The sequence below is a fragment of the Lotus japonicus genome, chromosome 3, assembly GCF_012489685.1.
Source record: "Lotus japonicus ecotype B-129 chromosome 3, LjGifu_v1.2".
Classification (NCBI taxonomy): domain Eukaryota; kingdom Viridiplantae; phylum Streptophyta; class Magnoliopsida; order Fabales; family Fabaceae; genus Lotus; species Lotus japonicus.
This window is the reverse complement of record NC_080043.1, coordinates 25,200,365-25,265,459: the sequence shown is the minus strand read 5'-3', so window position 1 is coordinate 25,265,459 and position 65,095 is coordinate 25,200,365. Positions and strand designations below refer to the sequence as shown.

The window sequence follows — 65,095 nt, the reverse complement described above, 5'->3', positions numbered from 1 at the left end:
TTTCTCATTATATAAGCAAAATGCTGCATTGTTTGTTGGCCTTTTGGACGAGTTTTTTATTGTTCTGTAATTTGGGCTTGGCCCATCTGTCATCATCAATCTAGGTATTAAACTGCAGAACTGCAGTACTTAGACCAACAATAAGATCAAAACGCATAGGACATAGCCGAGACAGAATTGAAAAGCTGATATACTACGATACTAGATTATCAACTAACCTTCATAGAGAATATCAATCCCTTCAAGATGACTCGCTCATGAATTCACGGTAATGAACTAAGTTTAAGCTCTTTGATGAAAACAAATCAATAATTTTATATTTCTAACATGTTTTCTCAGATGAGTCCATTCAACTTGAAGCATGAATATTGCGTACTACTGTCGGAGTCAATGAAATGCACAATATCACACAATTAATTCGATCAATAGCCTCACCCATACATTAAAACAAGTCCCAAGGATTAAGAAATTGCTTTAAGTTCTCTTTGATAGCTAATTCGTGTCCGAATCCTCTGCCAATTTAAAATCTTCTCTAACTATGTCTTGCAAGAAGGGCAATGCTATATGGGCGGAATAAATAATTCACAAAACTCGTGATACATGTGTATATCTAACTGGAGTTTACGGATCTTTTTTTAACGAAATGTAGAATGAATACATGGCTGATTTTTAGTGGTGGTTCAATTGATACTTCAATTTTTGGAAAAACCCCCAGTTAGATATACACATGTTCGCGAGTTTCATGAATTATTTATTCTGCCCATATAGCATTACTCTTGCAAGAATCATTTCTTAAGCTTATAAGTGATATCCTGAGACAATAAGACCCAATGTTGTTCAATAAACTTTCCTAAATTGTTTTCTTCATCAATCTTAAGAAGCATTATTTGTCTTCCAAGCATTTAACTAAATGCATGAGAATATCAAACAAATTTGAAAAATATCTCAAATACCAACTTGCAACAATGTAAGTAAATAACAACCAGAGAAAATTTGACTGGATTTCAAAGGAGAAGGCCACGCGGTTTTGAATTGGTTTGGGTTGCATTCATTTGACTAGTCAGTAGTCACGTATTATAATTGAAGGCAGCTTGAGGGTATTATTTGTCCTTGTGTCCTATCATACGTTTATACTATAATTATACATTAAGTGAAGAAATAGCTAGTTTTTGGTATATGTTCCAAATAGGTGATATTATTGTATTGAAGTCGATCCCTTACCTTCTCTTTCTCATGCCCCTAATGGGAATATTTCATCGATCAATGAAGTGATATCATGTGACTCTTTACTTTATTCCATGTTTCTGAAGAGAAGAGTATCCGCTATCTGGTGTCAACTTCATTTAGTGGATAGCCATAGCAGAGGTCCAGATAAAATTCTACTGGCAAAAGGTATGCTTTATGATGGTCACTCCCGTGTAATATACGGTGCCGTGTTTTATAAAGCACAAAAATTAAGGAAACTTATCAAAATGATCTAAATGTAAGAAAATAGAAATAGATTCCTTTCAAAAAAAAAATAGAAATAGATTACTCAAAATAGTCTTAAACATATTAGCTGGCTAATGCTTGAAACCTTTTAGTCTTTTAGGAGGAGTCTATTTATGTTATCATACATTTTAGATCATTTCTGTATATGCTCCAAATTTTCTATTTCACTAGACACTGTTGTTAGCTATTCCTCATGTCCTCATTTATAAGTCTCACTTTTTAAGAGTATTTTGTTATCTTAAAGTATAAGTCACTTTATAATATCAATAAAACATAATATATTTTTTCAAAGTAACCCTTATATTTAATATGAAAGAGATAATGTGATTTTGAAAAGAAAAAAAAATTGGATGGAGAAATTCATAAGCAATCTAGATAAGTCAATAAAACTTCTTATAAATTCATTACTATTAACTATTTTTCTTAGTGCTAATAAATTAGGTAATTTGACGTATAAATTTGAAGGGAGCAATATCTCTATTTTTTATGATCACTCACATGTATGTCTAGTGTCAATGTGATCGGGGGAAGCCAATAAAACCTACCCAGGAGAGGGGTAGCGAGGAGGGAAGGGGAGCAGTAGAAGTCCGGGGAGAGGAGGTGGAGTCTGGGAGGGACGTTCCTTCTGTTGGGTGCCGGAGGGTCCCCAGGGGGGTTCCTGCAAGGTGCTCCGAAGCTTAAGTTAGACTCGGGGATTTTGTTCTAAGTCTTTCTAAAAGAGTATAGGAGATAGAATAGAAAAGTTACCTTGGCCCCTTGAGGTGAGGGGCCTTTTATACTGGGAGTTCCGTGACGTGGACATAATCTCAGAGGTCTATGAGAGGCTAGGAATTGGGGCAGATCCCTACCCTTGGATCTGTCTACAACCCATGACAACTCCAGCCATCCAACGGTCTGAAGATCCTAGGTGCCACTGACAAGATCTCGAGCCTTGGTCCAATGTCTCCTTTCCAGCGGCCAAGTGTCAGAGATGTGACAGCTGAGCTGAAACGCACCTTCTTCTGGGAGGTGTTGATAGACAAGGGGAGAGTAGGTATTCGGGCTGGACTGGGGCCGTTTCATTGGTTGATCGGGAGGTCATACCTCGGGCCAATTGTGGCACTCTTCTATTGCGTTACTCGGATAGGCCTTGTAGTAACCCGGCTCCGCCCGTGGGTTGGTCCGTTCAGTTGGTTGACCGCCCTATGGGGTCTAAACGTCCTCGCCTTGGTCTGGTACGCTGACCGCCCGATGGGGTTCAAATGCTATCGTCTTGGTCGGGCACTCTTGTGGCCGTCCCATGGGGTTTAGGCAAACTTGTATCGGTCGGGCACTCTTATGACCATCCTCTTGGAGGTCAATCGTGCTTACTTGGGTCTGGTACCTTGATGACCGCCCTATAGGGGATTAGGTGTACTTGTCTTGTCGAGTGGAAGGGTTGGTCGGTCTTGTCGCCCTTCGGGTGATCGTGCTAGAGTGGGAGCTAGGGGGTCGGGTATTTTCCCGATCCCCAGAACACAATGTGTCATATACGGTGGAAGACCAAGATACCAACTAACTGGCTAGCTAGTGTAGTATTACTTTTATTGGAAGATTGCAATAATGATGTCGAAAATACAATGCTAATGCCAACAAGTTTGTTTTCACTCCAAATTAATTGAGTTTTCTATATTTTACCAAAACAAATCAAGCTTAATTAGCAGAGCATCACATTAGAGGAAAGCAAAGCCTTCATTGTGATCAGTGATGAATTTCAAAGAAACTAAAGATCATTCGTGATCAAGTTGACGACCAGAGACCACAATATGATCAAAATTCAAAATACATCTACATAGGAAATCAACAAGTCATGCTTTAGGAGAACATAATTTGGGTACAAAAATTCCAAAAGGCCTACATGTCTTCCGTGAAAGATAAGGCAAATTTGGAACTAAGCGGTTGTTTCCCCAAACTTATCCATCACCCACTTCCAACCACCTTAAAGTATTAATAATCTAAGCTAGGAACTATGATATATATGGTTGTCAAGGTCCCACTAGTTCGTTTTACTGTCTAATCACATTTTGTTGGGGAAGATATTAGAAACTATTAGAGGATCCCCTGCATCCACTAATATTTAATTTAGTAATTAACACAGTTTGTGTTTCACTCTTTCTTTCATGATCATGTGTTTGATAAAGGCCCCCCTTTAATAATCACTATAATAGTAGCTAGCTAGCGTCCATGGAACATTATCAATGCACTTGTCTAATTTGTATGTGCATGCATGTCTTCCAATGAGTGTCCTTCCAATAACAGGGGTAACATCGTTGTGGACTTGAATGTGACTAGAAATTTCATTAATTGAACACTCATTGGTTTCATTCCAATATGTGCAAGCATAATGGAAAGCCGAAGTTAAAGGAGAAAAAGGAATGGTAGAGGAAATCAGATCAGATTCCCATGCATCTCATTTACTAGTACATTTTTTGCCAATCAGATCATGATCCATTCAGGTGAAATGAATTTGATTATTGTTTGAAAGGAGAGTGACAGAATGTGGAAGTGATTAGAAATTAAACTAACTTGTCAATGAAGCACTAGTGTGAATGAAAAAGTTACATATTGGATAGAAGAAGTAAGGGTTGAGCAATATATTAGTGAAAAAAATAGCCTCCAAGAAGGATGATAACTCCGATGCTAGCCCCCTTATGTATGCGCCTACATATACCTATAGCATGTTTGGATTTTTTTTCGCTTGGTGTCAATTATGACTCAAATTTCTTCTTAGAAAAAATTCTGACTTTAGAACAAGTGCCGAAGATTCCTAAACATACAATTTGTCTCCGTGGGAATGGATAATTAAGGTCTACAATAGGGAGAACAGATGTTGGTTGTACACATACTTCTCAATCATATATGTTTTTATAATAAGATCAATGAGTCTTATTTGTGGAGTAAAAATAGAAAGAAAAAGAAATTGAATGTGTACATATAGTTATCGGCGGTCATTCAATCGATATACTATTTAGTGGAGGTTTTAACTGCCTCTGATACTCACAATGGTTAAAAATCGCCGTTAAGTGATATGTCAATTAAATGACCGTAAAAACAATATATACACAATATTTTTGAGAAAAACAAATACAGTGAATAGTCCTGCCACATTTTCCCTGGATCCAATGTTTGCCTTAGAAATTCTGTGGGGAGAGTGTTGGCTAGCTCATGGCTCTTCTTCCCGGGTGAAGAAGTTCTTCCCGGGTGAAGAAGTTTTTTTTCCCTTTCAAATAATGTTTTAAGTCTTGCCCTTTCGAAGGGAACATGCTACCAACACTAGTCACTCATATTAAGGAATTTTGTTTATCTTAGAGATCTAGCCCTTCATTCAAGGTGCACGTACGTCATATATTATTACTAATGGTGAGGGACTATCTAAACGGAGTTTGTAGGTACACAACTCTTCGAAGAATTTCAATTTTTTTTTGTTAATTAAAGTATCACAATTATTGATTAAGTTATCTTATTGATTTTATAATAAAAGTAGACTAACGTTATTAAAGATTATGAAGTTTACTTTACCCTTTTGATTGTAAGAATATCAGTCTTTGATTTTCTTTTTGTAAAACCATATATATCTAAATATGATGAGGCTTCAATTAATTGTATATTAAGCCCAAATGGCAAATCCTATGCGCATGTATCCACACTATTCATATATATCATCCTATGTTTGTGCTATATATGCTCTGTAACCTCTGTTTGATTTATAACAAATATCATTTCGTTAATTTGATTTGACATTTAACCTTGAATTAAAGTTTTATATATAGTTTCACTCTAGCTGCATGAATTCACTTTCCAGATTGAAATAATTATTTCTTAACAAATTGACATAAGTTTGTTCGTGGAAGTAGGCGCATAATAATTCAGCCCTTTTTTGAAATTGTCATGTAAAGTAAAACCTCTGTTTCTTGGTAAAACCTCTGCTTCTTCATTAGTTTCCAAAATCACTCAGCAATCAGCATCCTATCTCTTTCATTTTCTATTTTCACACTGTCAACTGAAAACTTACCATCCATTCTTACACTATACTTGCAAGTTTTTGATAGAGGGACCACTACCATATAACCTTCCTAGAACCTTCACAGTAAGTTCACAGCAACACCTCTTCAAATTATCTGTACATATATATACTTAATATATACTGAAAAATGTAAAATAAGTATACAAAACAAAAACATAAACATGATATGAAATTAAAGTATTTTGCTAATTGTGTAAATTACTTCCCGTATACTACAAGCTTAATTAGACACATATGTGAACACCAGCAAATTAAAGTGATCACAGTTGCAAAATTGATTAACTAATTATAATAAACACTTCCCCATTAATTAGTTAATTAATTAATTAATTCCTCCCTGTGTTTTCTTTGCCTATATATAACGCACACTTTATTCAACAAACATTGGTGAAGAATCCATTACAACCAAAAGCAACACACATGGGGAACACGAAGGAATGCGACCACCACAAGGGCCAGCGCGGCGAGCTCCACCGCCGCGTCTTCGCCGCCATCCTCGGCTTCATAGTCCTTGTCCTCCTCGTGATCTTCCTGATCTGGATCATCCTCCGCCCCACCAAACCCCGCTTCATCCTCCAAGACGCCACCGTCTTTGCCTTCAACCTCTCCTCCACCGGCGCCACCACCCCTTCCCTCACCACCCCCACCCCCAACACACTCACCCTCACCATGCAAGCCACCCTCACCGCCATCAACCCAAACTCCCGCATCGGCATTTACTACCAGAACCTCCACACCTACGCCTCCTACAAGGGCCAGCAAATTTCCCTCGCCGCGGAGCTCCCACCTACCTACCAAGGCCACCGTGACGTCACCGTCTGGTCGCCGTACCTCTACGGGTACGCCGTGCCGGTGTCGCCGTTCATGCTGGATGTTCTGAGACAGGACCAGAGCGCAGGGGCGGTGCTGGTCAACGTGAAGGTCATCGGGAGGGTGAAGTGGAAGGTGGGGACTTGGGTTTCTGGGAGGTACCACATCTATGTGAACTGTCCTGCTTATATCAGGCTCGCCGGTGAGCGAGACAATGACGGTGGCGTTGGAATCTCCGGCGCCGGCGCGGCGGTGAAGTATCAGTTTTTTCAGAGCTGCGTTGTTGATGTTTAGTAGTAGTAAGATGTAATAATGTGTAAGCAAAGTAAATTTAATTTTCTTTGCTTTTGATTGCTTTAGCTCTAATTAAAATTAGTTACAACTAATTAAAACTACCATTTTCATAAATATATGATATCTTTTAATTATTGAGTATGGTTTCAATTCATTTGATTTTTCTTTTCATATGATATTCAGTTTTTCACTTATTTTATTTACTTATCCCTGAGGTTGTGCTTTGAAAGTGGGTTAAAAGTGATTAACCACTTACAAAAGCACATTTTTTTTTCAAAATACCTAATTTGTTCCATTAATAAAAATGACTTTCAATATTAAAACAATTTAATAGAAACACACACTTAGACTTAGTGTTAAGTGTTTGGTGAAAATGAGTTGTGAATCAAAATTTATTCTTTTCAATTTGGAATTTTTTGGGAAGTATGAGTGGATAAAGTATGCTTCACCTTTTTATCTGATTGAAAAGGTTTGCATGGGAATTTTTGTTTTTCTTTTATTTAGACAGATTTGTCATTTTTTATTCAGTGCAATCATTCTGAATCAAATATTTAAATTTAATTGTATTTTTTTAGGGATCATACATATGATATTTTAATAACATTATCACTATTTTGTATTTTGAAATGAGATCATCTGTTAGAATTTAGGAGTACAGGAATTACTCAATCTCCCCAATTGATGTCTTAAAACTTGAAACGCGGTTCTCATTTCAAGGAATAGAGAATGCTTACAATCATGATAATATTTTGGCGTGTTCACTGAATTTTTTTTGGTACAAGTGTTCACTGAATTTAGTTTTAGTATATTATTTTGCACATTACTATCATTTAAAAATTTATGGCTTGTTTCCCCTGTTCTGCTCTATCATTATTCTTTCAAAAAAAAAATTAAAAGTAAGGAAAATTAAAAATGTGCAAAGAGTAATTTTTTTTACTTGCATGCATGCTCCGCTGTAGACTGCAATGCACAATATAAAACACATATTGTGAATAATTATTATTTTAACTGTTAGATGGAGCTTTCGTTTGACGTCATGTCATAATGGGTATAAGGGATATCATAGAACAGAGGTCAAATTGTTGAAATATTTTTTATGGGTGTGATTCGTTGGGATATAATTAAATGAATGCCATTTTGAGTAATAAGATAAAATATTCATAGTATGGTTTCTTGTACATGAAGCTTTAGAAAAAAAAGTAAGTATCTGCAGATTCTAAAAGGAAAGATATGGATGAACTTGTCCCACCAACCTCCACTTACCTTATGATATGGTGTGTATTTACATGTGGGAAAGGTAACGTTAGGTCATCATATGGTGCGCAGTTAGAGATTTGGAGGTTGAAACTCCCAATTTTTGTCCATTTTTCATTTGGTGCGCACTCCCTAGCTAATAGAGGTAAGCACACTTTATCTGAGGTTGAGACTTGAGTCCTGATACTATTTTATGAAGAAAATAGGCATAAAGTCATATTTTATTTCGGACACTGCCATAAAAGTGATTTTTTGAATGTCATTTCTGCTTGAGTCATTAATCATGTATTCATTCTGGTCTGATGTTTTGGAAGAGGTTAGCTCTATTGTTACTCATCTCTTGGACTGCGGGCCGACCCGCTGAACCCGCAGTCCGTGTGGGCTGTGGCCCGGTGATTGCTTACCCGTTTAAAAGCAGGCCTCGCGGTCTGGCCCTCTCAACCCGCGAGTTCAGGCGGGTTAAACCGCGGATTTGCGGGCTGGGCCGCATTACCAAAAAAAAATTTAAGTCTTAAAGTACTGGCCCAGCATAAAAAAAAAGTTAAAGACTCCAAAAGTCCAACCCAGTCCTCCCTCGGGTCCCACTAAAAAATAAGTCATTCCTCTCTCTAAAATCTGAATTCACTCTTAATTTGGAAAAAAAAATCCATTTATTTTTTAATTTAGTCATCTATAAGGTTTTTAATGAAAAAAATAATTTTTAATTTAGTTTTAAATTGCATTCTTATTTATTTTGTAATTTAACTTGTGGCCCGCGGGCCAGCCCGCTTATCCGCGGGGCGGGGGCGGACCAACGTAATAGAGACCCGTTTAAATGCGGGCCTACGCGGTGCGGGTCTAATCACATACCCAGCTCTAGCTGTAAGGTTACTCTTTGTACTAATTACTTAGAAAGTGCACAGGCGGTGTAGTTTTCTTCAATGCTCTCTCTATCATCACGATTTGTTGTCATTGCTTGCTTCGGATAAGAGTGTAACTTAATTTTACCTACATGTCATTTTATTAATTATTTCAGCACTACACAAAAAGTAACATTTTATTTGATGATTCAATATCATGTTAAATTAAATACTTAACTATGTGAGAAAAACAACTAACTTAGATTTGAGGTTTGTTCTCTACTTTAAATTGATTATCTTGATCATATTTGTAATTAATACAAGACTTTTAACACTTATATCACGGTTAGAGTTGCGTTAAATTTTCATTACTTAACATTTTTGGAATGACCAATATATAAAAAGTCTTCTATAAATAGATTTAGGATAGACATAAGTGTTTTAAAACTCGGCTCGGACCGACCGGTTGGACCGGGGCTCGGTCACCTGACCGGTCCGAGCCTCTCAGCGGATCGGAAATGCAAGGGACTCGGTGAGAACCGCACGGCTCGGCCGGTTTAATGATTGAACCGGTGACTCGATCGGTTTTCGGTTGGACCGCTGAGTCACAATGTTTATTCTCCAGCGTTAGACGACATTGTTTTCGTCTTCTCCGCTTGCTGCAAATTCGTCTTCTCCACCGTGCACCGTTGCTCGCGTCTCTCTTGCTGCAATATAGAGAGGAGAAGGTAGAAGAAAAGGAGCCCAAAAGAAGAAAGAGAAGGATAAGGAGAAGGAAGTTGGAAAGAAGAATGCACCAAAGCACTATCAGAAAACACAACAGAACCGTAAAACACCATTGACCATTAGAAGCAGCAAACATAAAAACTCTGATAAGGCAAAGACGGAAGCTTCTTTGTTGGAGAATATAAGTATTAGAATTAGGGTTTTAGGTTGTAACTTGTCAGGTGGAACTAATGGGCCTAGCCCAATAATATTTTTTATACTTAATTAGACAAATTTTGACAACTCAAAAAAAAGATAACATAACTAATATTATCGCAGAGAAAAAAAAAGTGACTAGCGGTAATTTTATTGTGAGTGACATATGGGATTCGACCTATTGTCCTTCAAAAGTATTATTAAAAATCAAACCATTGAACAACAAAGACATAATGAAATATATTTCACTAAATTTAAATATATACCGAGTCAAGCAATCCGCCTAGTGACCCACTGGTCCGATCAGTGACTCATTGACTCACTACCTCAACCGAGACGATCACCGAGCCGAGTTTTAAAACACTGCTCTTATACCATCACATTATAGAATTTTTGAATTTGTTTTGTGAATACCACATTAGAAGTTAAACACTTTTAACATTGCCTGTATGCAGTTAGGTAGTGCGAGCAAAGAAGTGGCAACTTAGGGTTATAACTTTTTTTTGTATACTGCTTGAAGTTTCATAGATCAGGCCCAAGAACGCTAAAAAAAAAACCAATCTCTTATTTTTTGTGCGTGAGCGTGTGATCAGATGAAGATAGTAGGAGATGTCAAGGAATCTTGGTGAGTGCAATTTCTCTTTTCAATGTACAAAAAAAAAAGATTAAGATCTTTCTTTTATTAATCTTTTCTTTTTTGTGCTTGAGTGTGTGATCAGATTAAGATCTCTTTCTTTTATTATGAATAACTTACTTATGAAAATAAGTTCACATGGGTTACAAATTATTTACATAAATTTCCTATAACACTCACATAAAAGCAATAAGATAAACACAAATAAACTATTTATATACTTATTTACATTACGAGTTGTGAGCGAGAGTAATTTTGCTGAAAATAATTGGCTCAATTGGACTTTTGATACCTGACTTGCACCATTTGCACGAGATTGTCCTCAACTTGGTTCAGAATTGCTTTCACTGAGAACAAGCCAGCAACATCCCCAGTCCATATCAACTTGTCCTCTTCGCTACTTGGTATGACCTTCTTGATCATGGCCAAGAAAGCTTCATGGATGCCTACTTCCCAATCGAAGAATCTGCGTCTGAAAGCGATATTCCATGACCAGGAACCATTTCTGCAAACCCCATTATCACTCACCATTGAGTTCTTAGTTGTGGAGAGAGCAAAAATTCTTGGGAATAGGGTGTGAAGAGGTTCTAATCCAACCCAAGTATTGAACCAAAATCGAATGTTGTTCCCCCTTCCTAGGTCACAAAAAACATATTTCTCTAAAATCTTTGCTATCACTGTATTTTCCAAAGCCACCTTAACTATATCCTGCAAGTAAGGGGAAAGAGCACGGGAATTTCCCAATTGGGAAAACAATAGCAGAAGCCTCTCATGAAGGTATGAAAAACACTAGAAGGGGGGGTTGAATAGGGTTTTGAAGTTTAAACGCTTTTTTTCAAAGATTTTGACAATCTTTTTTATGAAAGTGAAATTACGGTTCTCGCACAGGACAGATGTCGAACGCGATGCTGGGACAACCGGTTCGACAACTGACTAACAGTAACAAAACCAGAAAAATAATAAAGTAGAACACAGAAGATTGGTAACCCAGTTCGGTGAAACTTCACCTACGTCTGGAGGGTTTGCATGCACCCAAAGAAAGGAAATCCACTATCTCAAGATTCAGGAATTACAGACACTCATGAACAACTCAGTTCATAGTTCACTTCCTAATCTACCCAGTGTATTTCTACTTAGAATCTCAACCTAAGTATGAGAGCCCCTCTCACTTTCTCTCAATCACTGCCACAGTGATTGGTGAACAACAATAACACAGAGTTTGTTTGACACTCAAACACAACACAGAACTGAAACTTGCTTTATAGAATCAGGGAGCAAGAACAGTTCACAAAATAACAAGAACAAAACACAACTTACAATCCTAAAACACTTGATCTTCAATCTTAGCTCTGGTTCCTCACGTTTTAGGTCTTTGTTCTATTTATACTTCAGCAGAGGCGGCACTAGGGTTTCTTGGGCTGAAGAACAACTCTGATCCAACTCATATCAGCACAGAATCTTCCAAGATATGATATGAGTGATTAACAACTTAAGAATAGAAACAAATCTCCAATCACTGATTTGTTCCAACAATAAACAACCCGCGTATATCTCCCTTTAATAAGTTACTTGAATCTCAAGTAATAACAAATCACATCCTCCAAACCAATAACAAAAGGGACCCACATTGCACGCCAGCAGGGGCGGATGTCCTGGCCTTCACCAAGGCAGATGTCACAACATCGGCTAGGACATCAGGTTGTTTTTAACAAAATTGATGACAACAAAGGAACAACAGAAAGAATATAAGGTGCTAAAGATGAAGGATAGAGAAAAGCACACAATGATTTTATTCTGGTTCACTTGATGAATCACTCAAGCTAGTCCAGTCCACCCGTTAAGGTGATTTCTTCCTTCTTAGAATGAAGCCAATCCACTATTCAAAGATTGTTACAACTGCACTAGCACACCTTGCTCAGTGACTAACAACCTATGAACTAGCAACACTAAGACAACTTTGTCTTAGTCTTCTCAATAATACTGACATCACTGGTCTCTCAAGGAAATACAAACAAGGTTTGTAAAAGGTTTGGTTTACAAAGAAATGCTTCTGAAATAAGTAAAGGTAAACACAATGAGAACAATGAAGAAAATATTACTAACGTATTTTTCTTGAAGGTTTTCACTTGTATTGCTCAATAGTTTCTTAGCCAACTTCTTCTGTCTTCAGCCTTTAAATATTTCAAGGTTTAGGGTTTGTATCCGTTGAAAGAATCCATCAGTTGGAGGGCAATTCTGGATTTTCTAGAACCTGTTGTGGCTGAACGTCGTAGGTAAGGCGGTAAGAATAGTACACTTGCTTTTGTACGAATGACAATGACATTGCCTTAGCCTAGTTGACTCTTGATCTTTGGCGAAGCTTCATGTTGGGACTTGTGAAGCTGTGTGATCAGAGTCAGAAGGAAGCTTGGATCCTCTGACCTTCAGAACTTCTGCTTCTGGACCGTTCACCTGAACTTCTGGTCTTCAGAACATGAAGTACTTTTGGTCTTGTGAGCCACCTTACTCTTGAACTTCAGAGTCTTCAAGTCTTCAACTTCTGGACCGTTCCTCAGAACATCTGGTCTTCAGAGCTTCAGCGCTTGAGTCTTTCAGAGTCCACATCAGAGCTTTAATCTTCAGAGTATCTGAAGCGTTTTCTACCGTTCAGAAGAACATAGTGATTGCAGAAGCGTTACATTGGTTACTCTTGGGTCTTCAACTTCTTATATATATATAGTCTTTGAATCAGAGTCATAGTCTGTTTGTCACAGCTTAAAAGACAAACGTTAGAGTACTATAATTGTTCATACATAATAATAAACTTGTTATCATCAAAACATAAAGTTGTACCACCTTACCAAATCTTGGTCTTACAATCTCCCCATTTTTGATGAAGACAAAACCAAGTATTTTGATGAACAATTCTTAACAATATACTGAATATACTCAGAGTTTAAGGTATCATATATAAACTTATCCTGACGTATACAGTTTATATAGCTCCTTCTGAATCCAAGTAATGAGCTTGATTCTGAGCTAAGCTCCCCCTGAATCTATGACTTAATAAAAACGTTAGAATAGTCTAGATTCTGAGCTAAAATAGGTAAAATGATCAGAGTAATGTATCAATCAGAGTCAGGCATTTTAATGATTTAACATAACATATAACGTTAGTGTATCAGAGCAATTAAAGGAATCAGAGCATATGGTCACTTTAGAGGAAGTGAAATGTATTCCTTGCTAGTTCCTCATGAAAGATCTAAAGTCATAACGATTGATCACTTGAAAAATTCTCCAAAAGGAAAAAAAATAACACATCAAAAACTGGGTGTACTCCCCCTTTTTGTCATAAGCAAAAAGGACATAGAGTGTGAAAAACTTAGCATTGAAGTACGATGTACTCCCCCTTGAAAAATGACTAAGTTTAAAAGATTAGAAAATAGGTAACATAAGAGACGAAGGAAAAATCCTAAGAGACTAAGGTTTTGGATCTGGGAGTCTTGACATAATGAGGTCTATTATCTGTTTTGAAAGCAATTTGCTCTTCAATATGCCTTTGAAAATTATTGAGTGTCGTGGCAAGCGTTGAAGGGTCAAGTTAAGCAGAAGCAGACGGAGCAGCTTGAACTGATGAAGAGTCAGGAGCAGAAGTAGCAACTAATGCAGAGCTTACAACCATGGCAGAGGTTGAAATTAGATCAGAAGCATATTTAGAAGTAGAAGCAGAAACAAGAGCTTGAGCCTTTAAGGCAGCAGCTTCAGCTTCCAACTTGGCGGCTCTTTCCAGAGCTTCCAAGCGATCAGCTTCCTTCCTAGCGGCCTCTAACTTGGCAGCCTCAATCCTGGCACCAGCAACTCTTGCCATTTCTTCAGCTTTAGCAACCAGTTTCTCAAGTTCAGCTTCCTGAGCTTCAGCTTTTGCTTTCTTTGATAAGGCTTATTCAGAATGATCTTCTCTATTTCTTGTATTCTAGATTGTTTCCCTCAGATTTGTGAAGAGTTTGGATTCCAGAAGAACTTGTCTTCTTTCAGTTTGAACTTCTTTCCTTACTCTCGCAGCTTCAACCCGATCAAAACGTTCTTGATCTGCGAATTCATGCATGTCCTCAATGTAGCCTTGCATCCAGCTGCAGAATCTGTCCCATTGTGCATCAACCAGGTTGGGTTGCTCACTTGATTCAGTGAGAGCGTAGAGATTCTTTAGCCTCGTTGTTGCCCTATCATTGAAGATGTTAATGCATTCCAGAAGGTTGATAGGCTCTGGATATGTATAGGGTATGATTAGGAGATGTGGTTGAGGAGAGGATTGAGTAGCAGCAGCTTGGTTAGAGCTGGTTGCCTCTCGAGCAGAAGTTTCTGCTTCATAAGTTGGGGGATGAATCTAAGTCATCTGATCAGAAGTGGTCTGATCTGGAATGGGTTGTGAATCAGGGTTGGATAACACAAAGTCTTTTGAAATAACTGGAGAATAGTTAGACAGTGAGACTTGTGAGGAATCAGGTGAGGAAAAGGAGGGAAACACAACATTCAAAGGAGTAGGGTTGAAAAGAGAAGAGGATGATGGAATTGGATCGAAAATTTCATCTGGGGGTCCAGAAGTTCTCTCATTCAGAACTTTTTGAAATTCTCTTTCTGTGGAGGATGTGTTCATAGGAGAAGATGGTAGTTATGGGTTATTTGGAAAGGGAAGTTGAATAATTTGAGGAGTTAGGGCAGAGGTTGATTGGCGGATTCGATCTAGAAGATTTGGTTTGGTAGGTGGAGGAGTGTTTTGTTCTAGAATGGTAGTGATCAGTGTTTTAAGACTCGGCTCGGACCGGTCGGTCCGACCGGGACTCGGTGACCTGACCGGTCCGAGCCACACTTCAGATCGGTTATGCAATCCGCTCGGATGGAACCGCTTCGAATCGGCCGGTTCGATCATAAACTCGGTGACTCGGCCGATTTTTTGTCAGACCAGCGAGTCACCATTTTTTTTTGCCAGACGTCTAAAACGACGTCGTTTGGTTTTTTAATTGGAAAAAAAATCAGAACTCAGAAAACACAGGAACGAAGTAAGGAACGATAGAAATTAGAAAGGGATTTTCGAACCCTAGTTTCACTCACCAAATTAGAAAGGGATTCCCACCGTCGCCGTCGCTGCTTCCCACCGCTCGCCACCGAGCACCGCCGCTGGAAGCCTAGCCACTCGCCTGTTTGTTGTTGCTTAAGGTTCTTGATCTTCTTTCTTTCTTTTTATTTTTGAATTCAATTCATTCATTTAGTTGAGACCTTGTTGTAATGGTGTTGCTTAAGGTTCTGGTTCTTCTTTCTTTCTTTTTATTTTTCAATTCAATTCATTGATTATTGGCCTGATTATTGATACCTTGTTGTTGCTTAAGGTTCTTCTTTCTTTCTTTTTATTTTTCAATTCAATTCAGTGAGACCTTGCTGGAAGAACTTTATTGGATTATAATTCAAAATTTTGGTCTTCTCTCTTCTGTGCTATAATTGTAATCTCATTTGTTAGTGTTATTTGGTCTCATTCTGTGACCTTATATGGATTGTAATCAATTTGGAAGCCATAATCTGAATTTAAATTTTGCTTTTCAATGTAGATGTCTGATGCTAATACTGAAACACCTGTGGCTGAGGTACAAACTCAACTCCCTCAGAGATACGTTAGGCAGAAAACAGACCCAACTTGGGGGCATTGTACACAACATCTGGAAAATGGAAAGACGGTTTTGGTGTGTCTCTATTGTCCTAAGGTTATCAGAGTAGGTGGAATTAACCGGCTGAAGAGTCACCTGGCTGGAGATCCCGGACAAATTATTAGATGCAAGAACGTGCCTGCTGAAGTTCAACATCTAATGGGAGAAAACATTGATGGAGTTCGAAAGAAAAGAAAAGTTGATGAAGGTAGTCGAAGTACTAGTACTAGCCCTATTGAAGAAAGCTCAACTCCTCAAGAAGTGTCTAACTCTAATGCTAATCTATCGAGGGTTGGAATTTCCAATACAAAGGGGAAGAATGTTGGTGGCTTAACTGATTTTTTCATGCCTAGAACAACTCCAGGATCTCAACCCACCATAAAAATTGTGTTGCAAAGTAAAGAAGTGCTTGAAAAGTATGACATTTCCATTGTTAAGTGGATGATTGATGCTTCTGTGCCATTTAATGCAGTCAACTCAGGATATTATCAACCTATGATTGATGCTATTTGTAGTATGGGTTCAGGGTAAAAAGGTCCAAATATGCAAAGAGTTTGTGGCTTTTTGTTGAATAACTTGGTTGATGATGTGAAGAAGCTTGTTGAGTCTTATCATGCTATTTGGAAGCATACTGGTTGCACAATCATGGCAGATGGGTGGACTGATCGTTGTAGGAGAACTCTCATCAATTTTCTAGTCTATTGTCCTAAAGGAACAATTTTTCTGAAATCTGTTGATGCTTCTCAACATTCAAAAACTGCAGAATTGTTGTATAAGCTTTTCAGAGATGTGGTTTTATTTGTTGGGGCTGAAAATGTCGTTCACATAGTAACAGACAATGCTGCAAATTATGTTGCTGCTGGAAAGTTATTAGAAGCTGAGTTTCCTAAATTATATTGGTCTCCTTGTGCTGCACACTGTGTTAATTTGATGTTGCAGGATATTGGGAAGTTTGAAGATGTAAGTGAGAGCGTGTCACAAGCTTCAAGCTTCAAAAATTACCAAATACATCTACAACCATTGCTTTGCTTTGTATTTGATGAAGGAACATACTGGTGGAAGAGAAATCCTTCGTCCCGCTCCAACACGCTTTGCTACTAATTTCATTGCATTGCAAAGTATTTTGGCTCAAAAGGATGCACTAAGAGCCATGGTTACATCTAAGGAATGGACAAGCTCAACTTATGCTAAAGATGTCAAAGCAAAAAGATTTGTGGACCAAGTCTTAGATTCTGGATTTTGGGATAAATGTGTTGGAATTGTGAAACTTACTGAGCCTCTTATTCGCTTCTTACGTCTTCTTGATAGTGAAGATAAGCCTTCTATGGGTTCTCTTTATCAAGCTTTTTTTCAAACTAGAGATGATATGGTGAAAAGGTTCAAGAGAAATAAGAAGAAAGTGGAGCCTTACTTGAACGTTATAGATAAGCGTTGAGATTCTCAGCTTCGTAGGAATCTTCATGCAGCTGGTTATTGGTTAAATCCAGCTTGTCAGTTTAATCTTCCAGAATTTGTAAAGCATGAGAACACAAAAAATGGCCTCTTTGATGTGTTTGAAAGGTATGCTTATGGAGATCATGAGTTGGAACGTAAGTTGTCAAGTGAGATGAGAATATACAAAGATGCTGAGTTAGATTTTGTAAGACCACTTGCTGTGCGTGAAAGAAATACCGTAAGAGCAGGTAAAATTAGTTATTGATAATTGATTACTTTCATTGTCTTTGATCTTTGTTTAGATTCTATACTTTTAACTCATTTTTTTATTACATTTGATATTTTAGATCAATGGTGGGAATCTTTTGGATGTGGTACACCGGATTTGAAAAAGTTAGCTATTTGTATTTTAAGTCAAACATGTAGTGCTTCCGGTTGTGAGCGAAATTGGTGTGTATTTGAGCACATTCATTCAAAGAAAAGAAATAGGTTGGAACATCAAAAGCTTAATGATTTTGTCTTTGTTCGTTACAACTTGAGGCTACAACAAAGGTATGATTAAGTTATTTCTTAATTGATTATTTGTTTTATAGGACGTAAAAGTATGTTCTTGAATTTTTTGATATTGATATATGAGCAAATTAATAAACTTAGGGGCCGATTGAAACATCAAAATTATGACCCCCATCAACTTTGAAACAATTGATGACCATTCTGATTGGGTGTTGGAGGAGTCACCACCATTCTTGACTATTGAGGAGGTGGAAGCATTACGCAAAGATCTTTCCAATATGAACATCCAACCAAATTTTGATGATATTGGTATGTATATTTGTTATGATATGAATGTATGACTAATTGATTTATATTTTGTTTCACTTTATGTTAATTTTTGCATGATATCTAAATTGATCCTTTTTATAGATCAATTAAATTTGGATGATAATATTGATGATGTTGCACAATATACCACCATGGAGAATGAAAATGCTCAAGTCGGAGAAGATCCTACTTTGTTTGATGAAGATGTGCATCAGTTGGATGAGTTGGATGCAACTTTGCCTCCTTGGACTTGAAGAGACTTAACAATTTGATATTATTGTTGTTATGTTTATCACTTGTTAGCCTATGGACCTATAGTTGTTTAAGTTTAAATATGTTTGACACTTTTTTATGTGCTTTTGTTGTGATTAAAGCGTAGAACCTATGTTTTGTAATGATATTTGCGACTTATTTTGTGACATTTGGTTGTAGTAAAACTTATCTTGTTGGTTGTTTAATTAGGTATTGTGTGGTGGTAATGATTTTAAATTTGGAGTATGAAGTTATTAATTAATGTTGGTAGGTATTATTCTTTTTTAGAATATTTTAATATAGACAGAGTCAAGCAGTCCGCCCATTGACCCACTGGTCCGACCAGTGACTCAGTGACTTAGTACCTCGATTGAGTCGACCACCGAGCCGAGTCTTAAAACACTGGTGGTGATTGCAATTGCAGATGTGGAAATGGCAGAGGTTGAGGCGAGAGGAGTTGTGAGAGATTGGTGGAGCAGGAAAATGAGGAAGTGTTTGGGATGAAGAGGAGGAAGGAATGACATTAACAGGAATGATAGAAGCAGAAGAAACAACAACTTGAGACTTACTTGTCTCCTTGGCAGAGGATATTGTGATCCTTGGAACTCTGCTCTGAGTAGGTTGAGGCTTAGTAGCCTTTGTTTCAGTCTTGATCTTTTTGGCATTCTTCTTCTTGGATTTCTTCTCGGTGTCAGAGTGTGACTCCTGAGGCCTCTTCCTGGAAGGTCTGGACATGTCTGGAGGACATGCTGGAAGTGAGTTGAAGAAATCTTCAAATTCCAAGTCAACTCCTTGTTCCCTCAGAAGATTGACATACTCTTGAAGAGCATCTGGGGAGTCCAGCTTTGTCCACAGATGATAGTCATCAATGACAATCCTCTTCTGGATGATCTCCTCCTGAGGCTTGTTAGAGGGAGGAGCAGCAATCTCTGTCACTATTTTCATCTTCTTCAGGTTCTTCACGTTGAAGGCCTCTCCAGAAGTTGCTATCAGATCCTCTGTGCAGCCCGCAACAATCAGATCTTCTACCAGCTTGCTCTCCACAAAGATGTCGGAGAGAATTTTCCCAAAGAAAATGTAGTAAATAGAAGTCTTCTTCTCACCGGCTGTGGTTCTGGACTTCTTGATACACTCCTTGAGGTAAGAGAAAATGAAGAAGGGTAGGCACAACTTCTTTTTCTTCTTGATGAGATAGATCATCAACTTCTGAGTAGCATTGATGTAGTCAGAAGAGCTGGACATCGTCCTTGGATTGATTCAGGAGAGGGTGATCTTGTGCCAAACTCTCAGAGCCGGATGAAGATCACTGGACTTGTACTCTGTCTTCTTTGGCTCCCAGTTGACAAAGAGTTCCTTGTTTACTATGGGCTTCATCTCACGAATTTCATTGCTCACATTCTGGAACCGCTTCCCCTCGCCAAACTCCATTCCCAGAAGAAGAGAAATTGACTTCTCTGAGATGACTATCTTTCTTTCCAGAACATGTGAGACAACATGGTAGTTGTCGTACTCAGCGTGTTTCCAGAATTCCTTGACCAGCTTAGTGTAGATTGGCCTAGTTAGCCTTTCAAAGTAGCTATTCCAACCTTGTGCTTCCATTTCCGGTCGGATGTCGATGCCGTTGTCAGCCAGATTCTCAAAGTCTACCCGGAGTTCTTTGAGAACAGTGAGTTCTTCAACTCTGAATGTGCAGTGAACGGCGGCAGTCCTCTGAGTAATTGGAACGACCTCCTCTTGGTCTTCCAAGTGAATCTCCTCTTGTTGTTGAGGTTGTTCTTCATTTCTGGGTTGAGAAGTCTCCCTTGGAGCAGATTGCCCGGTGGGAAGTCCAACAACCATTGTTGGAAACCTTGAAGTTCCTTCAGTGGCAGCCTTTTCTGCCCTTTCCGTAGCCATGTACTCAGCCAAGTGCTCAAGTGCAGCTTGTTCTTGTGGATCGGAGGAGTTGAATTGAGACTTGATGAAGGTTGAAGGTTTTGGGTAGAGAGGGATGAAGATAAGAGAGAGAACAGAGAGAATGCTAAAACACTTAGAGATTTTAAAATATGTGTGAGTGAGTGAAGTGATAGGAACGTGTGTGAGAACGTGGGTAAATAGTGGTTTTGAAAGATAACCGTCGAGTAGTTGAAAAACCAAAGACAAAAGTAAAAATCAACGGCCATAAATTAATGTGGCGATAATAAGCAATAAACACTAATAAGTAGATGTGATCATTACAACAAAAATTTTCGAGAGGCACAAGGAACAAGGCATCAGAATAAATCTGATACGCGTTTAATGTCTTATCACAGAAGGAATACCAATGGGTACCCATCTTCTGATTAAGTAACATTCTGAGCTAGACAACATCTGATGAAAGGAGAAGCATCATAGTTAGAAGTTCTGAATAAGTCTTCACGCTGGACAAAAGTCCATGTTCATATTCTTCATAATAAACTTAAATCTATCCTCTGCTAAGGGCTTCGTGAAGATATCTGTCAATTGATGGTCAGTATCCACAAACTTCAGAAGAAGTATGCCCTTTTGAACATAATCTCTAATAAAGTGATACTTTACCTCGATATGCTTGGCCCTTGAGTGTAAGATATGATTCTTACTTAGAGAGTCCTTCTGAACATACTCAGCGCTTGAGTCTTTCAGAGTCCACATCAGAGCTTTAATCTTCAGTATCTGAAGTGTTTGCTACTGTTCATAAGAGCGTAGTGATTGTAGAAGCGTTACATTGGTTACTCTTGGGTCTTCAATTCTGATATATATATATAGTCTTTGAATCAGAGTCAGAGCCTGTTTGTTACAACTTAAAAGACAAACGTTATAGTACCATAATTGTTCATACATAATAATAAACTTGTTATCATCAAAACATAGAGTTGTACCACCTGACCTAATCTTGGTCTTACATCTCATTGAAGCCATATTTAGAAGTAAGGCATGCCTTTCATTCCCGAACCTCTAATGCCACTTTAGAAGTAAGGCCTTATTCCTCCAGCTTTGGAATCCCAACCCAAGACCACCTAATCCTGAATTTTTGCAGACATTTTCCCAAGCTCCTCAGAATCTAAGCATGGCGAAGCTTGTTAGCGGAGATGAGTCCAACCGTTCTTGTCGAGGTAGTTAGCATTGCGAAGCTCATTGAAGGAGGAGGAGTGGTTAGGAGGAGTGGTTGTTGAGGGACGAGATACTAAAAGTGAAAATTTAGTAAACATTATTTAATTAAAAACTTTGTATTTCAATGGAAATGTCATTTTATAATGCCACATCATCATTTTCATTTGTTTATGGACGAAAATGAGAGAGACATAAAAATATAATAATCAAGATTTTTAGTGCGATTTAAAATATCAAAATGGTATTGATGGATTTTTAATAAAATAATACTCCCTCCGGTCCTATTTATAAGCATGAAAGAGAAGGAAATTTTTGGTCCTTATTATAAGAACCAAATGAAATTTTGTGCTTTATTAATTATTTTTTTCCAACAATACCCTTATTAATTCTATCTACTAAAATATCTCTCTTTAATTATTCTCTTTCTTCCACTATCAAACATTAATAACTACTTCTCGTAATATGTATTTTTTTAAGAGAAGTTCAATTGATAATAACAATTGTTAATGCTATTACCAATAGTGTGATTGCCAAGAAGTATTCTTAGTCTTTTGCATCAGATATTGAGAATTTGGAAAGGTTATAATTATGAAAGAGATCAATGAAAAAGAATAAAGCTATTAATGATAGAAAGAGGTATAACAAAGGGTGATTTTGGAAGTTTAGTTTAATTTAGGATAAATTTAATGCATTTTAACTAGTTTAACTACATTTCTTAAACTATGTGATTTTTTTTTGCTGCTTATAAATAGGACCGGAGGGAGTAATAAAAATGAAAATAAATACTATAAGCTATAAACTACAACAAGTTGTAACCAAAAACAAAAACTACAACAAGTAACTTATTAAAATAATTATAAACTACTAAAGACTTTAAATGAGCTTTTAATTTGAAATATATTAAAAAGTATCTTAAGTTTTTAAAATAATTGGTTATGACATCGCCCTAATGGGATCTTAAGTGAAGCTTTAGAGATTGTTACTCTTAATATAGTCAATTAAGTTTGAAGTTACTTGAAAACCTTACCAAACAGAATCTAAAAGTTTTTAGCTAGCTTTTCAACTTTCAACTAATTTAGCTTGATCATTTTTTTTTCCAACTTTTAAATAAAATAAGATAATATAAGATTTAATTTAATGAGATTAATTTATATGTAATGGCAGTGTAAAAAGTTATAAACAACCATTAAATTACATTTTCATTTTCTATGTTAAATATTATTAAATTTAAAATTATTATGAGCTAACAAAATGAAGTGATGTAATTGAAGAATTGCGCAAAACTTATTTACCCTTCTACTTCAAATTTTAGGTGTATATTTTGTCTTAAAAAAATTATTTAAATAAGATAATATTTGATGGGAAAAGGTACTTGTTAATTTTTTTTAAAACGAAAAGTACTTCGCGGCAGAGGAGAAGGGTCGCGTATCTGGGCGTCGGAGGAGTCAGAGGCGGCGGCGAGTGAGTAGCAGTATCACAGACCTACGCAGCGGAGCGCATTTTTCTTTTACCACCGTCACTTCCACGTCTTCCTCTTCTTCTCTCCGCCGTGCCATGGCAAATTGCTCCTCACCTTCATCATCATCATCATCTTCTTCGTTTGATTCTGCTAACAACGGGAAGACATGGATCATCAATGGCATTATGGCCGGAGTAGCAATCGCAGCAGCTGCTGGTGCTCACTCTTATCTGACCCGTTTCAACAAATTCCGGAGCCGGGTCGTCGGCATCATACCTGCCCGGTTCGCTTCGTCTCGGTTCCAGGGAAAGCCCTTGATTCAAATCCTTGGCAAGCCCATGATCCAGGTTAGACCCATTTGTTTTCTTAGTTGAAATGGTGTATTTTTGTGAATTCTATTGGATGATTTTTAGTTTAGTATTCATATTAGATTCTGGGTAATGAATAGAAGGGGTAATTACGACGTTTAGGAAAACAACTTAATTAAGGGCGCTTATTAGGGTGATAAGAGCTTCTTATTCATAAGCTATTTTAAAAAGTTTGTTGAAACAAAATTGAAAATAAGCTATAATTTTTTTTGGGTTAATCCTCTAATTGGTCCCTGTGGTTGTGTGGCCGTCTGAAATTAGTCCCTCCCGTAAAATCTAAGTCCTCGTGTTTGAAAAAGTGTGTGTAGCAGGTCCTCGCCGGAGGGACTAATTTCCACACACTTTCCAAACACGAGGACTTAGATTTTACGGGAGGGACTAATTTCAGACGGCCACACAACCACAGGGACCAATTAGAGGATTAACCCATTTTTTTTCATAAGTTATCATGAGTAGCTTATGAAAATAAGCTCAAAACAGCTTATGTAAGCCATGTACATAAACTGTTTGCATAATCTATCCCAAACACAGATATAAGCCCTTATGCTATCAGATAAGCTCAAATAGCTATTTCAAGACCCTTTTATTTTATTTTCTTGTAATTTGTTGTTGTCTCTAATGGTCAGATTATGATGTATCTCACCTACTTTGGGCTGAATGTGACAGAGAACATGGGAAAGGGCAAAGCTGGCAGCTACATTGGATCATGTTGGTAGGTTTGTCCACATGATCTTCCTCAAGTTTCCCGCGAATAGCTTTCTTGGCATTCTAATCGAAAACATCATGATTTTGTTTTGATTGAGGCATGTTGAGATTGAGAATGAGATACATTCCATATACTTGTTATCTAGTGCATCATATTCAAAAACAAAATATGCAGTTTCACAATTTGGTGCATTTGACTTGCTTCTCTGATGTCTGCTTGGTAATTTTGTCTGGTTCTAGTTGTGGCAACTGATGATGAAAAGATTGCTGAGTGCTGTCGACAATTTGGGGCTGATGTCGTAATGACAGCAGAATCTTGCCGAAATGGTATGCATATTAGGTGCAAATTTTAGCCATTCAATGCCTTGTGTCTTCTCCCCCACGCAATGTTTCATACTCATTATTTTTCTTATTAGGTGCCGAGCGTTGCAATGAAGCCGTGCAGAAGCTTGGGAAAAAATATGATATTGTTGTGAACATTCAAGGTGATGAACCACTTATTGAACCTGAAATAATAGATGGTATTGTCAAAGCTTTGCAGGTAAGGTTTTTATTTTGAAAAATAAATAAAGTCTTTTCATCCCACCAAAATTGTGAATCTATTAGCTCAAAATTAATAACTATTATGTCATATGTATGTGCACTTCAATTTTGAACAAACTAGTGAAACAATTTCTGTTGTTCCAATTCACTTGTTTAAAATAGCATCAGGTATCTTGATAAGCTTCACATTTAAACCTTTTAACTTTATGGCCAAAATGAAAAATTACTATGTATATCTCAATTTTGGTTTTTTATTCCTTTGGTCATACTTTTATCTGTCATGTTCCTTACAGGCAGCTCCAGATGCAGTTTTCAGCACTGCAGTCACATCTTTAAAGCCTGTAGATGCAAATGATCCAAATAGAGTGAAATGTGTGGTCGATAATCGTGATTATGCGATCTATTTTTCACGAGGATTAATCCCATTCAACAAGTAATGTTTTCCATCTTAATTGTTCCTCCATTCATTACTTGTGAAAAAATTCTGTGATGATTAAAACCCTGCATACATACTACAGGTCTGGGAAGGTCAATCCACATTTCCCTTATTTGCTTCATCTTGGGATTCAGGTACTAATATTAAATTGTTTTAATGGCCACGATAACAATCAATGTTCATAGTTTATTTGTCTGATACCATTATTTGATTCACTATGAGCTAATAGTTTTCTGTCTAATCATCTGCTAGAGCTATGATGCAAAGTTTCTGAAGATATACTCAGATCTTCAACCTACCCCATTGCAACTCGAGGAGGACTTGGAGCAGCTTAAGGTCCTTGAGAACGGCTATAAGATGAAGGTAAGTTTCTTCATACAAGTCCTTATAAATTTATCTATAGATTTGCAAGCTCTTTTACTTGATTATTTTAAATTGACCTTACGTAATCCCCCCTAATCGTAATAATCAATTATCATTCAAATCCCAAGTATAAAATCTGGTTACCATCTTATCTTCAGGTTCTCTGATATTGAAAAAATGCTTTGTAGCTTGTAGCCACCATGATAATAGAATAAATTGTCTGACTATTTAACTGAATACACAGTAACAGCTCAAGTGGATATTAAGATGTTCTATTATTACTGTCATGTTTTTCTGTTCTCACTCAAGTAGAATAGTGTTTAAAGCTTCCAAAAACATGGCTGAGGTGTACTTGGAATTGTTCCACTCAACAATAATTGAGCTACATGTTTCCTTCAATAGGAATTTGCATAAAAATGTGGGAAAAGCATCCTGCAGTTCCATTTAACTTCTTTATTATTAATGCCTTCGGATAAAAAATTGACTTCTAAATTGTTGCTGCTATTAATTAATGTAGTATGATAGATAACTGAGGTTTTAATCACCTGATGCGGTTCATGTTCTGGTGTGAGAGCGTATAACCACATTATATGAGGAGTAAACCACTTTAGTGAAAGACACTATATATTTTACCAAAAACCTGAAGACTATGTTTGTATGGGTCTTTTTTACTTATATATACTATTTAACTTTCTCCTTTCTATTCAATGTCGGACTTGTTTTTATTTTTTTTCTTATTCACATTTGAAAAATTCTCAACATTTCATATCAATATTCTACACCATACCTTGTGTTGTAGGTAATAAAAGTTGACCACGATGCCCATGGTGTTGACACTCCTGAAGATGTTGAAAAGATAGAATCTCTAATGCGCGAGAGGAACTTGTCTTGAACTCTTTGTTAGAGCAATGGAAGCAGCTGCGTATTGAGTATTAACCATTAACACGAGACATCACAGATAGAGATGGTTTATATTCATTTTTTTCTCTTTTTAAATTACTCTTCTTGTTGCTTTCAACACAGGGGTCAATTTAGGGAAGGGTCATGTTATGTAATAACTTCCATCTGTCACAAAACATCTACTACATGTTTGGGTTCGGTTCTGTCCACGGCTCACCATGATCCAATGAGAATCGTTGAATGGTCCCGATTTATTAGGTTAAAGATTCTAATTTACTAAAATACCCTTTGCCTAAATGTTCGATAATTTTAGTCCCTCAAACCGTGGAAAAGAATTTGGGACCATTTCGCGACTGTAAATGTTTTCGAGTTTTGTTCCTCTCGAGCAGCTCTACGAAGTATTAAATTTTTATCAGAATTTTTCCGATGTTATTAGACTTAATACTATTAAACTTTATACTATATAATATACTAAACGATTGTAAGTGATTTTACTCTTTTGACCGAAAACGTCTCATTGAGGTGCAGATTTATTAATTCAATTCAAGGCCAAAGGCTCTAACAGAGGAACTAGCCCTTTACAAAACAAGTATTACAAGAATCAAACATAAAAGCAAGATTGTAACTGGAAGGAAGCGGATCATAAACGCTCAAACTACAAGGCAACGATAAGCCATTCTTAGCAAAAGAACCCGTCGCCAAATTCGCTTCACAAAGGTGCTGTTGTGCAAGTTTGAATCCAGGATGTGTAGTGCTTAAATCATCAAAGATAGGACGTGTAGTGTTTAAATCATCGAAGACAAATTATGAGCAAATTCTCCGAAACTATGATCTGAATAATTAAAAATATATATGATTGATGTGGTCACGAGCTGCACTTAGACCAAGTGCAATGGGTGAGTTGAGTTGAGTGTTGAGTGTTGAGTGTTGAGAGAGTAGTGTAGTGGTGTGTTGAGATTGAGGAGAGAGGAGAGAGGTGTTGAGTAAACTCAACATGTTGAGAGCCCTGCGGAGGTGCCACGTGGTGGCCAACCATTGGCCGCGTTAGGCGCGTGTGGTACACGGCCCGACAGGGCGCGTTGATGACAGGAGGGGGCAGAGAGAGAAATCTGAGTGGGTGGATAGGCAGACACGTGGCGATTCCTGATTGGCTTGCTGGATTTTTATCTTCTTAATCTTTTGAACTCAATTATTTCATTGGAAAAAAAATTCCGGAAATTTTTTTTTAACCAAAATTCATGATTTTTCCCCTCTATAAATAAAGACTTGGTTTGTTAGATTTGGACACAGAAAAAAATCCAAGTTTTTCACCATCTTATTATCTTTCTCACCATCTTATTATCTTTCTATTAGCCTTTGTTTTGAAATGGATCACAACAATTACCATTTCAACACCCAGAATTCTTCTAACTACCCATTTAGCAACTAAAATCCCAACAATTTTCAAAATCTAAATCAATTTTTCAACTACCAAAATTCCAACAATTATCAAGATTCAAGTCAATTTTCCAACCAACATCCTCAAAACATACATAATTTTGTTTTGGTACCAAATTTAAATTGTTAAATATTTATTGTTTTAATTTAATTTAAATCGATAATTGTAATTTTATGTAATCATAAAAATAAAAATAAAAATATAAAATTAAATAAAAATATGAAATAAAAAAGTGGTGGGGTAGGGTGAGTGGTGGGGTAGGGTGTTGAATGAAAAACTATTGGAGTGAGTAAAAATTGAATGAGTGTTGAATTGGAGAGAGAAGATGATGTGGAGTGTTGGGAAAAGAAAAAGTGGTGTTGAGTGTTGAAAACCATTGTAGATGGTCTTATAAAACCTTGATGTTGGGTCTCAATTGTGGTTATGGTCTTGTGGATTACAATTAAAAAAGGTTTGAGTAATTTTTATTGGTAAAGTTTCTTCTTACAAAGTGAACTAATCAGATTTAAAAAATGTGAGAAAATGATTTTTTTTATTTAATTTAATTAATTTACTTGACACATACTTCAAATCCGATTGATTAATTGTGTATTTAGTGCATGTAATTTTTTTTTCTCTTAAGTGTGTAATTGAACTTGAGCTTAGCACTTGTTCAGCAACTCATTTTCAATTAAAAGGAGTATTTGGACAAAAAAAAAGAATTAAATTTGTAAGATTTTATTATTTATAAAAAATATTATTGTCTTATGATGATGTTAGGAAAACAGTTTAATCAATGGCTTATAGCTATAATCACTTATCATATAAACGTTTATTCAAAAATAAATTATAAGCGTTTTCTCTTCCCTCCACATCTTTATCCGAACGAAATTCCCTCCCTTTGTTTCTTCTGCACTTTCGTTCATTTTCTCTCTCCCGCTTTTTTATTTTCTCACTTCCCAAACAACCCACCAACTCACCCAGATCTCTCCCTCTCCACTGCAATCCATGAAGCGCCGACTTCCCTTCTCTTCCACGAACCCTCCTCCATTCGCTCCCACCGCCGATTACCACCGCTTCGTCTCCGACCACCGCCATCCACCACCTCACACCGACGCCGAAGCTGTGGTCGTCAACTCCCCTGTCAGTCTTCTATTCATTCTTTTCCAATTCTCCGATCCTGTTTTGCTTTCGTATTTCTTCAATTTCACTTCTCGTTTTCTTCTTCAGCTTAGCTTAATCACACTGCGATTGTGTTGAGATCTGGTTAATTAGGGCTTTGAGCAGTTACTTACTTAGCTTTTGATTTTGTTGAATTAATCTGTGAATTTTTTCTGCAAGTTAAACTGGAGTTGAATTATAGCTTTGGTTTCACTCTACAAGGCCTTTTATGTTATGCTTTCTATTTTTGGGCGAATTTCGTGATCACGATTAAGTGGATTATGAAAAAAAATTTGTCATAGACCACCAATGAGTTTGTGTTCATTAGTAGGTTGGTTCCTCTATGCACTTGCAAATTCAGGGGTGTCTATTGTTATTTAACAATTTCTAGCTAAAGTCACTTTACCTAGTCCTAATGCAATGTGTTCGGCGGAAATTGTCGAATGTGCGCTTTGTTAGGCATTAGAACATAAATGAGGCACTCGGCCTGCATCGACATGCTTCTTAGTTTGATGTCATTAGAGTGAGAGCTGTGTAGCGTTTACTTGGCTTGCATTTCGTAGGTATAAGCAAATTTTAATATGTATCTTTGTGTGAAATGAATTACAAAATGGCTTGTTAGATTCAAATGGCCTTGATTGTCCCATGTGGCTCAACCCACCTAGTGAGGTAAGAAAGCTTGGTTATTTTTGTTGATCATGTTTAAGGACATATATGTTTTCGAATGAGATTTGTCTCAGTGGGTTCTGGTGGGTGTGTTATGAGACATTGCAAAATGAGAATCTGGCTCTAGTGGTTGGTATAAGAACCAAGTGTAGCACCCAGCAAGAACTTGAGATAGGACAAAGGAAGAATGGGCATTTCAAAAAAATATCTGTGGGCATATTCATATTGGATGCTTTGGATACTAGTTATATTTCACAATTTTTTGTTTCAAATTTTGGAAATTTTATACCATTACAAAGTAGAATGCCTAAATAATTAGATAAAAAAAGCATTTTATTAATTTTGATGACTCATGCTAACTTTAACATATTGTTTCTGTGTTTTGATTTAAGATTTGCGTTTAATACTTATTATATAGTAATTTTATGTTCTATGTTATAGGTATAGCCGTGTCGTATCTTGTAATTTTTTAACTTTGTTGTTGGATCCCACTAATCATGTCATATTGTATATGTTGTGTCTGTGCTTTTTAGGGTAGGGCAACATTTAGAGATTAGGTATAAGTCCACTAGGCTTCTTATATCTTAAGAGCCTTGAATAGCCATTTTAATGAAAATTGAGACTACATAACACTTTCTGGTTTGGTTCGAAGTAATGGTCAGAGATTGGCGCGAGGTGGAATCTTGTAACAGGTGGGCTAGAATTTTGGGTGATGTTGTTTAAGAGAAAATGGTAGGGAATGGAGATAATGGTGGAGTTTCTTGGTGGAAGAGAAGGTAGAAGGGTGGTTCCCTGGTGTGGGGGTCTTCTTGATCAGTGTTGTCAAATCGCGATCGCGGAAAATCGCGGTGAGGCCAAAATCCGCTATTGCGTTTAGCGGATAGCGTCACGGGCAAATAGCGGTTAAAATAAGTAAAATATTATAAAAAAAAAACAGCTTATCAGACATCTATTGCAATACTAGAGCAGAAACATTTGAAATGAACAAATAAAAACTGCATAAAAAACAACAGCTTATCACATAACAATAAAAACTGCATAAAATCATCATTTTTAACAACCAAATTTTAACTATTAAAGGGTGCCACCAGCTCAAATCAAATGTCAAAAGACTTAAAACAACATAAACCAAACACAAGTCTTAAAACAGTGAAACAGAAAAAGGAAATGCAACAAAAACGAATTAATGGGGAGTTAATTGGGCTTGTAGAAGAAGGATGAGAGAAGGAGAATAAGGATTTTGGAAACCTTTTCAATTCTGTCGTGATTCTTCATGATGAAGCGTAAATATAGAAAAAAATAATTAATGGGGAGTTAATTGGGCAGTAAAGCAGTGAAACAGAAAAAGAAAATGCAACAAAAACGAATTAATGGGGAGTTAATTGGGCAGTTGGTGGCCCACTAGTCAAGAATTACTGAATTACCATATTTAAAAACCCTAAAAAATAAAAAAAAACGTGCAGTATTCCTGAAAATCCGCTATTTCAGTTTAGCTTCCAGCGCCGCTACGGCCGTCGCGGCCGCAATTGCGTTTCTCGCGTTGGCCGCTATGTCGCGGCGTAGCGATTGCGGTGGCCCTAAAATCCGCTACGCTATAGCGGGTCGCGGCCGCTATAGCCGCTATTTGATAACACTGTTCTTGATAGAGTGGAAAGTGTTTGTTTCCACGGTATATGGTATTCCTCTTTCTGGCTTCTGGTATCCTGGAATGGATGGGAAGAGTAATTGTACGGGGTGACTTTGGTAGGCGCTAGGAGGGGGTTTGTCTATTAGGTCATTAAATGCATGGCAGCAACTGGCTTGCGGCAACATTATTATATGCTCTTGGAGACAGTGGCTGGGTGTCTTTGTGGCTAAGGTGTTACGTGAGAGCGATGGTGATTACTTGATTGGGTCAAGACTGATGTAATATTTACTTGGGTGGTTGTGCACTATTGCACTATATAGTGTGTGCAGCTTTGGAGAGAGCTCAATCCTGAAGCTAACTACATCATATTCTCAATAGGGACCCTTACCAAGATGCTAAAGCCTTGATATATAGTATGCCACCCTTGAAAGCCTTCTAGTCCATTGAAACTGTAGTTCCGTTGGAGAGCACTGCTCTTGGCAATATAGGGATTGCACTGTCCTTGGGGAGCACAAGGTGGTGTAAAGAGTTTGGTTTCCTTGCAGTCAGGGAATCCTAATTTCAGTAAAGTCATAGGTTCATAGCTGTCAGATCAAAATCGTATGGTCCAGATTTAATGAAACTATTTTAAGTGCATAGTAACGCCTTTAAATTTAAACCACTGGATCTTGATCGGGGGGTAGTGAACCCATATGCAGGGATTCCTGACTACAAGGAGTCTGGGTGCCCTTCACGAGGTGCAATCTAGAGTTTCGGGGCCTTTAGAGCCCTTAGACAATGTATCACCTTTTTTATATTTTCCTCAAAATTCCAAAACAATATAATTGTGATGAATTGTCCGGCAAGGCCGCAACTCAAATGTAGCGGAATGCTGACTTTTTACATCATTTTAAATATTTGAGATGTGCATGCATTGTCATTTGTGAATATTATAAGTTAGGGCTGTTTAGTTTGTGTTAATGTTTTGTTTTCATATCTTGTTTTCACTTTTGAATTTAAAAGTGAAAATAATAAAAAATTTCACAAAGTAAACGTGCATTTACTACTATTAATAATTGAAGTATATGTAGATTGCCCAGTGTGTCCATGAATTGCTTATCAAAATGCAACTACATATAGTTATATCTTCTCCCTTATATATTATTTTTTGTTTGTTGCAACCCATTGATTCTATATCAAGAAATTATATATTTCAGCAATTAAAGAAAATGAGCGACACAACTGATTCTAGTGCTACTCCTGCATCTACTGAAACAGTTGATAGTCATTTTCAGATGCCTATATCAGGAAAGATAAGGAAGTCAAGCAAAGCCTCTAGACCTACAAAATGCAATAGGAGCAAGAGATTTGAACCTCAAACTCCAGGCTCAATCTTAGGTAAGTATTGTCTTCCAGACTCTTTATGGTTCTAATACATACATCAACAACCCATGCCTTATCCCATTAGAGGGGGTTGTCTACATGGATCACACAATGCCATAATGCCCTATCATGTGTTAGTTCAAAGATAGATCATTTACCTCTAACTCCTGATGTGGATCTCTTGTTTTAGTATTCGCTCAGTCACACTCTCCCAAAGTTTCGTAGCATGACTCATAAGTTTAATCACTCTAATATTTGTGCTATGGTTTTGATACATATTGAAAGAAAATAGATGTAAACCAATATTTTGGTTTCCAGTTAGGCTGTTGTCAACTAGCATATGCCATCCTTGTGTTATTTGTCAGTTTGGCTTTCAGATAATTTAGTTCTTTTTTTTTTCTATTATTTGGCAGGTTCTCCTTCAGGCAATAATTTAGCTCTTGCTGGTTCATGTCGTTATGACAGCTCTTTAGGTAGCACAGCATTGTCCATGTTTTCATTAGTTCAATGTCAATCATAAATTTTATCATAATTTTTTTTTCTGTGCTTCACTGGCACAAAGGAACATATTCTTAAAGTTATCCTTTATATCTTTTTTGTTTTGTTTTAAAATTTAGGTCTGTTGACAAAGAAGTTCATCAATTTGATCAAACAAGCTGAGGATGGTATTCTTGATCTGAATAATGCTGCTGACACATTAGAGGTTTAATACTTTTCTGTCTGGTCTAAATATTTCTACTTTGGAACGTTTGATTACTTGAAGGTGCTTTTGTATTTGCAGGTACAAAAGAGGAGGATATATGATATAACAAATGTTCTTGAAGGGATCGGCCTTATAGAAAAGAAGCTTAAGAACAGAATTCAATGGAAGTAGGAGTGCTTTCTATACTCCTGTCGTTCCTCTCACTTATTGTTATCCAAAGTATTGAAATTATTTTGTGGTCAGGGGCCAGGATGTTTCAAGACCAGGGGAGGCTAATGATAGTTTTGCTAGTATACAGGCAAGGAATTTAGAGCTTGGAATCCACATGGGGATTAATGTCTTTGGAATTCTTGATTTTGAAAGATTTTCCCTACCTTATTTTTTGTTGCTTATATGTTCTGGACAAAAACTTTCATTGCTTTAAGTCTAGTTTGTCTTCCACTTTTGTAATGCTTTAATTTGTCATAAATGTGGGAATGGTTAGCGAAACTGATTTATTTTATTTTATTTTTGTTGGAATAGCTGCTGGACCTTTTGACTTGAATTTAATTTCAGCAAACATGTTATTATGCTTTGGCATGGGATGACTGAGAATGTATTCAGGATGATGTAGTTCATTTAATATAGAAGACCTTAAAGGGTAATATTTGTTTTTCATCTGCAGGCTGAAGTTGAAAATCTTACAATAGAGGAGCACCGTTTAGATGAGCACATAAGGTTTCAGTATCTTGTTCTGATTCTGTATTATCTAATAATTGCATGTGTCTCCTAAGTCCAATCTGTTAGCTTAAGTTTTTTTTTTTTATTGCAGAGAGGTGCAAGACAGACTAAGGGATCTTAGTGAAGATGAAAACAATCAAAAGTAACATTTAAGTTTACCTTTGGTTAGATTTGAGTAATTTTGCTGACATTCATATGTTCAAAGTTTTTTTATGTGGTTCTCTGTTATCTATTTCCTCCATGATAGGTATCTTTTTGTGACTGAGGAAGATATGCAGACCTTGCCTTGCTTCCAGGTCTTTCTTATCTGAGTATTGAAAAATATTTTTGTAATGCGATTCCATGTTTCCTTTGCATCTCAGATATAAATTATTTTGGTTGACAACTGAAGACCACCTTTTGACAGGATAAAACCCTGATAGCAATTAAAGCCCCACATTGCACCACTTTGGAGGTCCCTGAACCTGATGAGGTAATTTCAAAGGCTATGAAGAATTGCATAGAAGTTTTCAATTTTATATTCTCTTTATTTTGTAAATCCCTGTATTTTTCCATTCTAAAAAAAATCCTTGTATTTGTCAGGCTGTTGATTATCCCCAGAGGAGATTCAGGATAGTCCTGAGAAGCACAATGGGTCCAATAGATGTATACCTTATTAGGTATGCTTAATTTTTTGCGGGTCCTAACTCATTTACCTCAAGTCAATGTCGCTTGATGTTGGGAAATTGCAGTAAACTTGACATTCTTGATCTCCTTTGTTCTCTCTGCAATTCTAGTCAATTTGTGGAAAAGTTTGAAGAGATTAGGGGTGTTGATGTGGCACCCACTCTTCCATCCAGTCCAGAGTTTAACAAGCATCAACCAATAGTGGTCTCAGAGGATATAGGGAGTGACCAAGAAATGCAAGCACAAGATGTTAATGGGACTAGGTCAGATTTACCTACTTCACAGGACTTTGCCAGTGGGATCATGAAGATTGTTCCTTCAGATTTTGATGTAAGTATGACTACAGTTTTTGAGATATCTGTTCTATGGATTTGCGAATCTCCTGAGACTAGAATACAAATTATTGTGAATTATGAGGTAGAGGGTGTCTTATTGCAAGAAATTTCCAAATGTTGTAGGAATGTTATCTTCAGAAATTACACACGAAACAGTCCATGTGTGTTTCAGTATATGCATGAAGTTTTTAGTATTGTTTCTAATTACTCGAGTGAAAGCAAACTTATTGTAGCTCAACCAAACTTTCTTTCTCCCTTTCTGCAGAGCGATACTGATTACTGGCTTTCATCTAATGCTGATGTTAGCATAACAGACATGTGGAAAACAGAACGTATCCTCTCGTTGAACATCTTTAACCTCCATTACATTCTATTTACAACACACACACACACACACCTGAAGGGGGAGGTGTAAGGAGTTTCAGTTTTTGAAATAAAAGAAAAAGAATCTGTCTTTGCACTGTCTTGAATATCCTTGATTCACAGTTTGACAGTTACAGCAGGTGTTGAATGGAATAATCTGTACACAGTTCAAGAAGATTATTGTATGACTCATGCGAGCCCACCACCACTGAACGTAAACGAAGTGCCTTTGGTATCTAACACAACTGCAGGTTGATGTTTACAAGGATGTTTCATGATGATGCTTTATCATTGTTTCTCCAAGAAGCTCGTCTGAGGAGCTAAGAGTGGCACTCAACTGCTTCATTGTACAGTGAATGATCATATTACATAATCCCAGCTACCACCCTGTGGTTCAAAATAAAAAGCTTGCGGCTTTGGTGAATCAGTTCTTGTATATTATTGTAATTGTAATTCTTGTTTTTCTGGAGAACTATGCTCGATTTGCACCTCGCTCAACTTTATTAATCTGTTCATTTTCTTGAGTTGCAATGTGCGGCTTTGTTAGCGAAATTGTAAAGTAGTTTCATCTTGGATTGTTATTCACCTATTCTGTTGAGAAAAGGGAGTAATATACTATCACAAGGAAAAAAGTTCAATGCATCATCTGTTATCATTTTGTAAACTTAGATCAGACTCAAGAGAAAGCATCATCCATGCATACATGAATGGTCTTTAAATTACTTACTATTTTTCACGTATAGTTGTTAGCAATAAAAGCCGTTCATTCATAAAAATCAAAATGATTAACGTCCATGAACAGCTGAGGGTATTTCCTTAAGTTTAGGCATGTATATATACTCGTTAAAATAAGTCATAGGCCTATCTCACCTTTTTCGCAAACAAACTGAATATTGTTCTTTCTTGCTCTCTTTCTCACTCACTCTTCATCTAAACCAACCTTCGCCATGAGAGGTATTTTTATAGCATTAGCATTGACAGCACTATTTGAGATTCAAATATGCCCATCGCATTCACAGATACACAGAGCAGATTTTCCAAATGGCTTTATATTTGGCACCGCCACTTCAGCTTTTCAGGTTGGTACCTTCTCCTCATCATTTAAACATTATTAAATTCACTTTTCATTTTATTTTCGAAAAAAATGATGTTGATAACTTTTTTCCTAGCACGAAGGAGCAGTGAAGGAGGACGGAAGGGGACCATCTGTGTGGGATACATTTTCACATACTTTTGGTAAGATGCATGCTGTTATAGCATTTAATTAATTAATTAATTAATATGGACTCGTGTATATAGTCTTACTAACATATTTATTGAACTCTTTTAATTCACATGTAGATACATATCAAGCTTTTGTTTGACCTGGATGTCACAATCCATTCAGAAATTGTAGTTATCTCTCCTAACAAATGATTTTATTTTGTTACAGGCAAGGTAGTAGATCTTAGCAATGCTGATGTTGCCGCGGATCAATACCACCGATATGAAGTAAGTAATGGTAAAAATTTAGTCGTTCGTTCAATGCTCCTTAGGTCTAATACTCGGCTCAAGAGGTCGGTCCATACCAATATTTATATTATTTATATCTAACAGTTTCTTTCTGAACATTGAGTTGTTTGTTGATGCAGGAAGACATACAACTCATGAAGGACTTGGGGATGGATGCCTATAGATTTTCCATTTCTTGGACTCGGATTTTTCCCTGTAAGCTATCATTTCTCATACTGATTAGCCTTTAAATTTCATGTGTTAGGTTTTTTGAAAACAAAATTTCATGTGTTAGATGGAACTGGGAAAATCAATGAAGCAGGAGTTGATCACTATAATAAGCTCATCAACACATTACTAGCCAAAGGTTCTATCAATGACTCTAAAATGCATTAAATAAGCTCTAATACGTGCTCTTCGGTTTACATCCAAACGAATACTTATAAATTACATAAAAGAAACACACCACAAATTTTCATAAGGCCTTCATTTATCCTTGTGATTGCTTGATGCACTATATTTAATTTGAAGGAATTGAACCGTATGTGACCATGTATCATTGGGACCTACCTCAAGCCTTGGAAGACAAGTATAAAGGATGGCTCAGCACTGAGATCATGTATATATAGAATAATGTTATACATCATTTTGATGATATGAATTTTACAGTTGCTGTTGGTAATTAGTAATAAATTTGCTTATGTGATTTTTATATAGAAAGGACTTTGCAAATTATGCTGAGACATGCTTTCAGAAATTTGGGGACAGGGTGAAGCAGTGGATCACATTTAATGAGCCACATACATTTGCTACACAAGGATATGATGTTGGTCTACTAGCACCTGGACGCTGCTCCATTCCTCTTCGCCCGATTTGCAGGGCAGGGAACTCTGCTACTGAACCTTACATTGTTGCTCACAATGTCCTTCGTTCTCATGCAGCAGTAGCAGATATTTATAGGAAAAAATATAAGGTAAACATAAATTAATATTGTGGGGACTTGGTATATTTAGCCAAAATTGAAATTTATTTTGCTAGTTTTGAAGTTGCAACCTCATACTAGAATCTAACACTTCCAATTTGGGACCCAAGAATTGATAAACAAAAACTTCCTGTTATAATTGGAGAGCTCAATGCTTTATGAACCCCTCACTAGAATCTTTGATCTCATACTGTTAATGTCAGACCTGCAAGTGGTCTGTTCTTCCAAAAATTGCACCTACTAAATGCTTTTGATCTTTTGCGTTGGTGCACGGTCTTGATGATTTTCCGGCACGGTAGTGAGATGTTGAGACGGCGGGGAAGTTTCTTTTAAAGACATTTTGATGCTCAAGTCAGTTTGAAATCGTTAAGAGAGAAGCTCAAAGTCATTGAAAAACAATGAGATAGCAAATGAGTAATGCTTATGTAAATGAACAATTAAACTTGCATTTATAGGCGTGATAAGGGTTGTATCCGAGGAGTTATGCCTTGATGAATTCTTTGTATACTGAAATAATGGTTGCTCGTAAGCAACCTTGTTTTGGTGTTATAAACATGCTGGCTTCAGTCCGTTGGCTGTAAGTTGGATGAGATAAATCTCGCTTCTAGTTGTCAGTTGTCACCAATGACCAACATGAAGTCCACTCAGCCATGGATAATTTGGGCTGCTTCAGACAATATTGAGTCTGGTAGCCTTGGCCGACTGGAACAGGATCTTAATTGTATTATATATATATCAATGATATTAGATATTTTAATAAAACCATTATGCTTTAAACCTGATTCAAGTATGTTGTTTGGTTCTCGTGCAATGATGTATAGCTCAATAAATAACTCGATTACTCCTCAGAATACACAGGGTGGGTCCTTAGGGATAGCTTTTGATGTGATTTGGTTTGAGCCAGCAACAAAAAAACAAGAAGACATTGAGGCAGCTCAGAGAGCTCAAGATTTTCAGCTAGGCTGGTATACACATTAACAGTACATTGTGGATTGAAACTTTCATGATTTTATTGAAAAGAATTTGACATATTCATGACAGGTTTCTTGATCCATTGACGTTTGGAGACTATCCAAGTTCTATGAGAAGCAGAGTAGGGAACAGGCTACCAAAATTTTCTCCATCTGAGTCTGCTTCTCTTAAGGGTTCATTAGATTTTGTGGGAATCAATCATTACACCACATATTATGCAAGACACAATTCTACTAATTTAATTGCAACCCTGCTCAATGATTCCTCTGCAGACTCTGGTGCTGTTACCCTTCGTAAGTTTTAATTTGGACCAAACATTAATTGTCAACCAAACAATTTCTTTATTATAATTTTGCTCTTAATTTTGTACTGCAAGTCTGCAACTAACTAAACAATTATTTATTTTCCTTCCCTTTGCTTTCAGCATTCAATGGTATTAAAATTATTGGAGAAAGGGCAAATTCTATATGGTTGTATATTTATCCACAAGGCATGAGAAGCTTAATGAACTACATCAAACAAAAGTATGGGAACCCTCCTGTGTTTATCACCGAAAATGGTAATCTTCAAATTCTTACTTACAATCGGTCAACATTCTATAGTGCTGCTACTTGGATTACGAAATTTAAGCTGTGAGCTAAATTAATTAAATCTTCACAGGAATGGATGATCCAAATTTTCCATTTATCTCCATTAAGGATGCTCTGAAAGATGAGAAACGGATTAGATACTACAGTGGCTACTTATCTTCCTTACTGGCTTCTATCAAGTATGTAAAACTTGATGTTATTACTTGTTAATTAGTGTATTAGAGTGAGTCCATGACTATTTTTAACCCAATTAATTATAAACTAATGATTTGGCCAACTGCAGAGATGGTTGCAATGTGAAAGGATACTTTGCATGGTCACTACTAGATAACTGGGAGTGGGCTGCTGGATACACTTGTAGATTTGGTCTGTATTTTGTTGATTACAAAGACAACCAGAAGAGATACCCCAAACAATCTGTAGAATGGTTCAAGAATTTCTTGAAACCAACAAAATAGTTGTTACAGAGGAGAAGCCTGAATGGCTACAACATTATGTTTAATCAAGTTTATATTGTTTTAGATAAATTTCTACATTCTTGAACATTCTCTTGTTAATTATAGAATAGCATTAGATTTTTGCAACTTGTATGCTATCATTAGTTTAAGGGATTTAGCCAACTAGAATAAATTGTTACAGATGAAATACACACAAAATTAAACTTTGCTCCCCACTTTTGGTTTTCTTATTTTTGAGGTATTTCTTGGATGAAAAGTTCTGCTTAAAGACCAACCATAATAAAATAAAATAACAACTTCTGATGCAGAATAACAATCAACTTCTAATAGATTGAATAACCATTGTTGTGGAGAATGTGCAATACAATCAATTGGTGTACCCTCACAAAGAATAACTCTGTTAAAAAGGTGAATGCCATGATGAAATCGTCCTAAATCATTAAAGCGGTTTTCTTTGAATGAAGAATAAAGTTCTTGATGACTTTGGCAGCAACCATTCTCTGTTCAGAATTAAGATATGTACTTGGCTCATCTATCAAATGGATATCTGCAGGCTTTCTGCGACAGAGACATAACTCAACTCTTTGCCACTCTCCATAAGAAAGATTCACAACTTGTTGGCCCATTAACTGTTCGATAAGAAGTGGTTGCAACTTGCAACTTGCAACTTGCAACACATCTGATACAAACGGGTGATCAGTACTGTCCTTTGAGACTATTCAACCTCTACAATTCTAATTTTTCAATTGATATGGATTTGTATTTAGAAAAAAGTAATCTTAGAGAGTTAAGGTGATGACTTTGTCTACCATAAATCAAGAAAAAAATAGTTCACAAGTTTATTGTAAATTAATTTTAGCACATAAAGACTATATTACAAATAACATATGTTAAAGGTGAATTCTGTGGTACCCATATTTTTTTTCGGGTGTGGTACCTCGTATAGTACTTTAAGTTATAATTTTGTTATTTTCTTAAAAAAAAATGGAAGATTTATTGTTGCAATTTTTAAGAATTTAAGTTCAATGACTCAATGAACTAATAACATATTGGATTTAAGTTTGTTTATACTGTTCAATGCACGATTTGAAAAATTAGGGTTTTAAGTTTAACTTTCAACTTTGAGAGATCATCTAAGATCCTTTCTTATCAGGATCTTCTTTCTCCATGCCTCACCTATGTTGAAACTTGCAAATCTTCATCCATCATTTTCTTTTCAGTTCAAATTGCCTTATTTTTCTATTAATTTATTTCATTCTGGGTACCACGTCTTAATCTGGCTTAAGGTACCACAGAAATTACAAACATTTTTTTATGGATGGATAAGTTTTTAACATGGTCCACTATAGAACCACCATAAAATGATACATGATATAATTTTATAAAAAAATTAAAAAATATATCACCAAATGTAACATATACCTAATGGGTGTTGGTTGTAGTGGTTAGAAGTTTTTATTTGAACCCATAAGTTAAAAGTTTGATCCTTAATTAGAAATCACACTCCAAGAGAGACATTTAACATTCTCTGGGTCCAGAGTATTTTACAAGTTACTCTTACCATTCCTTTTTAAAATTTACTATTTAGAAATAAAGACGTTGTTCATGAATGAACGAGTTTTTAACATGATCCACCATAAAACTGACTTAAAAAAATACACCAGCTAATAGAACATAGACCTAACTAGTCTCTGTAATAGTAGTTAAACGTGTTTATTTACCGATTGAATGTTTTATTCTTAGAAGTTTAAGACATTTGGAATCCACCAGGTACACTTGGATCAGCGTTATCAATGAGTATATATATATATATATATATATATATATATATATATATATATATATATATATATATATATATATATATATATATTAAACACTTCATTTCCACCTATTTTTGTTTCTACCTCTCTCCTCTTATCATCTATCACATCTCATACTTTCTCTCTCTTACTATTTTCTTTTCTTCCTATCTCTCTTCTCTTCCACCTCCTTCCAAATTCCACCTCAAAATGAGGTGTGAAGAAAACATTTTCCGTTATCAATTTATCAATTTGTTACATAAAAGAAACTATTTTAACATATTTTCTTACTAGTCTAGTGTATTACTTGGTTGAAATGAATTTTTTTTTGAAACTGGTTGAAATAATCTTGTAAAAAGGATGGTGAGAGTAACTTGTAAAATATTGATTATAAAAAAAAACTTGTAATGAATATTAAATGCTTAAATAATTTAGGATTTATTAAAAGGATTTAAACTGTATATAGTATTATGTAACCAAAAAAAAAATCTGTATATAGTATTAGTGTAAAATTTCTTTATACAAATATGCAATGAATAATTATCATATTAAAAAATAAAATCTTAATTTATTTAAAATTAAAAGTAATGTGATGTACGTGATAGACATGGTTGGATATCACGGTAAAAATATTTTTACAGCACACCCTTGCATTAAAATTAAATTATCATTGTCCAAGAGGGGTAGCTCAGTTGGCAACACAGGTTGAGTGTGTGGGAAGAGCTCTCGGGTTCGATTGTTAGAATTTTGGGTCACAAATGTAACTTTTAATTGTGTTAGGGCCATTATTTAATTAGCCAAAACTAAAGTGGTCTATTTAATATTGATCTTATGGCTAAGGGCATATGTGTTATGAAAAGGTATTGTGCGGATACCATAAGGCAATATTCTAATTTGATGAGGGGCCAAATTAGAAATATTGAAAACAGAATTGTAACTGATGCAGTTACTTATAGGGTTATGGTCCCCAATTGTAGACACAACACAGTAACGTGAAAAGTTTCTCCTCATCCCCATCAGAGGAAAACATCAGGAAACCCTAAGGGTGATCTACAATTGGAAGATCACAACCCCAGATCCTTCAGCGATTCCCATGGCTCATTCAGGTACGCTTCCGCTCTAGATCTTCATCATGTTTTTTGGGTATGGGTTAATCAAGTGTGGTTTAGGATTATGCTCCTATTTTCTATATGGGTAGAAAAGCATGTGGTAAAAATATTTTTACAGCACACCCTTGCATTAAAATTAAATTATCATTGTCCAAGAGGGGTAGCTCAGTTGGCAACACAGGTTGAGTGTGTGGGAAGAGCTCTCGGGTTCGATCCCCACATAATACACTCTGGAGGAGGGATGAGGAGCCTTAACTGTAACTAAATCCTGAATCTTGCGGGCATCCAAAGGGTGACCGGTATCGGATGTTTATAAAAAAAATTAAACTATCATTACCTCATCATAAACATTTATGATTTAAAAATTTATCCTGTAACGTACATATCTCACTTTAAATTAGTTAAGTACGTAATTGACTAATACTTCTGTAATTGACTCCTTCGTACTCCAAATCCCAAGTCAAAATAAAAATACAAAAAAAATAAATAAAAACTAAAACTAAACCTTCGACCTCTCCATAAGACTTGAACTTTTTCTCTCACCAACGTTTAGATCCCCCCAATAAACACATCATTTTACAACCCCACTTCCTTCTTCCATTCACATTTTCACACTTCCCCTTCGTGTTTCTTCTTCTTCCCTCTTCTTTGCTGAATTTCAAAATCAAAGTCCTACCTTCATATTCATACATAATGTCTTTCAATTTCAACAAGAGAAAGATCATGAAAACGCTCCTCAAATCCAACGGAGGAGGTTGTGGCTGCAAAAAACCAAAACTCTCTGACGTGCACCACCCCACCCCAAAACCCAAAATCTCCATCTACCAAAACAAAAACCCTAGCAGCCTCACCTCGTCTTCCACCACCGCCACCACTTCCGCCGCCGATGAAGACTTCACTCCCACCACCATCTCTGAACCTGACACCACCACCACCAACAACAAAAATCACTTCATCCCCAAACCGAGCCCGAAACTCATAAACAGCATCGCCATTGAGAAGGACTCAAAGGATCCACACAAAGATTTCCGGCATTCCATGCTCCAAATGATCTTCGAGCGAGAGATCTACTCAGAATCCGAACTTCAACAGCTTCTCGAGTGTTTTCTTCAACTGAACGCGCCGTGCCACCACCACATCATCATTCAAGCCTTCATCGAGATCTGTGAGGAAATATTCCCAAAGAAGCTCGATGATGGCAGCAGTGGTGGTGGCAAACCGGCGCGCAGGAACCAGAACGTTCCACAAAGTCGGTGAAGGATGTGGGTGATGATACTATTTCAGCGCCTAACAGAAAATGCGTGGTCCGTGTGAAGGCCATGTGAAGGCATTGAATTCTCACGTGTGAAGAAACTGCATGGAAACGACGAACCGTTTCAAATGGAGTTTGTTATTCTGATCTCAAATAATTATGGAAGTGGAAGTGGGGTTGGAAGGAGTTGGAAGCAAAGTCCAAAATTTATTAAAACGTTGGGGCTTTTAGATTTTGAAATTGCCTACAGAGGAGGGAAGTTATCATCATCAAGTTTGATTACCCCTTGAAATATGGATCGAGGTGCATATATTCTTTTGTTTTTTTTATTTAATTTAGAGGAATTATTTGATTATTTACATATCATCAATTCATTTAATAAATTTATTTACCTATTTATGACTATATTATACTAATTTAAATGACGATGCCGCTACACATTATTTTGAGAACACATTATTAAAATGAGGGTGTTAAATATTTACAATAATAATAATAATAATGTATACAAATTAAATTTTTATACTATTTGTTAGATTATGAATGTGTTTGGTACGAATTTTAATTTTAACTTTACAATTTATTTAAGGGGAATGCTAACTTACTCCCACTTGATTTGGTGAAGGAGTAAGTTAGCAACCAACACTTTTTTCTTTTAGACAAAAAAACTCCAAAACTCTCTCTCATTGAAGATAATAAAGTGAGGTTACCAATGTAATTTTACTTACTCAAACTTTTTTAATTTTAAATCTCAACTTTTCTCTCTCCACATTTATCATCTTCTTCCACCTTTCTCTGTAAATGTAACGCCCCCTCTCCTCATTTTTCATCTTCTTCAACATTTATTGGCATAAAGTGACACCCCTTCCTCTGCTCATTCTTGTTTCTACAAATTTGATTTCTATAAGTTGGATTTTGGAACTGAACATTGTTGACTCCATGAGGGATAATTAATTGAAGGTCATGAGAGGTTTCATCTACCACCAATTTTCTCGTGCAATTTTTCCTTGCTCTTAAATCACGTAACTTAATCTATGCAAGGAAACCATAGAAACGGACTAACAATGGCCGGTTCTTGGCAAGGAAAGAGATAGATTGCATCTTTTGTCAATTTAAGTGATGGAGGTTAAAATGGTGAAGGAAAGAAAGTGGGCAGAACGTGGAAAAAAACAAAAAATTTAAGAAGAGAAATGGGTAGCCGGAAAGAGAAAAGGGGTGGAAAGGCAAAATTACTGAAACACCTAAAGTTTAAGTGTTTTTAAAAATAAAAAGTGAGGGTATTTTTTGTATACAAGAAAAGGTGTTGGTTGCTAACTTACTCCTTCACAAAATCAAGTGGGAGTAAGTTAGCATTCCCCTTTATTTAACTAATTTTTTAACTTTTGAATAGTAGATTATAACTTTATTTTAAAATGTCAACTCCACATAGCTTATACAGAGTTTTCAACCGGGGTTCAGATGTTGTCTCCGCTGCCATACCAGCCACCGTTGTGTCACAACTTGTGTGCGTCGTCCTGCTTCTGTTCTTGTGTGATGTTTTGCTCGTCCCTGCTCCTGTTCACGAGGCTTTGTCCCTGTCCTGCTCCTGTTCGTGTGGTTTTGTATTTGCTATTGCGGTTCTCGACGCTGTGTGTATGGGATTCAGAAATCCTTGGATACAGAACCCTGGTTTTGTTGTCACACCGGGGTGATCAATTATTTTTCTGCTTTTTTCCCCAAATTCTCCAGGGTGTTTTGACCTTCCAACGCTTCATCTGACCTCTTAGTCATTTAGATGCGCCTTGCGTTACCTTATTGTGTCATAAGAAGAACGGAAGGATGGATGTGATATCTTAGAATATTGAGTGGGATTCTGAGCAGCAAAGTTAAGGTCTTTTCTTTACTCTTAATGGAGCCCGGATGTCAGCCATTTGAAGATGGGGTTCATGTTGCTAAGTCGCGGGTCATAAATGAGTAATTAAATTTCTCTTTTGGTTTAACTGAGAATCCTAATTGTATTGCGTATCATTTGGCGTGCTTTTTGTTGGGGTTTGCATGGAATGGGGTTGTCATTTTGTCCATTGCTTTCTGGGTTGAGATGACAATAACATTGCTCGGATATCACTGTTTGTAATGCTCGTCCGACCGAATCAAAGCATGCATGTGGTCTTCTAGTGGTTGAGATGACTATTGATGTGACAAGAGTTGGCCATGATGGTTTTGTTGTCGTGCATGAAACTATGGTAATGACTTTGCTCTAATCTCGTTGTTTGGTATGCTCGTCCGACCGACTTAGCGTATGCGTATGGTCCTCTTGTGTGTTAGGTGGTTGTTGATACTGCAAGAGTTGGCGATGATGTTGTTGTCGCACCTAAAACCATGGCAATCAAGGTCACGTTGATAGGGATTTTTCGTTTTTGGTTTTTTTTTTTTGCTATCGTTGTTTTCGTTGGCAGAATCGCTGTTATTCCGCCGTAGGGTTGTATTTTGTTTTTTCTTTCTTAATTTATACTTATCCTTTGTCGAGAGGATTTATATATTGACTGCTCATGAATTCAATGAACGTTTTTGCTTTCGAAAAAAAATTGATTCACAACAAGCACAGATCCATGTTGTACACTATGGGGACAACTGCCCCCACTTAATTTTAAGAAAAAACTCTAACAATATACCTAAGTAGTAAGATTATATATATATATATATATACACTATTGCCCTCATCATGAGGTACAAATTGCCCCTCCAGTAATACTGCCATCAATATGTAAAGCTAAACGTTCTCACAGGGACGTTGTAGGCTAATAAATTCCTAGAGGAACCAAAACTGTCAAACCGTAATAAGTGAAGAATCAAAAGCGCTATTAAACCTTTAAAATATTAGTCCATTCAATGAATTTAAATTTTATATTACATTATCTTATTTAATTTAATATAAATTGGAAAAATAAAAAATTTAATATTATATTTCTAAAGATGATAAATAATGAGATAAATTAACATAGCTAACGTAATCCCTATTTCGAAAATAATACAGTATAAATATTAATGTGTAAATAAAATAACACTAAATATAATTTATAAAATAAATAATGCTAAATATAAAAATAATCATACATTTCCGCTGATTCAATAACTAATGTATTCAAAAGAAGAATTTCAATCAATTAATATATCAACTTTCTACTTTCATCTTCTCTTCTGGTTTCAGCTGGATTTTTGTCACATACTATAGAAATTGTAACAAAGATATGTATTTATTTAATTCCATCCATTTGGCCCATTTCTTGGATATATGGAAATAAAAAACAATAGGGCCATAGAGATAGGTAAAATGAGTATTTACATTTTTTTACCATCGTAAAGTAAACAAACCAATAAAAGAAACTAAGTTACAACATACTGATACAAAGATGTAATTAAACTTGAAAGTGACTGCCACCATACACATCGATGCACGCCATCTCTCGAAGCTTGGTGAACTAACATATCTGCAACATTATTTCTATCGTAAGAGATATGAACAACCAACACCTGCCAATCCCATTGTAGCATACCTATGATCTGGCCATCTGGGTAATAACATCTCTCGCCTAAAAGTGGTCAATAGCGACATCATATTGCAAAACATTCAACATCTTCAAACAATCTGTATATAACCAAAATCCCAACTGTGTTGCATGATTATGCTAATATGTTTTATGTGCGTTCCATGAAGAATTTTCTTCTTATATTTGAGACATGGACGGTTTATAGTACAAAATATCTACACGTGGATGAAAATTTTAGTTTATATATATATATATATATATATATATATTTCATTGTTTCTGTTTTTTAAAAACAAAATACGAATCAAGCGTATGCATATGATTAACTTACATCACTTTGATCATACTTCATTGATCTCTCACATGAGTGGATATCTATAACTCAATCACCTAAACATCTATCTTGCAAATGAATAGTAGAGCTACGTTATCTTGACGAAGTTTAGGAAACTAACAAGCATCAATCCATCTCTAGACATTAGGTTTATCAGATGGTTAACTCTAGGTCGAACTCTAAGAGTTTCATTTCTCGCTCTTACGTTGAATCAAGCAATATGTTATGCGTGTGTAAATAAAACATAATATTATAAAGATTCAAGAGAAAAATCATTGAATCATTGCAAAAAACATGATTTATTTTAGAGAGAATCACATAGAAAAGATAAATATAATACAATTGCATTAAATTAAAACAAAAGAAAATTAGCTATTCATTTTCATGGATAGCTTTACAAACATGAAACAGAGTCAAGAAAAATTGGATCTCGCTGTCGAATATGGCATCCAAGCCTCCTCTATAAGTACTGCCAACTTTCTCCCCTGTTTTCTCCTTATTTCTAAGGTCTAGGGATCAAAATGAATGAAGAGAGAATGAAAAATATGATATATCTCAAATCTGTCGGACATCTTGTCGCTTTCCATTGTGACTAATTATTTTGTATTTGCAAGTATATGACCAACTTGGCATTAAAGAAATCGTAAATTTATTACCCATATATAAAGAAAGTGAAGTAGAAACCAAAGTACAATTTTTATTTTTAAAAAACAGACAATTGTAGTCGCTACTCTAATATTTTATCCGGTAATTTGAGTTTTGGCATGAGTGAGTTCGCTACCCAGAACCGCAGTCATGAAAAGTTAAGATCACTCCACCTGAGTTATTTGATTTGACTCCTAAAAGCTATAAACATTGCTATTAGAGGACAGTTAATTTGTGAAACTTGAAAAATTAATAGAAAGGAATGATTGATTTGAGAATTACAAGCTATAGCACCGATGCTTCTCAATCTGCTACATTGAGAACCAATCGTCTGTAGTAATTTCTGCTCAGAACCGCAATATAAGATCTCTCCGTCTGTGCTGCTCACTCATTGCAGTTTGAAGGGCACGGATAACCACGTGATACCGTATTGTGCATTCCTAAGCTCCAAAAATTAGCATCTATTATAAAATATTAAATCTAAAGTGTGAAATGCAGTGTTGCCACATGCCTTTTACTTCAACAACATCACATATATAGCTTTAGTTGTCAACTCATACATACTTGACATCTTTCATCTTTGAAGTTCCATTATAATTAAATGAAAATAAAAGGTACATATAAACTTTGTAATAAATCAATTTAATTTCTCAGAACCCTATCGAAGTGAACCCTTTCTCCTTCTTCGCACTTTTTCTCCATGGATGCGGTTACCTCTTCTTCGCTGAAACCTTTTCCCTACAAATTTTCCACTTCATCCAAACTTTCCAAACCTTCCATGGTCTGTTGCATGAAGAAGATGAAGGAACTTACCCTCGAACCGGTCCGTTGTTCGGGTGTGGGTGGAGCATTCGTTCATGAAATGCAAAGGATGGAGCGACCTTTGTTGATTCGTGCTGCTGCATCTGAAGAAGAAAACAATCAGGCTAGTCCTCAATTAACTCTTCCGCTCATCGACTTTGCTGATGTAACAAAAGCTGCCTCATACTTCACCCGCCTTCTTGGGGCTGGTGGGTTTGGGGAGGTGTTCTATGGAATTTTTGACAATGGAACTGAAGTTGAGGTAAAAAGGGGTACAACCATGAAGAACTCGCTTAAGAATGAGGCGCAACTCATGTCTCTCATTGGAAACCACCAAAACATTATGTCAGCTTTAGGACACAACATTGATGAGAATGACAACTTTTATATGATATCATGAATATTGCCCTATATGAATATTGCCCCTAGGGCAATATTCATGATATCATATTCAGCATCGATAACAAACTTAATTGGGAGCTAAAGCTCCCAATCATAAAAGGAATTAACTCTGGTTTGAATTATCTCCATCATGAGTTGGAGTTCGGAGCGCTCCTCCATATGGACATCAAGTTGGCTAATGTTCTGTTAGATGTCAACTTCATTCCCAAAATATCAGATTTTGGATTGGGGGTGTTGTTTTCTCACGCAATTCCTCTCCTATTGTGGCAAAAAAGGGTGTTGTGGGAACTGACACTTATATGGCCCCTGAAGTTAAATTTGGGGTCTTGTCAAGCAAGGCAGACGTGTACAGTTTTGGACATGTCCTCTTTGAACTCATTACTGAACGCGTGATGGATGGTTCCTAATCTTACCAACCTGCATAAGGCTCTGCAGTTGTGTTATGAAGGGCAAGATTTTGAATTGCCTCTACCGGAATTGCCCTATACTTATGATTCAGCAATGGCAGATCAGATGGATCAATGTCTGACACTTGCAGTAGCATGTATGATAATAAAAATTCATTGAGAATCAATCGTCTGTAGTAATTTATACTCAGAACCGCAATATAAGATCTCTCCATCTGTGCTGCTCACCCATTGCAGTTTGAAGGGCACAAATAACCACGTGATACCATATTGTGCATTCCTAAGCTCCAAAAATTAGCATCTATTATAAAATATTAAATCTAAAGTGTGAAATGCACTGTTGCTACATGTCTTTTGCTTCAACAACATCACATATGTAGCTTTAGTTGTCAACTCATACATACTTGACATATTTCATCTTTGAAGTTCCATAGGTACATATAAACTTTGTAATAAATCAATTTAATTTCTCAGAACCCTATGGAAGTGAACCCTTTCTCCTTCTTCGCACTTTTTCTCCATGGATGCGGTTACCTCTTCTTCGCTGAAACTCTTTCCCTACAATTTTTCAACTTCATCCAAACCTTCCATGGTCTGTTGCATGAAGAAGATGAAGGAACTTACCCTCGAACCGGTCCGCTGTTCGGGTGTGGGTGGAGCATTCGTTCATGAAATGCAAAGGATGGAGCGACCTTTGTTGATTCGTGCTGCTGCATCTGAAGAAGAAAACAATCAGGCTAGTCCTCAAATAACTCTTCCGCTCATCGACTTTGCTGATGTAATAAAAGCTGCCTCATATTTCACCCGCCTTCTTGGGGCTGGTGGGTTTGGGGAGGAGTTCTATGGTATTTTTTACAATGGAACTGAAGTTAAGGTAAAAAAGGGGTACAACCATGAAGAACTCGCTTAAGAATGAGGCGCAGCCCATGTCTCTCATTGGAAACCACCAAAACATTCTGCCAGCTTTAGGAAACAACATTGATGAGAATGACAACTTTTATATGATATCATGAATATTGCCCTAGATAGGGCAATATTCATGATATCATATTCAGCACCAATAACAAACTTAATTGGGAGCTAAATCATAAAAGGAATTGCCTCTAGATTGAATTATCTCTATCATGAGTTGGAGTTCGGAGCGCTCCTCCATTTGGACATCAAGTTGGCTAATGTCCTGTTAGATGCCAACTTCATTCCCAAAATATCGGATTTTGGATTGGGGCTGTTGTTTTCTCACCGCAATTCCTCTCCTATTGTGGCAAAAAAGGGTGTTGTGGGAACTGACACTTATATGGTCCCTGAAGTTAAATTTGGGATCTTGTCAAGCAAGGAAGACGTGTACAGTTTTGGACATGTCCTCTTTGAACTCATTACTGAACGCGTGATTTGATGGTGCCTAATCTTAACAACCTGCATAAGGCTTTGCAGTTGTGTTATGAAGGGCAAGATTTTGAATTGCCTCTGCCGGAATTGCCCTATACTGATGATTCAGCAGCAGATCAGATGGATCAATTTCTGACACTTGCAGTAGCATGTATGATAATAAAAATTCATTGAGAACCAATCGTCTGTAGTAAATTCTGCTCAGAACCGCAGTATAAGATCTCTCCGTCTGTGCTGCTCACCCATTGCAGTTTGAAGGGCACGGATAACCACGTGATACCATATTGTGCATTCCTAAGCTCCAAAAATTAGCATCTATTATAAAATATTAAATCTAAAGTGTGAAATGCACTGTTGCCACATGCCTTTTACTTCAACAACATCACATATGTAGTTTTAGTTGTCAACTCATACATACTTGACATCTTTCATCTTTGAAGTTCCATTATAATTAAATGAAAATAAAAGGTACATATAAACTTTGTAATAAATCTATTTAATTTCTCAGAACCCTATCGAAGTGAACCCTTTCTCCTTCTTCGCACTTTTTCTCCATGGATGCGGTTACCTCTTCTTCGCTGAAACTCTTTCCCTACATATTTTTCACTTCATCCAAACTTTCCAAACCTTCCATGGTCTGTTGCATGAAGAAGATGAATGAACTTACCCTCGAAGCGGTCCGCTGTTCGGGTGTGGGTGAAGCATTCGTTCATGGAATATAAATGATGGAGCGACCTTTGTTGATTCGTGCTGCTGCATCTGAAGAAGAAAACAAACAGGCTAGTCCTCAAATAACTCTTCCGCTCATCGACTTTGCTGATGTAACAAAAGCTACCTAAGACTTCACCCGCCTTCTTGGTGCTGGTGGGTTTGGGGAGGTGTTCTATGGCATTTTTGACAATGGAACTGAAGTTGCGGTAAAAAAGGGTACAACCCTTAAGAATGAGGCGCAACTCATGTCTCTCATTGGAAACCACCAAAACTTTCTGCCAGCTTTAGGACACAACATTGATGAGAATGGCAACTTTTATATGATATCATGAATATTGCCCTATATGAATATTACCCTAGGGGCAATATTCATGATATCATATTCAGCACCGATAACAAACTTAATTGGGAGCTAAAGCTCCCAATTATAAAAGGAATTGCCTCTGGTTTGAATTATCTCCATCATGAGTTGGAGTTCGGAGCGCTCCTCCATATGGACATCAAGTTGGCTAATGTTCTGTTAGATGCCAACTTCATTCCCAAAATATCGGATTTTGGATTGGGGCTGGTGTTTTCTCACTGCAATTCCTCTCCTATTGTGGCAAAAAAGGGTATTGTGGGAATTGAAACTTATATTGTCCCTGAAGTTAAATTTGGGGTCTTGTCAAGCAAGGCAGACGTGTACAGTTTTGGATATGTCCCCTTTGAACTCATTACTGAACGCGTGACGGATGGTGCTAATCTTACCAACCTGCATAAGGCTCTCAAGTTGGGTTATGAAGGGCAATATTTTGAATTGCCTCTGCCGGAATTGCCCTATACTGATGATTCAGCAGTGGCAGATCAGATGGATCAATGTCTGACACTTGCAGTAGCATGTATGATAATAAAAATTCATTGAGAACCAATCGTTTGTAGTAATTTCTGCTCAGAACCGCAATATAAGATCTCTCTGTCTGTGCTGCTCACCCATTGCAGTTTGAAGGGAACGAATAACCACGTGTTACCATATTGTGCATTCCTAAGCTCCAAAAATTAGCATCTATTATAAAATATTAAATCTAAAGTGTGAAATGCAGTGTTGCCAAATGCCTTTTACTTCAACAACATCACATATGTAGCTTTAGTTGTCAACTTATACATACTTGACATCTTTCATCTTTGAAGTTCCATTATAATTAAATGAAAATAAAAGGTACATATAAACTTTGTAATAAATCAATTTAATTTCTCAGAACCCTATCGAAGTGAAGCCTTTCTCCTTCTTCGCTCTTTATCTCCATGTATGCGGTTATTTCTTCTTCGCTGAAACTCTTTCCCTACAAATTTTCCACTTCATCCAAACTTTCCAAACCTTCCATGGTCTGTTGCAGGAAGAAGATGAAGAAACTCACCCTCGAACCGGTCCGCTGTTCGGGTGTGGGTGGAGCATTCGTTCATGGAATGCAAATGATGAAGCGACCTTTGTTGATTCGTGCTGCTGCATCTGAAGAAGAAAACAATCAGGCTAGTCCTCAAATAACTCTTCCGCTCATCGACTTTGCTGATGTAACAAAAACTACCTAGGACTTCACCCGGTTTCTTGGGTCTGGTGTGTTTGGGAGGTGTTCTAGGGCATTTTAGACATTGGAACTGAAGTTGCAGTAAAAAGGGGTACAACCATGAAGAACTCGCTTAAGAATGAGGCGCAGCTCATGTCTCTCATTGGAAACCACCAAAACATTCTGCCAGCTTTAGGACACAACATTGATGAGAATGGCAACTTTTATATGATATCATGAATATTGCCCTATATGAATATTGCTCTAGGGGCAATATTCATGATATCATATTCAGCACCGATAACAAACTTAATTCAATCATAAAAGGAATTGCCTCTGGTTTGAATTATCTTCATCATGAGTTGGAGTTCGGAGCGCTCCTCCATATGGACATCAAGTTGGCTAATGTTCCGTTAGATGCCGACTTCATTCCCAAAATATCGGATTTTTGATTGGGGCTGTTGTTTTCTCACCGCAATTCCTCTCCTATTGTGGCAAAAAAGGGTGTTGTGGGAACTGACACTTAAATGGCCCCTGAAGTTAAATTTGGGGTCTTGTCGAGCAAGGCAAACGTGTACAGTTTTGGACATGTCCTCTTTGAACTCATTACTGAACGCGTGATGGATGGTGCTAATCTTACCAACCTGCATAAGGCTCTGCAGTTGTGTTATGAAGGGCAAGATTTTGAATTTCCTCTGCCGGAATTGCCCTATACTTATGATTCAACAGTGGCAGATCAGATGGATCAATGTCCGACACTTGCAGTAGCATGTGTGAGCTTCTATCCGGACCAAAGACCCTCCATGAAGGATGTGTGTAGCTCCCTTGATATGATGACTTAGGCATTTAAACATAGGCAGAAGCCCTTCAAACTCTATAGGGTTGAGTAGATATGATGACTTAGGCATTTGAACATAGGTAAAAGTGAGAGATTTTTTTGGTATTGTATAGCTATATTCCCACAACAACTGGATTGTTTACTGTTACAAATCTATCTACACCCAGATTATTGTGTATCTAATAGTATTCTGGTTTATTGTTTTGTTTAGGCATTTTGTTTACTGTGAATTTGTAAATATTTATCCATTTGGGACTTGTATTTTATTTTCAAAAAAAAATCAATTTAATTTCTTATTAAAAATAAGAATATTGTGAAATTTGAAAATTATTACAAAATTATTATTATTATTATTATTATTATTATTATTATTATTATTATTTCTAATATCTCAACAATCTTAAATGTCTCTCGAATGTTGAGACTGAAGTTCAATGTTCAATTTGTTGTTGTGTCTACAGTCGAAGGGCTTCCTTAGTAGTTTAGAATATATTAAGGAATTCTTCATAGGAAGAGTTGTAAAAGAAATTATAAGCAACTTGATGTTAGACTTGCGCGTTGCGCGTATATATATAATTTTTTAGTAAAACAATTTTTATTTTAAAACATAAATCAAACGTGAGTTATTAAATAGTAAGTTAAAATATTAATTGTGTCAACACCGATGATATTTTCTAATAATTAAAATATTACATAGAATTAAAAATAAATCATGCAACTAACTTAATATCTCATACTACATAAATATAAATTATTTTAAAAAACTTAATTCATGAATAAGAATTTTTAAAAATAAAAATTACAATGTCATGTTTTCATATTATTATATTAAATATATCAATTCAAAAATATAAATTTCATAAAATGCTACGAAAAAATATTTGTATATTATATAGGTAGTAAACATGTATTATGTTTGTTATGTAAACATGCGTTTTATATGGCCTAAGATTCCGCCAACAATACTTGTTAAGGAATGTTATAATTGAAAGCGACTCCACAATTGCAATTGGTTGGGCCTGTTCTAGAGAAAGAAGACCTTGGAAGCTTATTAACGAGCTAAACCAAATCGACCTGCTAATGAAGGAGGTAAACTGCTTGGGGATTACGCACACTCTCAGGGATGGGAATAGTGTTGCTGACCTATTAGCAAATAAAGGATGTGAGTCCACTGAACCTCTTTGGATACTACTAGAAGATGTAGGGAATCACGTTCTAGCTTAATGACGGCCACCATGGAAGATCAATTTTGAGGAGATACTTGTTAGCTGCTCCTGTCTGTTATCCCTTCAATTATGGGCTTTTGTACTTGTTGCTTTTGTTAGCCAAGAAGACATTAGATTCATGGTACTTCATGGGTTAGTTGTAAAAGCCTCACTTTGGGGTAGTTTTCTACTCTTGGTTGTACTGGCACCTGCATGCCAAACTTATGTACCTTGGTCCATGAGCTTACTTATAATACCATTTGAACTTCCAAAAAAAAAAATGTAAACATGCATTTTAAGTGTGTTATACAAACATGCATTATATCGTTCTTGAATGAAAATATCAAGACTCTATGAAATTATCTAGAAGTATCTAAATATTTTAAATTTCTATTTACTTTCATGTGGGGATGGGGTAGAAGTCTCCCCGACACAAATTTGAGGACAGGGAAGTGGCTAATAAAAAATAGTAACGGCTGCTCTAAAAAAAGAAATATTGTTGTAAGAAATAAAAAAATCACTTTAGGAAAAAAATATATTAATTATTTAAAAATTAAAGATATGTAGCCCTAGTTCCTCTATTACAACTTAGTTTTATATTTTGAATATTTCACTTTATATTGTGGATTGTATGCTCTGAAAACTTCACATACGGTTTGATGTTGAATTTTTGTTTATATTATTTAAATTTAGTTTACTATATAGTAAATTTGTGAAATTTAGTATCTATCTATATCTATATCTATATCTATCTATATCTATATCTATATCTATCTATATCTATTTATATCTATATCTATATCTATATCTATATCTATATCTATCTATATCTATATCTATATCTATCTATCTATATCTATATCTATATCTATATCTATCTATATTATATATAAAGGGAAAGCTTTTGCAGCCTGGAGGGCGACTTTGTCATTCAATATTTCATTGTACATCACTTTCAAATTAAGCATGGGTATTTACGTAAAAATGCTACATATTTTCGTTAGATTGGATCAGGACCGTTGATTGCATCTGCAATGTTGTTGGCATCCATCATATGTTAATGTCTCTTCCTCTTCCCCATTCATCAGTTACACTTTCTCATAAACCTCTTGGGCTTCAACAATCTTCCCACCATTCAATGAATTTAATTCATCCTCACATGGGCACTCCTAAGATCAAACAAGTTTGCATCGTCTCTTCCTCTTCCACCTTCTCAAGTTCCACCTTATCATCCACCTCTTTAGCTTCAACAATCTCCCTATAAAATGTCTTCAACAAGTTTTCCTCACATGGGCACTCTCAAATCAAAGCACGCACGCAACAGAGAAACACGATTCTACCAACCCTCCGAACCATCTGTGCCGATTTCCACATCAAGGTATAACTCAATCACTTATGCTTCATTCCTTTGATTATATTCAATATCATATCTCAATAATCTTTTGTTTTATCTCACATCTTTCCTTCCTGTTTCTTTAACAGACAAGTCCTACTTATCATCCTCTACATTACTGTAAGAACTCTTTCTTGAACACTTTTTTTTTTTGCTTTTCATGTTGGCATTTTCTCGGAGAAATAGTTTCTGATTTATAATTCAGGCATATTTTGCTATATATGTTAGTGCAGTTGTTGTTAACTTGACAATCACAATTTTATTTTATTTTTCTATTGTTTACTTCATTGAGTGCATGTTTATGCTACAAAATAAAAAACATGGACGAATAATTTGCTTGCAGTTCTGGAGAATGTGTATTTTCATGACCATCATCTGCCATGATTTTAGAAGTCATTACTGATCCATCTACAGCAAGTTTGCAACATTCGAATGTCACTCAAATCATTTTAACTCTTCTTCTCCCGATTTTCAATTTTTCACCAGTATCTTCTTCTCCCCCCAAACCACTGATGAGTTGCATTCGTCTCTTATTTTTATTTTTATTTTTTTAATTCACCTACCCAAGATAGACAATCTAAGGACTTCATCACATTTTCATTATGTAATACATAATTTGGTCTCTTCATTTCTCATAAATGCATACTGTTGTGATTCTCAGATTTCTATTCTATTTGTTATGTTATGTTACAGTGCCTTTAAACTTAGTTCTTTCATTGTGCCTTATGTCATAAGCTTACCTATTGTTAGTTCTTTTGCCATCTCCATTTCATTTGGAGCATACTTCTATCCGTGACTTAATCACTTGAGGTCCACTGAATGAAAAGAATTCATCAATTGGCAAAAACAATTATCACATTTGTTACCTACCATCTGGATAAGGTTAGATAAATGGGTAACCTTGCAGAAATTTAGGCATGTTAAAACAATATTATGTTTTTTTATTCAACATTATTCCTCTTATCCTATTTGGTGGAGACATTGGAAGAGAGCTGAACTGGTTTTTTAATAGAACAGTTTTAGCTTATTTTGTAATGGCTTTCAAGTAATTTGTGAATTCATAGTTTTGTGGTCAATTGATCAATAATTAGCATTTTTATTTTGTTGTTAAACTTTAATTGATTTTATGTTGAGCTTTGATTTAATTTGCAACTGAACTTGATTTGTTTTAAATTACTTTTCAGGATACTAGAGTATTTCTAATCTTCTCTACTGACATTGATGACAATAACTTTGCTCGGATATCGTTCTTTGTAATGCTCGTCCGACCGCGCGAATCAAAGCATGCATGTGGTCTTCTGGTGGTTGAGATGACTATTGATGCGGCAAGAGTTGGCCATCCATGATGGTTTTGTTGTCGTGCATGAAACTTTGGTAATGACTTTGCTCTAATCCCGTTGTTTGGGTATGCTCGTCCGACTGACTTAGAGTATGCGTATGGTTCTCTTGTGTGTTAGGTGGTTGTTGATACTGCAAGAGTTGGCGATGATGATGTTGTTGTCGCACCTGAAACCATGGCAATCAAGGTCACGTTGATAGGGATTTTCGTTTTTGGCTTTTTTTTCTATCGTTGTTTTCGTTGGCAGGATCGTTGTTGTTCCGCCGTAGAGTTGTATTTTGTTTTTTCTTTCTTAATTTGTACTTATCCTTTGTCGAGAAGATTTATATCTTAACTGGTCATGAATTCAATGAACGTTTTTGCTTTCGAAAAAAAATTGATTCACAAGAAGGACATATCCATGTTGTACACTATGAGGACAACTGCCCCACTTAATTTTAAGAAAAACTCTAACAATAAACCAAAGTAGTAAGATTATATATTTTGCCCTCATCATGAGGTACAAATTGCCCTTGCAATAATACTGCCATCAATCTGTAAAGCTAAACGTTCTCACCTGCGGTAAATGTGAGGGACGTTGTAGGCTAATAAATTCCTAGAGGAACCAGAACTGCAAAACAGTAATACGTGAGAATCAAAAATGACATTAAATCTTTAAAATATTAGTCCATTCAATGAATTTAAATTTTATATTACATTATCTTATTTAATTTAATATAAATTGGAAAAATAAAAAATTAATATTATATTTCTAAAGAAGATAAATAATGAGATAAATTAACATCGCTAACGTAATCCCTATTTCAAAAATAATACAGTGTAAATATTAATGTGTAAATAAAATAACACTAAATATACTTTATAAAATAAATAATGCTAAATATAAAAATAATCATACATTTCAGCTGATTCAATAACTAATTTATTGATTTAAAAAAAAACTAATTTATTGTTTCAAAAAAAATAACTAATTTATTAAAAAGAAGAATTTCAATCAATTAATCTATCAACTTTCTACTTTCATCTTTTCTTCGGGTTTCAGCTGAATTTTTGTCACTTACTATAGAAATTGTAACAAAGATATGTATTTATTTAATTCCATCCATTTGGCCCATTTCTTAATAATATATGGGAAGAAAAAAAACAATAGGGCCATAGAGATAGGTAAAATGAGTATTTACATTTTTTTACAATCGCAAAGTAAACAAACCAATAAAAGAAACTAAGTTACAACATACTGATACAAAGATGTAATTAAACTTGAACGCGACTGCCTCCATACACATCGATGCACGCCATCTTTCAAAGCTTGGTGAACTAACATATCTGCAACATTATTTCTATCCCAAGAGATATGAACAATCAACACCTACCAATCCCATTGTAGCATACCTATGATCTAGGTAATAACCTCTCTCGCCTAAAAGTGGTCAATAGCGACATTATATTGCAGAACATTCAACATCTTCAAACAATCCGTATATAACCAAAATCCCAACTGTGTTCCATGATTATGCTAATTTGTTTTACCTGCGTTCCATTAAGAATTTTCTTCTTATATTTGAGACATGGACGGTTTATAGTACAAAATATTTGCACGTGGATGAAAAATTTAGTTTATATATATATATATAATGGAATAAGACATGATTCATGTATTATATAGTCATTCAATTAGGTTTTGTCATTTTTTATATCATATTTAAATAAAATGGAAAGATAAAATAGTGATATATATATATATATTTCTGTTTTTGAAAAACAAAATACGAATCAAGCTTAAGCATATGATTAACTTACATCACTTCGATCATACTTCATTGATCTCTCACATGAGCGGATATCTATAACTCAATCACGTAAACATCTATCTTTCAAATGAATAGTAGAGCTACGTTATCTTGGCGAAGCTTAGGAAACTGACAAGCATCAATCCATCTCTAGACATTAGGTTTATCAGATGGTTAACTCTAGGTCGAACTCTAAGAGTTGCATTTTTCGCTCTTACGTTGAATCAAACAATATGTTCTGCGTGTGTAAATAAAACATAATATTATAAAGATCAAGAGAAAAATCATTGAATCATTTCAAAGAACATGATTTTTTTTGAGAGAGAATCACATAAAAAAGATAAGTATCATACAGTTGCATCTAAATTCAAACAAAAGAAAATTAGCTATCCATTTTCATGGATAACTTTACAAACATAAAACAGAGTCAAGAAGAATTGGATCTCGCTGTCGAATATGGCATCCAAGCCTCCTCTCTAATTGCTCCCAACTTTCTCCCCTGTTTTCTCCTTATTTCTAAGGTCTAGGGATCAAAATGAATGAAGAGAGAATGAAAAATATGATATATCTCAAATTTACCGTACATCTTGTCGCTTTTCATTGTGACTAATTATTTTGTATTTCAAGTATATAGCAAATCTTCCGTACATCTTGTCGCTTTTTATTGTGACTAATTATTTTGTATTTACAAGTATATAGCAACTTGGCATTAAAGAAATCGTAAATTTATTACCCATATATAAAGAATGTGAAGTAGAAACCAAAGTACAATTTTTATTTAAAAAAAAGCAGACAATTGTCGTCGCTAGTCTAATATTTTATCCGGTAACTTGAGTTTTGGTCTGAGTGAGTTCGCTACTCAGAACCGCAATCATGAAAAGTTAAGATAACTCCACCTGAGTTATTTGATTTGACTCCTAAAGGCTATACAAATAGCTATTAGAGGACAGTTAATTTGTGAAACTTCAAAAATTAATAGAAGGGGAAGTATTAATTTGAAAATTAAAAGTTATAGCACTGATGGTTCTCAATCTGCTGCGTTGAGTACCAATCATCAGTAGTAATTTCTGCTCAGAACCACAATATAAGATATCTCCGTCTGTGTTGCTCACCCATTGCAGTTTGAAGGGCACAGATAACCACGTGATACCATATTGTGCATTCCTAAACTCTAAAAATGAGCATCTATTATAAAATATTAAATCTGAAGAGTGAAATGCAGTGTTGCTACTTCAGCAACATCACATATGTAGTTTAGTTGTCAACTCATACAGACTTGACATCTTTCATCTTCGAAGCTTCATTGTAATTAAATGAAAATAAAAGGTAGATATAGACTTTGTAATAAATCAATTTAATTTCTTATTAAAAATAAGAATATTGTGAAATTTAAAAATTATTACAAAATTAAAATTATTATTATTATTATTTCTAATATCTCAACAATCTTAAATGTCTCTCGAATGTTGAGACTGAAGTTCAATGGTCAATTTGTTGTTGTGTCTAGAGTTCAAGGGGTTCCTAAGCAGTTTAGGATATATTAAGGAATTCTTCAGAGGAAGATAAAACTCTAGTTGTAAAAGAAATTATAAGCAACTAGATGTTAGACTTGCGCGTTGCGCGTATATATATAATTTTTTGTAGTAAGACAATTTTTATTTTAAAACATAAATCAAATGTGAGTTATTAAATTGTAAGTTAAAATATTAATTGTGTCAATACCGATAGTATTTGCGAATAATTAAAATCTTACATAGAATTAACAATAAATCATGCAACTAACTTAATATCTCATACTACATAAATATAAATTATTTTAAAAAACTTAATTCATGAATAAGAATTTTTAAAAATAAAAATTACAATGTCATTTATTATTATTACACTAAATATATCAATACAAAAATATAAATTTCATAAAATGATATGAATATTTGTATATTATATAGGTATTAAACATGTATTATGTTTGTTATGTAAACATGCATTTTAAGTGTGTTATACACACATGCATTATATCGTTCTTGAATGAAAATACCAACTCTATGACATTATCTAGAAGTATCTAAATATTTTAAATTTCTATTTACTTTCATGTGGGGATGGGGTTAAAGTCTCCCCGGCACAAATTTGGGGATGAGGAAGTGGCTAATAAAAAATAGTAACTGCTCTAAAAAAAAAGAAATATTGTTGTGAGAAATAAAAAATCACTTCAGGGAAAAAAATATATTAATTATTTAAAAATTAGGGATATGAAGCCTTACTTCCTCTATTACAACTTAGTTTTATATTTTGAATATTTCACTTCATATTGTGGATTGTATGTTCTGAAAACTTCACATACGGTTTGATGTTGAATTTTTGTTAATATTATTTAAATTTAGTTTACTATATAGTAAATTTGTGAAATTTAGTTTACTATATTGTAAATTTGTGAAATTTAGTATATACTATATATATAACGTTATATTTTTTTTAATCTCATGTGTCATCCGCATCAATTCCTTTGAGCCAATCATGTTTAAATCATGTAGGACTACAATGAGCAACACAATTCTCTCGGCAATATGGAACATGAGGAACGATCTCGTTTTCAATGGTGTTCCCCATAAATTGGGGCCAGATAGGGAGAAGGAGATAAAGTCTTGGGCAAGCTCGGTGAATATGCAGTATTGTATGGTTCCGGCAGTGGGTTCAGCGAGAGGTCTTGTTTCAATGTGGAGGGAGAATGCTTTGCTTGGCTGGTTTTAAACTGTGCTGTTGCGGGGTTTGGAAACAATCTTTATATGTGTTGTCTTGCCTATGAATTGTAATGGTGGAAGGATTAAGTGTAGGGGGATTGTGAGGTTGGAAAGGAGAATTCATTGTTATTGCGTGAGCTAAGAAGACTGAGGTGTTTTGTGTTTCCTGGTTGTATTTTTTCTCCTTTTTGGATTGTTGCGGGTTGTGTTTATGGAAGGTGGCAGCTTGGAGTGCTCATGGTTTGTCTTGGTAGCTGAATAGATGGATGCCCAATTTCCTTCGAGGCTTTGGAAGTGGTTATGTTTTTTATGGCTTGGCAGGATCATGATAAAGAAATTAAATTCTTGTAGTTTCATGGTGGATATGGTGACTTGTGGCATAATTCTTAGGGTTGAAGCTAAGCATTGTCTTGGAACCGTTTTGTTTTTAAGTTTGGTTATGGGGTTATTATTGTGTTTGGGTTGTTTTCTGTCATGGCCTCATGGGGAGACATTTGGTGGATTGTACCATGTTCTGTTTTTGGTTGTTTGTTTGGAATTTTGTCATGGTTGTCTTGGGTGTGGGGTACTCTTTTTCTTTCTCTAGGATTTTTCCCACTAGGTTTTCCTCAGAAAAGTTTTAACGAGGCTTCACTCCCAAGCTTTGGTTCCCCCATGATTTAACCAGTTGAATTTGGTTGTGTTTGCTCTAGCATGAGATCGAAGAGTGTTCTCATGGTTTACTCTCTTAATCAATATATGATTTTTGTTCTAAAAAAGAAACTCTTCAAGAATTTTATCCGTTCAGTGGGTATGGAGCAAATTGCGGTTAATAAAACCCTTGGGTCCTCTCTTATCCAGTTGCAAGGCCAGCCACCGGGGAGTTTTGATGTTGGACGTCCACACGCAAGGGTCATTCATTGGGTTAAACCAGACAGTGGTTGGGTCAAAGTGAACGTAGATGGAGCTGTGGATGCTAATTGTATGACCAGTTGTGGGGGTGTAATTCGGGACGCTAATGGGTTGTGGTTACATGGCTTCAGTCACAATATGGGCGCTCAAAGCTCTGCCAATGCCTTCCTGGCTGAGCTTCTTGCCGTGAAGGAGGCCGTGGACTTAGTTGTTAGCCTTGACTTGCATCAGGTGGTTGTCGAATCAGACGCAGGTGAAGTTTTGAACTTGTTGAACTTTGGGTCGATGGGTCTCACCAGTTTGCCCATATTGGGGATGATATTACTCACCTGAAGAATGCTTATGGCACTCTCATGTTCCAACACACTCCCAGGGAGTCGAATGTTGTAGCTGACTACCTAGCGAAGACGGGTCTCCTTCTCCCCTTTGGGTCTCACTTTTTCATGTCACCTTTTGGTGCTTGCCATGTTCTGTTGGATAAGGATACTGCCTCTACTGATCCCCCTATAGTGGGTTCTTCTTTGCCTTAGTGCTTCTGTTTTTTGGGCTTTGCCCTTCCTTGTAATAAAAAAAAGTATTTAATGTGGATGTATTCATAAATACTTTAATTTAAGACTTAAATTAAAGTTAGAAAAAACATCACACGAGTTAATCCTCACATTTGATGATTTTTTTTACATCGGAAAGATAAACTGCACCCGCCATGAATTGATTCATGGACCTTCCCCTACCTAACCTATATGTCCCTCAGCTCCTGCCACTTGAGCTATCCTACAGACACATTTGATTTGATGGTATTATACATATATGTATATATCACCTTTTTTCCTAATTTTGTGTTTTATTTTTTTTATAACATGTTTGGGATCCCTGCAAGTACTTGAAAGTTGAAAGGAGATAGTGAATGGGGACGGGGAAATAATATGTCATGCAACAAAGATTAAAGATGGGGATAGAGATGAAAGAGACATGCGAGGACAAGGAACAAGAAGGAACAGAAATTGAATGAAATGAGAATAATATATAACTTGCACATGTTTTGATGTTTTCAAGATATTTAATATAAATGATCTATCTAAACTTTGATAAAATATTACTTTTTTTTTTTGGTAACATGG

The 65,095-nt window shown here is 35.9% G+C and overlaps 8 protein-coding genes across 8 annotated transcripts; all 8 read left to right on the top strand.

Annotated features, from left to right (window-relative positions):
* The first annotated feature begins 5,903 nt into the window (after positions 1-5,903).
* LOC130747945 (NDR1/HIN1-like protein 12) lies at positions 5,904-6,771 on the top strand. The gene has a single exon (XM_057601003.1). The coding sequence runs from the start codon at positions 5,954-5,956 to the stop codon at positions 6,635-6,637; it is 684 nt and encodes a 227-aa protein (XP_057456986.1). The 5' UTR covers positions 5,904-5,953; the 3' UTR covers positions 6,638-6,771.
* Positions 6,772-16,503: 9,732 nt separating this feature from the next.
* LOC130743826 (uncharacterized) lies at positions 16,504-18,470 on the top strand. The gene is made up of 7 exons (XM_057596050.1): positions 16,504-16,920; positions 17,006-17,329; positions 17,405-17,632; positions 17,742-17,768; positions 17,988-17,996; positions 18,126-18,216; positions 18,319-18,470. The coding sequence occupies exons 1-7, from the start codon at positions 16,504-16,506 to the stop codon at positions 18,468-18,470; spliced, it is 1,248 nt and encodes a 415-aa protein (XP_057452033.1).
* A 4,500-nt stretch (positions 18,471-22,970) lies between these two features.
* On the top strand, positions 22,971-26,632 carry LOC130748058 (3-deoxy-manno-octulosonate cytidylyltransferase, mitochondrial-like). Its single transcript, XM_057601144.1, has 8 exons — positions 22,971-23,382; positions 24,070-24,115; positions 24,349-24,435; positions 24,525-24,649; positions 24,945-25,084; positions 25,170-25,221; positions 25,340-25,450; positions 26,250-26,632. The coding sequence occupies exons 1-8, from the start codon at positions 23,131-23,133 to the stop codon at positions 26,340-26,342; spliced, it is 906 nt and encodes a 301-aa protein (XP_057457127.1). The 5' UTR covers positions 22,971-23,130; the 3' UTR covers positions 26,343-26,632.
* Positions 26,633-28,640: 2,008 nt separating this feature from the next.
* Positions 28,641-36,038, top strand: LOC130748268 (transcription factor E2FB-like). Its single transcript, XM_057601452.1, has 14 exons — positions 28,641-28,910; positions 32,496-32,598; positions 32,997-33,056; positions 33,201-33,286; positions 33,365-33,453; positions 33,530-33,584; positions 33,951-34,003; positions 34,098-34,148; positions 34,254-34,302; positions 34,413-34,478; positions 34,589-34,665; positions 34,783-35,002; positions 35,273-35,339; positions 35,502-36,038. Exons 1-14 carry the CDS (start codon positions 28,776-28,778, stop codon positions 35,624-35,626), a joined length of 1,236 nt encoding a protein of 411 aa, XP_057457435.1. The 5' UTR covers positions 28,641-28,775; the 3' UTR covers positions 35,627-36,038.
* Positions 36,039-36,125: 87 nt separating this feature from the next.
* Positions 36,126-40,068, top strand: LOC130748267 (beta-glucosidase 40-like). The gene is made up of 12 exons (XM_057601451.1): positions 36,126-36,449; positions 36,540-36,606; positions 36,803-36,861; positions 37,002-37,077; positions 37,157-37,228; positions 37,393-37,480; positions 37,579-37,834; positions 38,693-38,808; positions 38,885-39,108; positions 39,240-39,374; positions 39,476-39,584; positions 39,689-40,068. Exons 1-12 carry the CDS (start codon positions 36,318-36,320, stop codon positions 39,861-39,863), a joined length of 1,509 nt encoding a protein of 502 aa, XP_057457434.1. The 5' UTR covers positions 36,126-36,317; the 3' UTR covers positions 39,864-40,068.
* A 2,337-nt stretch (positions 40,069-42,405) lies between these two features.
* Positions 42,406-44,406, top strand: LOC130748482 (transcription repressor OFP6-like). The gene has a single exon (XM_057601709.1). The coding sequence runs from the start codon at positions 43,468-43,470 to the stop codon at positions 44,029-44,031; it is 564 nt and encodes a 187-aa protein (XP_057457692.1). The 5' UTR covers positions 42,406-43,467; the 3' UTR covers positions 44,032-44,406.
* A 6,256-nt stretch (positions 44,407-50,662) lies between these two features.
* Positions 50,663-51,535, top strand: LOC130743825 (uncharacterized). The gene is made up of 2 exons (XM_057596049.1): positions 50,663-50,987; positions 51,237-51,535. Exons 1-2 carry the CDS (start codon positions 50,663-50,665, stop codon positions 51,533-51,535), a joined length of 624 nt encoding a protein of 207 aa, XP_057452032.1.
* A 1,032-nt stretch (positions 51,536-52,567) lies between these two features.
* LOC130743824 (cysteine-rich receptor-like protein kinase 43) lies at positions 52,568-53,140 on the top strand. Its single transcript, XM_057596048.1, has one exon. The coding sequence runs from the start codon at positions 52,568-52,570 to the stop codon at positions 53,138-53,140; it is 573 nt and encodes a 190-aa protein (XP_057452031.1).
* The last annotated feature ends 11,955 nt before the right edge of the window (positions 53,141-65,095 follow it).

Bases quoted from the DNA above. Each gene is read 5' to 3' on its own strand.
- LOC130747945 (XM_057601003.1), top strand. From the start codon at position 5,954: ATGGGGAACACGAAGGAATGCGACCACCACAAGGGCCAGCGCGGCGAG.
- LOC130743826 (XM_057596050.1), top strand. From the start codon at position 16,504: ATGCAAAGAGTTTGTGGCTTTTTGTTGAATAACTTGGTTGATGATGTG. The intron at 16,921-17,005 runs GTAAGTGAGAGC...TATTTGATGAAG, and splicing joins ATATTGGGAAGTTTGAAGAT to GAACATACTGGTGGAAGAGA. The intron at 18,217-18,318 runs GTATGTATATTT...TCCTTTTTATAG, and splicing joins ACCAAATTTTGATGATATTG to ATCAATTAAATTTGGATGAT.
- LOC130748058 (XM_057601144.1), top strand. From the start codon at position 23,131: ATGGCAAATTGCTCCTCACCTTCATCATCATCATCATCTTCTTCGTTT. The intron at 24,116-24,348 runs GTAGGTTTGTCC...GTCTGGTTCTAG, and splicing joins AGCTACATTGGATCATGTTG to TTGTGGCAACTGATGATGAA. The intron at 25,085-25,169 runs GTAATGTTTTCC...TACATACTACAG, and splicing joins GGATTAATCCCATTCAACAA to GTCTGGGAAGGTCAATCCAC.
- LOC130748268 (XM_057601452.1), top strand. From the start codon at position 28,776: ATGAAGCGCCGACTTCCCTTCTCTTCCACGAACCCTCCTCCATTCGCT. The intron at 33,454-33,529 runs GTAGGAGTGCTT...TTTTGTGGTCAG, and splicing joins AAGAACAGAATTCAATGGAA to GGGCCAGGATGTTTCAAGAC. The intron at 34,004-34,097 runs GTTTCAGTATCT...TTTTTATTGCAG, and splicing joins CGTTTAGATGAGCACATAAG to AGAGGTGCAAGACAGACTAA.
- LOC130748267 (XM_057601451.1), top strand. From the start codon at position 36,318: ATGAGAGGTATTTTTATAGCATTAGCATTGACAGCACTATTTGAGATT. The intron at 36,607-36,802 runs GTAAGATGCATG...ATTTTGTTACAG, and splicing joins TACATTTTCACATACTTTTG to GCAAGGTAGTAGATCTTAGC. The intron at 39,375-39,475 runs GTAATCTTCAAA...AAATCTTCACAG, and splicing joins TGTGTTTATCACCGAAAATG to GAATGGATGATCCAAATTTT.
- LOC130748482 (XM_057601709.1), top strand. From the start codon at position 43,468: ATGTCTTTCAATTTCAACAAGAGAAAGATCATGAAAACGCTCCTCAAA.
- LOC130743825 (XM_057596049.1), top strand. From the start codon at position 50,663: ATGGATGCGGTTACCTCTTCTTCGCTGAAACTCTTTCCCTACAATTTT. The intron at 50,988-51,236 runs GTATTTTTTACA...AAATCATAAAAG, and splicing joins GTTTGGGGAGGAGTTCTATG to GAATTGCCTCTAGATTGAAT.
- LOC130743824 (XM_057596048.1), top strand. From the start codon at position 52,568: ATGAATATTGCCCTATATGAATATTACCCTAGGGGCAATATTCATGAT.